General features: G+C 44.7%; 1 long non-coding RNA gene across 1 annotated transcript; it reads left to right on the plus strand.

Annotated features, from left to right (window-relative positions):
* The first annotated feature begins 15,161 nt into the window (after positions 1–15,161).
* On the plus strand, positions 15,162–54,090 carry LOC141084561 (uncharacterized). Its single transcript, XR_012231034.1, has 2 exons — positions 15,162–15,685; positions 53,888–54,090. It is a non-coding gene; the product is annotated as an uncharacterized lncRNA (long non-coding RNA).
* Positions 54,091–72,089: the final 17,999 nt, after the last annotated feature.

Below are 72,089 nucleotides of genomic sequence, written 5' to 3' on the forward strand. Positions count from 1 at the left end.
TTTTGCAAGAAAAGGGTTTAAACTGCATTTACAGTAAAACCCCCCAAAAAGTGCCAGTAACAAGGGCTTACAAAGAGCGCATCAAATTTGAACATGGTACTGTAATAGGATGCCTCCAGGGGCAGGGGCATCACTTGCAACAAAGATCCAGCGTTGTGGCCCTGGACTTCTGGCTGGGAGCCTTGGTTTCTCTGGCAAGTGACACTTTGAACTGTGTTGGCTTCAACCTAATGGTGATACAGTGTGGTCTACTGGAAGAGCAGGAAGTCACAGGATCTCACTGTCTTATTGGACACAGTGTTTCAACTACAGCTGTGGACTTTGAGGCAAAAGATTAGGTATCAACTGAATTTTTGCGGGCCATGCATCCTCTGGGGGCTTAGTATTATAGAGGCACTTATGAATCAATAATACTGAAGGGAACCCCAAGGAACATTATTACTCGGAGGGGGGCTATCTGCAGAATGGCATCTACCACAAGACATATACAGTATATATTGTAGCGCTGCAGTGTTCTCGCTGCACAGTGAGAAGGCAGTGACCCGGCATCAGTACAAAATAAAGTCTCATTTAAAGTACAGCGGACTCACAAACCAGAAAGTAAAATGTATCCTCCGGATTGCAGCTGGGAAAGCAAAGACAGTCCGTGACTGTTGCCGTGGACGACTGCTCCATTGTGCACGCTGGGGTGCCAGGCCTTTTGGCTCCGCTTGGCCCTATGTTGCCTCACACAGGAAGAGCTCTGCAAAGCCTCCTGCTTGGTCTGCTTCCAAGACCAACACTGACACACCCAAACCCTTCCTGCAAGGTTTTTTTTCTCTCCTCTGGAATCTGTGGACATGGGCCACTTATAAAAGCCGGCCTGGAGGTAACGGACTGGCCCCACTACCTTCCTGCAGTCCGTTTAAAAAATAAAAGCCCATACCGGGTTTTTCTGAACAATTCCTTGGCCACATAGCCTGACCAGGTTCATGGTTACTTTTATTCTGCCTTGTGACTCACAGGCATCCTGCTGTGACCACAAGGCACTCCAGCAGATCTAAAGGTACTGTCACACTTAGCGATGTACCAGCGATCCCGACCAGCGATATGACGCGGTCAGGATCGCTGGTACATCGCTAAGTGGTCGCTAGTGAGCTGCCACACAGGCAGATCTCACCAGCGACATCGCAGGGGACGGGGGTCGCTACTTACCTGTCACACTAGGCGATCCTGACGTCCTCCCGCCTGCGTCCACGGTTGTTGCTCGTCTCTCCACAGGAAGCGCCGCAGGAAGCTGACGACGAGAAACGGTCCAGGACTAGAGTTGAGCGATACCGTCCGATACTTCAAAGTATCGTATCGGATGGTATCGGCCGATCTTTAAAAAAAGTATCGGTATCGCCGATTCCGATACCGGAAGTCCCATTCAAGTCTATGGGACTTCCGGTATCGGAATAAGAAAAACCCTTTCCTGCCCTTGTACAGCCTCTCTGGGGTCTGTACGGGCCTTTCGGGGGGCTGTGCCGGCCTGCCAGGGGGTCTGTGCAGGCTCCGGTGGTCTGTGCCGGCCTGCTGGTGGTCTGTGCAGGCTCCGGGGGGCTGTGCCGGCCTGCCGGGGGGCTGTGCCGGCCTGCCGGGGGGCTGTGCAGGCTCCGGGGGGCTGTGCCGGCCTGCCGGGGGGCTGTGCCGGCCTGCCGGTGGTCTGTGCCGGCCTGCCGGTGGTCTGTGCAGGCTCCGGGGGTCTGTGCAGGCATCGTCCGATGGGACTACAAGTCCCATCGGGCGATGCCTGCTACCATGACAGTGATTGACACATTAGCCAATGATGGGACAGTAGTAGTCCCATCATCCGGCTAATGTGTTAAATGTAAAAAAAAAAAAAAAATTACATGCTACATACATACAACATGCATACTACATACATGCTACATTCATACTACATAAATACTACATGCAACATACATACTACATATATACTACATGCATGCTACATACATACTGCATGCTACATACATACTACATATATACTACATACATACTACATACATACTACATGCTACATACATACTACATATATACTACATACATACTACATACATACTACATGCATGCTACATACATACCACATACATAACACATATATACTACATGCATGCTACATACATACTACATGCTACATACATACCATATACATACTACATGCATGCTACATACATACTACATGCATGCTACATACATACTACATATATACTACATGCATGCTACATACATACTACATGCTACATACATACTACATATATACTACATGCATGCTACATACTACATGCTACATACATACTACATATATACTACATGCATGCTACATACATACTGCATGCTACATGCATGCTACATACATACTACATACATACTACATGCTACATACATACCACATATATACTACATACATACAATACATTTATACAATACATACATAGACATACAGTACATATAACATAGAGTAACATACTTACCAATACTTGTCACATTGTTCCCCGAAGCCATTGTCTTTTCCGGAATAAATATTAACATAACAAACCACAAAAATACTCACCCACGATCCGAAGCAGTCCACGAGTGTGTCCCACGACGATCTTGGGTAGAGAACTGCAGCATCAGCTGTTGCTGCCGTTCTCTACGGGCTGCAGGAATTCAATGACGGAAGGTAGGTATCCTTCCGCACTGTATTCCTCCGCCACTTAAAAAAAAAAAGTCCCTAGTCTCACTTTATGCCATTGCTGTGTGGGAATTTCCCACGCAGCAATGGCATAAAGTGAGACTAGGGACTTTTTTTTTTTTAAGTGGCGGAGGAATACAGTGCGGAAGGATACCTACCTTCCGTCATTGGATTCCTGCAGCCCGTAGAGAACGGCAGCAACAGCTGATGCTGCAGTTCTCTACCCAAGATCGTCGTGGGACACACTCGTGGACTGCTTCGGATCGTGGGTGAGTATTTTTGTGGTTTGTTATGTTAATATTTATTCTGGAAAAGACAATGGCTTCGGGGAACAATGTGACAAGTATTGGTAAGTATGTTACTCTATGTTATATGTACTGTATGTCTATGTATGTATTGTATGAATGTATTGTATGTATGTAGTATATACAGTATGTGGTATGTATGTAGCATGTAGTATGTATGTAGTATGTATGTAGCATGCATGTAGCATGTAGTATGTATGTAGCATGCATGTAGTATATATGTAGTATGTATGTAGCATGCATGTAGTATGTATGTAGCATGTATGTAGTATGTATGTGGTATGTATGTAGCATGTAGTATGTATGTAGCATGCATGTAGTATATATGTAGTATGTATGTAGCATGTAGTATGTATGTAGTATGTATGTAGTATGTATGTGGCATGTAGTATGTATGTAGCATGCATGTAGTATGTATGTAGTATGTATGTAGTATGTATGTGGTATGTATGTAGCATGTAGTATGTACAGTGGGGAAAAAAAGTATTTAGTCAGTCAGCAATAGTGCAAGTTCCACCACTTAAAAAGATGAGAGGCATCTGTAATTTACATCATAGGTAGACCTCAACTATGGGAGACAAACTGAGAAAAAAAAATCCAGAAAATCACATTGTCTGTTTTTTTTTTCATTTTATTTGCATATTATGGTGGAAAATAAGTATTTGGTCAGAAACAAAATTTCATCTCAATACTTTGTGATATATCCTGTGTTGGCAATGACAGAGGTCAAACGTTTTCTGTAAGTCTTCACAAGGTTGCCACACACTGTTGTTGGTATGTTGGCCCATTCCTCCATGCAGATCTCCTCTAGAGCAGTGATGTTTTTGGCTTTTCGCTTGGCAACACGGACTTTCAACTCCCTCCAAAGGTTTTCTATAGGGTTGAGATCTGGAGACTGGCTAGGCCACTCCAGGACCTTGAAATGCTTCTTACGAAGCCACTCCTTCGTTGCCCTGGCGGTGTGCTTTGGATCATTGTCATGTTGAAAGACCCAGCCACGTTTCATCTTCAATGCCCTTGCTGATGGAAGGAGGTTTGCACTCAAAATCTTATGATACATGGCCCCATTCATTCTTTCATGTACCCGGATCAGTCGTCCTGGCCCCTTTGCGGAGAAACAGCCCCAAAGCATGATGTTTCCACCACCATGCTTTACAGTAGGTATGGTGTTTGATGGATGCAACTCAGTATTCTTTTTCCTCCAAACACGACAAGTTGTGTTTCTACCAAACAGTTCCAGTTTGGTTTCATCAGACCATAGGACATTCTCCCAAAACTCCTCTGGATCATCCAAATGTTCTCTAGCAAACTTCAGACGGGCCCGGACATGTACAGGCTTAAGCAGTGGGACACGTCTGGCACTGCAGGATCTGAGTCCATGGTGGTGTAGTGTGTTAGTTATGGTAGGCCTTGTTACATTGGTCCCAGCTCTCTGCAGTTCATTCACTAGGTCCCCCCGCGTGGTTCTGGGATTTTTGCTCACCGTTCTTGTGATCATTCTGACCCCACGGGGTGGGATTTTGCGTGGAGCACCAGATCGAGGGAGATTATCAGTGGTCTTGTATGTCTTCCATTTTCTAATTATTGCTCCCACAGTTGATTTCTTCACTCCAAGCTGGTTGGCTATTGCAGATTCAGTCTTCCCAGCGTGGTGCAGGGCTACAATTTTGTTTCTGGTGTCCTTTGACAGCTCTTTGGTCTTCACCATAGTGGAGTTTGGAGTCAGACTGTTTGAGGGTGTGCACAGGTGTCTTTTTATACTGATAACAAGTTTAAACAGGTGCTATTACTACAGGTAATGAGTGGAGGAAAGAGGAGACTCTTAAAGAAGAAGTTACAGGTCTGTGAGAGCCAGAAATCTTGATTGCTTGTTTCTGACCAAATACTTATTTTCCACCATAATATGCAAATAAAATGAAAAAAAAACAGACAATGTGATTTTCTGGATTTTTTTTTCTCAGTTTGTCTCCCATAGTTGAGGTCTACCTATGATGTAAATTACAGACGCCTCTCATCTTTTTAAGTGGTGGAACTTGCACTATTGCTGACTGACTAAATACTTTTTTTCCCCACTGTATGTAGCATGCATGTAGTATATATGTAGTATGTAGTATGTATGTAGTATGTATGTGGTATGTATGTAGCATGTAGTATGTATGTAGCATGCATGTAGCATGCATGTAGTATGTATGTAGCATGCATGTAGCATGCATGTAGTATGTATGTAGCATGCATGTAGCATGCATGTAGTATGTATGTAGTATGTATGTAGTATGTATGTAGCATGCAGTATGTATGTAGCATGTATGTAGTATGTATGTAGTATGTATGTAGTATATATGTAGTATGTATGTAGCATGTAGTATGTATGTAGCATGCATGTAGTATGTATGTAGCATGTAGTATGTATGTAGCATGCATGTAGTATGTATGTAGCATGTATGTAGTATGTATGTAGTATATATGTAGTATGTATGTAGTATATATGTAGTATGTATGTAGCATGTAGTATGTATGTAGCATGCATGTAGTATGTATGTAGCATGTAGTATGTATGTAGCATGCATGTAGTATGTATGTAGCATGTATGTAGTATGTATGTAGTATATATGTAGTATGTATGTAGCATGTAGTATGTATGTAGCATGCATGTAGTATTTTTTTTTTTTTTTTTTTAACATTTAACACATTAGCCGGATGATGGGACTACTACTGTCCCATCATTGGCTAATGTGTCAATCACTGTCATGGTAGCAGGCATCGCCCGATGGGACTTGTAGTCCCATCGGACGATGCTTGCACAGACCCCCGGACATCGGCACAGCCCCCCGGCAGGCCGGTACAGACCCCCACAGGGTGCACAGACCACCGGCAGGCCGGCACAGCCCCCCGGCAGGCCGGTACAGACCCCCACAGGGTGCACAGACCACCGGCAGGCCGGCACAGCCCCCCGGCAGGCCGGTACAGACCCCCACAGGGTGCACAGACCACCGGCAGGCCGGCACAGCCCCCCGGCAGGCCGGTACAGACCCCGGGCAGTCCACACAGCCCCCCGGCAGGCCGGCACAGCCCCCCGGAAGGCCCGAAATGACGGCGCATCATGATGCGCACACACCGCGCATCATGATGACGTCAGTCTGTCAATCAACTTTGAACTTCCGATTCCGATGCCGAATTCCGATATTGAAAAAATATCGGAAGTCGGTATCGGAATTCCGATACAGCAAGTATCGGCCGATACCCGATACTTGCGGTATCGGAATGCTCAACACTATCCAGGACGTTCTCGCGCGATCAGCAATAACCAGCGGGGAAGCGGGTTGTAGGTAAGTATCAGACACAGCGATATCGCTAGCAATATCGCTATAACGTCACAAGTTATAGCGATATTGCTAGCGATATCGCTTAGTGTGACAGTACCTTAATACGCTTCTCAGTGCATCGTGGGGGGACATATAGCGACGCTCACAAATAACACCAGTCACTGCCTCACAATATATATATATATATATATATATATGTATAATATATATATTTACTTATTTAGTAAAAGTTTGATTGTGTAGTTCAGTCAATTTGTAGTGGTATATAGTATATAGTACTTTATAGTGGTATTTTTGACAATATTGTTCTCTGTGTAGTGTTTTATTCTGTAGAATTATTATATATTCACTATGTATTTCTCATGGTGTTGCGCTATTTTTTTTGCCTGGAGTTGTAGTATTAATTATAATATTGGTCTTTGTGTAGTTTCTTTTATTCGGATATATGTAGGTATTATTTAGTCCTGGAATAGCCAAAACAGGTTTAACACATGGCATATGTATATAATTGCATATGTATGATTTTAATTTAAGTGGCAAAGGTGTATGGGGAGACATGCTGTTTGGGGCTTGAGCTTTTAAGACTAACAATGTCACCAGTGCAACTAGTTTATGAAAGTCAGTTTATGAAATTTCTTTCCTCTAAATACTTCATGATCAATTATGAGTTGCACAAATGGCACCAATTAGGAACCACAGCAACTCAGCCACATAAAGTTACAGAACTTACAGAACAGAGTCACCTAGTGTTGAGCCGTATATTGATTAAAAGTTGATAATGCACTGTTAATGCAATTAGTGTAGACTTCCAAACCTCCTCTAGATTTAACATCAACACAAAAACTGTGCACCAAGAGCTTCATGACATGGGATTCTATAACTCAGCAGCTTCAAGCATGCCTTACATCACAAAGCACAATGATAAGCATCAGATGGAGTAGTGGTGATCACATCACCACTGGACTCTAGCAGTCAAAACATACCTGACATCTGATGTAGGGGTGTTGGATGGCGAATGACAGGAGAATATTACTTGCTTGACTGCATTTGGGCAACTGTCAAGTTTGGTGGAGGAAGGATTACGCCATAGGATTGTTTTACAAAGGTTGGTCTAGGCCCCTTAGTTTCAGTTAAGGAAAGCTCAATTGTTCAGTACACCAAGTGTTTTGGAGAATTGTATGCTTCCAACTTTGTGGAAGTCCCTTTTCTGTTCCAGCAATGACTGTGCCCCAGTGCACAAAGCAACATGCATAAAGGCATGGCTGATTTTGATATGTAAGAAGTTGACTGGCCCGCACAGATCCCTGACGTCAACCCCATCAAACATTTTTTAAATGAACTAGAATGGAGTTTGGGAGCCAGGCTCTAGTTAAACATCAATGTCTGACCTCACAAATGCTCTTCTGGACGAATGAACAAAAATTCCCATAGACACACTTCAAAATCTTGCAGAAGGAGCCATGCCAGATGAGTGGAAGCTGTATAAGGCTTCATTCTACACATCCGTGTTTAAACACGTACGTGAAAAAATGGTGCCGGAGTCATCAGTGTTTTGCATCAGTGCATCCATTTTACCATCAGTGTTTTTCAAGGATGGATAAAAAAATAAAAAAGTTACAAAGCTTCTCCTATACTTTGCAATGTTAAATATGGACAGCACGCGGATGCCATCTGTGTGCTGTACATGTTTTTCACAGACCCATAGACACAGCCCTTTTCATCCATGCTGTTTGAAAAAAAACGGACATTTGAACAGCACCAAAGATTGCAATGGGTATGGAAAGTATTCAGACCCCTTTAAATTTTTCACACTTTGTTTCATTGCAGCCATTTGGTAAATTCAAAAAAAGTTCATTTTTTTCTCATTAATGTACACTCTGCATCCCATCTTGACTGAAAAAGCAGAAATGTAGAAATTTTTGAAAATTTTATTAAAAAAGAAAAACTGAAATATCACATGGTCATAAGTATTCAAACCCTTTGATCAGTATTGAGTAGAAGCATCCATTTTAGCTAGTACAGCTATGAGTCTTCTTGAGAATGATGCAACAAGTTTTTCACACCTGGATTTGGGGATCCTCTGCCATTCTTCCATGTAAGATCGTGTCCAGCGCCATCAGGTTGGATGGTGAACATTGTTAGGGTTCTTTTACACTTGCCGTGTTTTTGTGGACTGTTTTTGCGCCCTAATAGATTTCTATCGGGGCCGCAAAAACGGCCCACAAAAATTAATCAGAACGCCGTGCCCGTATATATGGCCATAAAAAAATATTGAGCTTGCTCCATATTTTTCTTTGCTTAGGCTGGTTTTACTTTTGCCGTGTTTTTGCAGGCCGATTTTGCGGCCCCAATAGATTTCTATGGGGCCGCGAAATTGGCCCACAAAAATTCCACGGTGCGCCATGTGCCATACGGCTCGATCTTTTATATGGCGGACGGACACGGTCCCCATTTTAATCAATGGGGTCGTAAAAACAAATGGAAGTTTGTTTTTGCGGCACACCATGACTACCGGTTTTACGGAATGCTGCTTTTTTCTTTGCAATACTATTTCCATAGTTTTGGAAAAAAATATGGCGATCCGCAAACTTTTTTGCGGTCCGTTATGGTGGCAGATCACAAAAAATGCGGTGATACAGACCGCAAAAACGGGCCGCAATAACGGACCGCAAAAAATGCGGTAAGGCTGTGTGCACACGCTGCAGATTCTGCTGCGGATCCGCAGCGGATTCGGCTCTGCGGATCCGCAGCAGTTTTTGCTGCGGTGTACAGTAGCATTCTAACCTATGGAATTCAAAAACCGCTGTGCAGATGCTGCGGAATTTTCCGCGTGGATTTTGCTGAGGTTTCAAATCCGCAGAAAGAATTGCATGTTAATTCTTTCTGTGGACTCCGCAGCAGTTTACCATCTCCTCCATTGTGGAGATGATAAACCGCAGGGCAAAACCGCAGGCTAATCCGCAGATAAACCGCAGGTCTTTTGAACTGCGGATTTATCTGCGGATTTTGCAAAATCCGCGCGGATGAATCTGCAGCAGAATCCGCAGCGTGTGCACACAGCCTTAGTGTAAAAGTAGCCTTATGGACACGGCCACAATAGATTTCAATGCTGCCGCAAAAACAACGGTAGCTTGTTTTCCCACAAAACACTAGCATTTTGCAAGCGTTTTTAGCTTGCAGAATGCTAGCGCTTTTCGAAGCGATTTGTAGCATCGCTTGGAAAAGTGATTGACAGGTTGGTCACACTTGTCAAGCATAGAGCTTTACAAGTGTGACCAACTTTTTACTATTGATACACAGATTGTATACGATATATACAGTGGTGAAAAAAAGTATTTGATGCACTGCCGATTTTGCAAGTTTTCCCACCTATAGAGATGTAAGGGGGTGAAGCACAAGAAGGGTCGGAAGGGGGTTACCTCCTCTGTTCTGTGTCCGGAACCAGTCAACTGTACTGCAGGTTCCCCGTGGGGAAGACTTTCAGACTGGGACAGGAAGGAAGACGGGCTGAGAGCGGGAAAGGCGCGTGCGCAAGGGTCAGAGCAGCGTGTGCAGTAGTCAGGACAGGACGTAGTCGCGCTCCAGGGAGGAGAGAGAGCTCCCGGTCAGAGGGCAAGCACAGGGGGACTTGACAGAGAAATTGCATACCGTGAGTACGTGGAAGCGGAGTCCTCAGTGACTGGAGAGTTGTGCCCCATTGCCCGTGCAGAGACAGCGGCCCATGCAAAGACAGTGGCCCGTGCAGAGATAGTGACCCGTGCAGAGACAGTGATCCCCGCGCTTAGCCCCGGTACCCGTGGTGTTAGTACAGAGCCCCTAATTCCTGTTGAGAGACTTGGCAAGAGACTGAGCATTGTCCCCCGGAGAGATTGTAGTGCTGAAGCAAAAGACTCAGCGCAGAGAGGGGACCCCGTTTGCCCAATATCCCTCTGCATCGCGCTGTAACCCCCAAGACTCCGGTTGTGGGTTACTAGAGACTACAGAGCCCAGAGAGACGACAAGTACCGCTGTTGTCGGCGCCTACGGTGGAGAAGACGACCCTGCAAGCAAGCCCACATCAGACTGATAAGTTTCCAAGAAATTCCCTTCATTACTGTTGCACTGTTTGATTATGTGAAAACTTGCTTTACTTCCTATATATATTTGCACTGTTATATTTCCAGTTTATCCCCCATTGTTTCCTCCCTGCGAGGAGGACCTGATCCCATTAAATAAACCCTTTAACTGTTGGTCTGTCTGTTCCGTGGTGACATACTCAACACCTGCATATTATTACAGAGACACTTCAAGTAAGAGAGACAGAATCTAAAATAAAATCCAGAAAATCACATTGTATGATTTTTAAATAATTACATTGCTTTTTATTGCATGAAATAAGTATCACCTACCAACCAGCATGAATTCTGTCTCTCACAGACCTGTTAGTTTTTCTTTAAGGCTGGGGTCACACTACCGTAGAATGCGGCTGAGTGCTATGTGAGAAAACATTGTATAGCACTCGGCCCAGTGTTAATCTATGGGGCAGCTCACAATTCCATTTATTATCTCTGTTGTATTCAGCGTGCGTGTAAAATCGCCACATGCTGCGATTGTATGCGTATATCATCTGAGCCTCGCTAATGCAAGCTTATGGGGCGAGAAAAAAATCGAACAGCACTTGAACCATGCAAATGCTGATTTTTATGCAACGGTGTCCTTTGAAAAGCCAGCAGTTCATGTGCCGCATACAGTAAGATCACAGAGTGACAGGTTAGATTGAATAGACCGGACCGGAGCACTCAGCTTCATAGTGTCAGGAACACCGCACTGCACTTGCTCACTGTGCCAGTGCGGGTGTCCTGAGTACAAAGACAGTACTCACAGATACCTGTGGAGCAGGGCAGCAGCGGTGACGATGCGTGCTTCAGAGTATCAGGACCTGAAGCACATGACTGCTGGGGGCGTAGCCTAAGCTCCACAGATCTAGGAGCTGCAGGGAAACTCCTAGAAAGGTAACTACGGGGCAATGTTACCAAGGGGCATAGACAGAGACAGAAACCAGACGAAGCCAGGGTCAAAGCACAAGATAGCAATACAGTACCACGGGGTTTAGACAGAAAGGATAGTCAGGACGTTGCAATAGGTCAGAAAACCAGAATGGGCAATAGACGGTACAATAGGGACAAACTGTAACGGAGTAACGATAGTCAAGCCAGGAGGTCGGAACCGGGAAGACAGTAGTACCAAAGCGAGAGACGGAGTACAGAGTGAGGGGACAGGCCGGGTCATACACGGGAAGCAAACAAGCAACGCAGAATACACGCACACCAGGGGTCAGACACACCAGAACAACAGTATAGCTGACAGAGAACCCGGGTAAAGAGTGAGTATAAATACCCCTCCCAGATCCAGAAAGAGGCCACGAACACTTAACCCTGTGAGTGCAGGGCAAGAACCCTGTTCAAACCATGACACATAGAAATACCTGTAGCTGCACACTCCGGTCCCGAGTGCCGGTGGCAGTGCCAGGTATTGAGACGCGAGACTCGTGCGAGTTTCTCGCATGTGTGAACCCGGCCTTAGTAACAGACTACGCCGTTATGGATTAAAATCCTGCAGGGCACGCAAGGCCCATCCTCTCATGCCAGCACATGTCCAGGCTTGTTTGAAGTTCACCAATGACAATCTGGATGACCCAGAGGAGGCATGGGAGAAGGTCATGTGGTTAGATGAGACCAAAATAGAAGTTTTCCGTATCAACCACACTCACTGGGTTTGGAGGAAGAAGGATAAGTACAACCCCAAGAACACTGTCCCAACAGTGAAGCATGGTGGGGAAACATCATTCTTTTGGGGGTGCTTTTCTGCAAAGGGGACAGGACGACTGCACCGTATTGATGGCAGGATAAATGTGGTTTATGAGAAATGAAATAAACCAGTCAGAGTTATAAATAAAAACAGTTTCTGTTTCTGATACCTCGTCCAGCTCCCAAGTCAGTGAATTCTTACAGCAGTTTGAAATATAGTCATGAGCTGTATAGAAGACTTAAAAGTGGGTGAGTAACTACCATAGTCTGCTACAAAGGTGAGCCCGTGGAAAACAGATTTGTGTCACGGGTCATAAGACTGATCACAGCAATAAGACACAAGATAGTCAGGGTGCATTCACGGATGAGCTATTCAAGCTTTTTTGAAAAAGCACCATGAAATGTGCAGCCTTCAGGACCGTAGGAGCAGTCGTTGGGAACGGAAATTTAAAGAGGACCTGTTATCAGAATTTTATACTCCAAACCGAATGATTGTATATAAAGGTATTTTAAGGCGACTGTCACGCCAGTGTCTCACACGCCTTCTCAGCGCCGCCCTACTAACAGAGATTCGCTAATCTCTAGTGAGCACCTCGGGGCCATCATGCTCTGTGTGTGGGGGCCATGAAGGCGGTTTCAGGAGCATAACTACCACGGTCGCAGGAGGGGTTTACAGTGTGGATGTAGCAGAGCTGTGTGTGTACAATTTTGGCCGGAGCGGAGCCGTGTGTGTAGGAGGTGTACGGAGAGGAGCTGTGTGTGTACGAGGTGTACGGAGCAGAGCCGTGTGTGTACGAGGTGTGCGGAGCGGAGCCGCGTGTGTACGAGGTGTACGGAGAAGAGCCGCGTGTGTATGAGGTGAGCGGAGCCGTGTATATGAGGTGTACGGAGGGGAGCCGTGTGTGTACGAGGTGTACGGAGCAGAGCAGTGTGTGTACGAGGTGTACGGAGCAGAGCCACGTGTGTACGAGGTGTACGGAGCGGAGCCACGTGTGTACGAGGTGTACGGAACAGAGCAGTGTGTACGAGGTGTACGGAGCGGAGCCGCGTGTGTACGAGGTGTACGGAGCGGAGCAGTGTGTGTACAAGGTGTACGGAGCGGAGCCGCGTGTGTCCGAGGTGTACGGAGCGGAGCCGCGTGTACGAGGTGTACGGAGCGGAGCCGTGTGTGTATGCGGTGAGGGGAGCCGTGTATACGAGATGTACGGAGAGGAGCCGTGTGTGTACGAGGTGTACGGAGCGGAGCCGCGTGTGTACGAGGTGTACGGAGCGGAGCCGCGTGTGTACGAGGTGTACGGAGCGGAGCCGCGTGTGTACGAGGTGTACGGAGCGGAGCCGCGTGTGTACGAGGTGTACGGAGCGGAGCCGCGTGTGTACGAGGTGTACGGAGCGGAGCCGCGTGTGTACGAGGTGTACGGAGCGGAGCCGTGTGTACGAGGGGTACGGAGCGGAGCCGTGTGTTTACGAGGTGTACGGAGCGGAGCCGTGTGTACGAGGTGTACGGAGCGGTGCCGTGTGTACGAGGTGTACGGAGCGGAGCCGTGTGTGTACGAGGTGTACGGAGCGGAGCCGTGTGTTTACGAGGTGTACGGAGCGGTGCCGTGTGTACGAGGTGTACGGAGCGGAGCCGTGTGTGTACGAGGTGTACGGAGCAGAGCCGCGTGTGTACGAGGTGTACGGAGCGGAGCCGCGTGTGTACGAGGTGTACGGAGCGGAGCCGCGTGTGTACGAGGTGTACGGAGCGGAGCCGCGTGTGTACGAGGTGTACGGAGCGGAGCCGCGTGTGTACGAGGTGTACGGAGCGGAGCCGTGTGTACGAGGGGTACGGAGCGGAGCCGTGTGTTTACGAGGTGTACGGAGCGGAGCCGTGTGTACGAGGTGTACGGAGCGGTGCCGTGTGTACGAGGTGTACGGAGCGGAGCCGTGTGTGTACGAGGTGTACGGAGCGGAGCCGTGTGTTTACGAGGTGTACGGAGCGGTGCCGTGTGTACGAGGTGTACGGAGCGGAGCCGTGTGTGTACGAGGTGTACGGAGCAGAGCCGTGTGTTTACGAGGTGTACGGAGCGGAGCCGTGTGTACGAGGTGTACGGAGCGGTGCCGTGTGTACGAGGTGTACGGAGCGGAGCCGTGTGTGTACGAGGTGTACGGAGCGGAGCCGCGTGTGTACGAGGTGTACGGAGCCGTGTGTGTACGCAGTGAGCGGAGCCGTGTGTGTACGAGGTGTACGGAGCGGAGCCGTGTGTACGAGGTGTACGGAGCGGTGCCGTGTGTACGAGGTGTACAGAGCGGAGCCGTGTGTGTACGAGGTGTACGGAGCGGAGCCGCGTGTGTACGAGGTGTACGGAGCGGAGCCGCGTGTACGAGGTGTACGGAGCCGTGTGTGTACGCAGTGAGCGGAGCCGTGTGTGTACGAGATGTACGGAGCGGACTCGAATATGTACGAGGTGTACGGAGCGGAGCCGTGTGTGTTTGTGGTGTACGGAGCGGAACCGTGTGTGTACGAGTTGTAGGAAGTGGAACCGTATGAGTACGAGGTGTACGGAGCGGAGCCGCGTGTGTACGAGGTGTACTGTGCGGAGCCACGCATGTTCGAGGTGTACGGAGCAGATATGTGCGTGAATTTTGGCATGGGGAGAGCCATTTGAAAGTTTGCACCGAGACTCATAACTTTGTAGTTACGCCACTGGGCGGTATCGTACTGTATGGGACCATTAATGGCTTCCCAAGGAGTTTACAGGCTGCACACTAGAGACACACGACACACTATGTGGCCCACTTTCCTTTTAAGGCTGAGGTAGGCCATTATATGGTACAATGAAATGTGCCACACACTCGACTATGGAAGATAAAAAGGGTTTGGCTCTTGAAAGAAGGGGAGGCAAAAATAAATGTGTAAAAAAAAGAAAGAAAATTGCCTGTAGCGTGAAGGGGCAGTGTGTGTGGGGCCTGGGACTGCAGGGCAGACTGTGGTGAGGGGCATGTGCCTGGTATTCTTACTGGTAGGAAATACCGAAAGCAATGCATACCAGGATACAAGTAAGGTGACACTTCTAGCAGGCACATGCATGGATTGCACTGGGGGGCGTTCCAGTGGTGGGGGCCGGGGGGCATTTCGCTCGCTGTCCGTCACTGACACATGGCCGTATCCCCACAACTTTTTCTGGGAGCAAAGCCTGAGCCTCTCAGTGCAAGTTAGGTTGGGAAATCCCCTCCCCTATTACCTCACTTGGTACCTCCCTGGCCCCTGACTGGCTCCCTGTCTCCACAAGACCAGCCCATGTTAGGGGGGTGTGTGATATTCCCGAGTTCATTGACAGCAGTGCGGGGGTCCCGTCACATGGGGCGAGCGGTGAGGACCCGGCACACCGGTGAGGACGCCATATGCTGCCCGGCACAACTTCCTCACGTGTGAACCGGTGCCACAAGCCAGGTGGCGGCAGAACAGCTGTGACAGCGCGGTGCCCGGCCCGGGAAGAGTTAAAGAGGGAGGGAGTGCACGGACTCCAACAAAGAATATGGCGAGACCGTGCAGGAAGCCAGAGCGCGGTGCCCTTCACTCCTCCCGCCGCCCGGGTAAGTGACCTTCCTGCGTGCCCCGCTGCTCCTCCACCGGCCGCCGGGAACTTGGAGGAAACTTCTGGGAAACCGGAAATCATGTCTCCTGGCGGCCGATGGTGGATGTGATCAGACGTGGGAAAGTGAGCGCTGGCATGTGTCCTGCTCAAGGGCACGGGAGCTGCCTGGATGCGCCAGCCTGTGCCCACACACACGCTGACCTGCCTAATGATACACAGGCTGTCCTGTTCCGTGTCCACAACTTCCCAAGCTTCTGTTTCCATGGCTACAGACTACAAACAAAGCCTGTAGTCTGACTGCTCATATGAAGCTTGCATCTGACCTGGGGTGTAACTACTATTGGTGCAGGGGTTGCAGTCGCCCGCAGGCCGTGGAGCCTAGGGGCACCTAAAGACCCTTTTGCCTTTAGAAAAAGACCAACACTGTTTAAAGACGTTCAATAATTGGAGGCCCAGTGTGAGCTTTTGGTTTGGGGCCCATGAGTTTCAGGTTAAGCCACTGATTTGACCCCTGATGGATCAAATGGTGAAGTGGGCCGGGGTGGTGGTCTTCGGCTCTGGGCCAAAAGGTTTCGTTCCCACTATGAGCTTTTGATACTGTTGCAAAAACTCAGCATCTTCCAGCTCCAGCAAAGTGAGGGGGATGTGTAGGAACCTCCTGCCTCGGTGTGAACTGACTGGCGGTGCTCGTTTCAGATCTGCAATATACCAGTTTCTCTTGCGGGTGCGCTGAGTTTCAGGGTAGGTGCAGACGATCAGTAATTGGGGGTGCGTTGGACGCATCACATGACCGCTCTGTCCACAGTGCTGCCGGCTATTGAACGCCGGTGAAACCGCATGTGATCACTGAACCGTGCCGATTCACTGCTTCCTATACACTGTACGGGTGACATTTATCTTGAGACTCGCGTCTCTGCACGATAAATAACTTGCTGCGGTCTGGAAAGACACACGTCCATCTCCGCAGGTGATTCATGGGGGTCCCTGGATGTGTAGTTGACATGGGACTTCTTGAAATCCCTTCCACTATGCTGTAACATCTGGCCGCTGCGGATGTACGCACCACCCAACCCGCAGCATGTATTGACCGTGTGCAGACTTTACCCATAAACTTGCATTAGATTCCGGATACACATGTAATCCACACCACAATATATCAATAAAGTTTTGTCAAAGGCAAATACCAGGAACTATCAAATACAAAGCAGCGTTGTTTAAAACCTGACGCACCAAAAAGAGACTTAAAACACAGCAGTAAAAACATTCACACAAGCATGCAAAGCGAAACTGCAAGTAGCCAACTTTAAGGCTGTGTGCACACGCTGCGGATTCCGCTGCATTTCCGCAGCGGTTTTGGACGCTGCGGACACGCAGCAGTTTTAGCTGCGGTGTACAGTACCATTCATTTGAATGGGAAAAAAAAAACGCTGTGCCGACGCTGCGGAAAAAACCGCGCGGATTTGCTGCGGTTTTGAATCCGCAGAAAGAATTGCATGTCAATTCTTTCTGCGGAAACCGCTGCGGGTTCCTATCTCCACCATTGTGGAGATAGTGAATCCGCAGGACCAAACCGCAGATAATCCGCAGGTCTTTGGACCTGCGGATTATCTGCGGTTTTTGCAAAATCCGTGCGGAATAATCCGCAGCGGATTCCGCAGCGTGTGCACATACCCTAAATAAGAGATGCAGAACTTCTGCAGCGTCAAAAGCTCATTGTTGGAGCGTAGCTAAAGGGCCCTTTACACATAGCGATATCGCTAAAGCGTCACCGATTTTGTGAAGCAGCAGTGATATAGCTAGCGATATCGCTACATGTGATACTTGCCTCCGACCGGCTTCCCCGCTGGTTATCGCTGATCGCACAGCTCCATTTCTCGTTGGGCGCTTCCTGCTGGTGCCGACGAGCGACGCGTGGACGCGGGAGGGAGGACGTCAGGATCGCCGCGTCTGACAGGTAAGTAACGACTGCTGCTGCGTCGCTACATCGCTGTGAGATCTGCCTGTGTGGCAGCTCACTAGCAACTATTTAGCGATGCACCAGCGATCCTGACCGGGTCGTATCGTGGTCGGGATCGCTGGTGCATCGCTAAATGTAAAGGGGGCTTTAGGCTATGTTCCCACTTTGCGTTTTTGCTGTGTTTTTTTTTTTTTTTTTTTTTTTTTTTTTTGTAATGCAAATTTTCACTTGTGTTTTACAGTACCAGCAAAAGCTATGAGATTTCAGAAATCGCATGCACACATTTTTTATATTTTTTCCTAACAGAATTGGAAAACTGTTTTTCAGCGCAGAAACGCTGCAGATCTGCACTGTGATTTTACAGTACAATGTAAATCAATGGAAAAAAAAGCTGTGTAGAATTGCTGCGGATTTAAAAGTGCATGTCACTTCTTTTGTGCGGATCTGCAGCGTTTCTGGACCCCTCCATGATAGAAATCCGCAGTGGAAAAAACTGCAGAAAATCCACATCAATTCTGCACAAAATCCGCATAAAAACAGCGGCAAATCCGCGGCTGCGGATTCTGCCAGGAGATGTGGATTTTGTGCAGAAAATTCTGCACCAATTTTCCTACATGTGCACATAGCCTTAGGGTGTGTGCACACGCTGCGGATTCTGCTGCGGTTCCGCAGCGGATTTGACCGCTGCGGGTCTGCAGCAGTTTTTGCTGCGGTGTACAGTACCATTATTCCCTATGGGAATAAAAAAACCGCAGTGCAGATTTTTCCGCGCGGTTTTGAAACCGCAGAAAGAATTGACATGTTAATTCTTTCTGCGGATTCCGCTGCGGTTTGCCATCTCCTCCATTGTGGAGATGAAAAACCGCAGAGCAATCCGCAGGTAAAACTGCAGGTCTTTTGATCTGCGGATTTTACAAAATCCGCACGGCCAAATCCGCACCCCATTCCGCAGCATGTGCACGTAGCCTTAGTATTTTTTAAAAACTGCAGCGTGTCACTTTTCAGTGTTTTGGCAGCGTTTTTTCACCCATAGAAATGAATGAATAAGTGCAAAAACGCTGGTATCAGGTTTTGGTGCAGAAAATTCAGGAGCGGGCATGAAAAATGCCACACAGCTTTTTTTTTTTTTTTCTTTTTTTTTTTTTTTTGAAAGCAGCTTCTGTACTGCCAAGAGAGCAGGTTTTGCCTGCAGGGAAAAAAAAGCGACATGTGAACATGGCCTTACCCTGTTTGTGGGTAGGGCAGACTTCAAGGTTTTATTGGGAGATTGATGCCTTTCATCAGAAGACACCTGATCTGCAGTATGTGTAAAACTAAGCTGATCGGTGCCCTAACCTGTAGGGTTTGTGTACACTAGGTCCCCCTCGTAACTGAACTGTGTATATATATATATATATATATATATATATATATATATATATATATTATAATATTTTTTTTTTTATGGCCAGGTCACTACTTTTAACTGCTCTGCGTTTCTGGAAACCTGATGCTGTAGGAACTCCTTGCTGTTATATTGATTTGTCTTAGTGTCTTCCGGATGCTTTTTTAGGTGGGTTTGACAGCGGACCCACATGGGAAAGGCATCATGTGCTCTTGCCCTTCACCCGGACAGCAGTCCCACTCCCCTAAACCGGAGCTGATCAGCAGCCATTATACATTTCTTTTGTGATATTGCAGCCAAGTGTATCCAAAAGATCAGTCCTTCTTTTTAACACTTGACTATCTCCAGCAGTCCCATAGAGCAGGGGTCCCCAACCTTTTTTGCACCAGGGACCGGCTTCAAGCAAGCCCATTCTTCCATGGCCCGGCAGTGTGGGGATGGAGGTGGGGCAGGGCTTTGGTGATAAGGGGGAGGGGCTATGGACGGGGATATAGTTTAGTAGTGCATACTTATCATTTAATTATAACATTTATAATGTGACTCAACTCGCCATAGGTTTTGAAGTGGGAGCACCGGGCTGGTTTCCCTGTATCAGTGGGAGCACTGGGCTTGTTTTCCTGCGACAAGACGGTCCCATCTAGGGTTGATGGCAGACAGCAACACCCTTGTATGCATGGCTGGGCTCCCCCATCATACTTACCCTCACACCGTTGCTGAACTTCCCTGCATCTCTATCTATCCTCTCGTGCTGCTGGGTGAGTTATATAGCCTCATCGGTGTGACTTTATTTTTATTTGGTGCTACGAAGTTCTTCAGCCACCTTCTGGCTCTCATAGACTTACACTGAGTAGTGACTTTCGGGAGTAATCCAGCAGGTTACAGACCCCGATAACCGATGTCAAATTCTTAAACAATTTATGCTATTTTGAAGAACTTGGTGCAAAGGAAAAAATATCACAAGAAGCAAAAGTAATGAAAGCACAGCAGTAAATCTGCTACATATGGGTGATTTGCTCATCGCCCATATGTAGCAGAGCTGGTCGGGTTGTGCATGCTTCTAGCCTCCTATGGAGGCTATTGAAGCTTGCCAAAAGTTATAAAAAAAAAAAACAAAAAAAAAAAAAACAAAAAAAAAAGTTCAAATCACCCCCCCCCCCTTTCGCCCCAATCAAAATAAAACAAAAAAAAAAAATCCCACATACACATAATGGGTATCGCCGCGTTAAGAATCGCCCGATCTATCAATAAAATAAAAGCATTAACCCAATCACTAAACGGCGTAGTGAGAAAAAAAATTCAAAACGCCAGAATTACGTTTTTTTCGGTTGCCACGACATTGCATTAAAATGCAATAACGGGCGATCAAAAGAATATATTTGCACAAAAGTGGTATCATTGAAAATGCCAGCTCGGCACGCAAAAAGTAAATCCTCACCTGACCCCAGATCACAAAAAATGGAGACGCTACGGGTCTCAGAAAATTGCGCAATTTTTTTCTTTATTTCGCTAACTTTGGATTTATTTTTTTTTTTTTTTTTTTCACCGCTTGGATAAAAGAGAAGATAAACATGTTTGGTGTCTATGAACTCGTAATGACCTGGAGAATCATAACGGCAGGTTAGATTTATCATCTAGTGAGCCTAGCAAAAAAACAAGTGTGGGATGGCACTTTTTTTGCAATTTCACCACACTTGGAATTTTTTTTTTCCCATTTTCGAGTACACGACATGGTAAAGCCAATGGTGTTGTTTAACAGTACAACTTGTCCCGCACAAAATAAGCCCTCACATGGCCATATTGACAGAAAAATAAAAGTTATGGCCTGGGAAAGAAGGGGAGCGAAAAATCGAAAAAAGCTCCAGGAGTGAAGGGGGTTAAAAGCACTCTGTAAATTTAATAATCTTATCTTATGCTGCTAATCTTGGTCAACTGTACAGGGTGGGCCGTTTATATGGATACACCTGGGTGGGCTGACTTCAAAATGGTCGCCATGGTCACCACCCATCTTGAAAAGTTTTCCCCCTCCTATATACTAATGTGCCACAAACAGGAAGTTGATATCACCAACCATTCCCATTTAATGTAGGTGTATCCATATTAATGGCCCATCCGGTATTGTCTATTACATAGACGGTGTATAGCGCTCTGATCTGTCTGCCCGGACTGCTAGTCTTTCTCCAGAAAATCCCTGTTAACTGCTACAATAACTCTCAGAATGATGTCCTTTTTAGAAGCTGGAGATAGTGGACTTTTAATTGCCTAGTGCTTTTATGAGGCAATGTATATCAACCACATGCAAGTCTTGACAAAGAAGCATAGGTTTGGGCATTCATTCATTGGCCTTGTCTGTATTCATACCAATGAAAACAAACCTACAAAAAAATAAATAAATAATTCTGCCTAGCAAACTGATGTTCTGCAAATTTGTGTGGTCTGACCTTGTTTTAACGTCGGCATGCACCCGATCTGTTCTAACACCACAGCTATAAATCATTGCTTTTCTGCGCTGATGTAGGAGAGTTCAAGGGTAATGGGGCATCTGTAGAAGACGAGTATACTTGTACTACATTTTATGTGACGCAGGGTCACTAAATCTTTATTCAGAACTACTAAATGCATACCTAGATCCAAAAGGAGATTACTAAATTTTTATTTTTTTTTAAAGTATACTGTGTCCGTATCTTTAGTAGAATGAGCATTCAGAAGGAAAATTATAGGAAAGGCTAAATCCAAACAAATTATTATTTTTTTTTTGCTATGGAATATAAGTTGGTTAAATAAAAAGATGTAATATAAAAGTGAGGTTTCTGGTGGTTCAGAAAAATGGTGGCTGTCGTTTTGCTGAATCCACACAACTGATCTACAAAAAAAATGGTGAATGCAGATTTTTGTTAAATTTGAGTACAAGTCACTTCCTCTAGCATTTATTTGCTCATCATAGACTATAATGGGTACATTTTTTATTTTTTATTTTTTTTATTTTTTTATCCATTGGGGGGAAAAAAAAACTGTTCTATTACGTAATTGAATAAACAGTCTTCTGAATGAGACATTGCAAAGAAAGAATGTGTTTGGCAATAACAGGGAATTTATTAAATCCTTCCTTATGTCTGCCACTTTTGAGAGCTTGGAAAGGAAGTGACTTTCAATTTCTCCTGTATGCAGCGTAAAGGGATATTGCCAGAATCACATTATCTTTCACAAAGCACAGTAAGTGCATACTTGTTGATCTACAACAAACTTGTTTTTTTTTTTTTCTCTTTAACCTTCATTGACCCCCAATCTCTATCTGCCTCATTGCATCCAGTTTCACATAGCTGAATGGGCAGACCTGTTATCTGGTAAAACTACACTTCCCAGCAGCATTTGTTTCCTGTGGGCTGCTGTGTAGTACCACCTTATTCTTCTGTGCAATGTCTGACATTTTCTGCCCCTTACCTCACAAAAAGCTATTCTGATGTTTTACATAGTTGTCTGGTTCTGGCAGGCTGTCCTGTAATCCTCCACAAAGGCAGAGCTGTATTGAGTGCCTGCAGCTGACAGATAAGTGAGGTGAGACTGAAAATGCTTCTGTTGATGCATACAGTAGATGATGATTCTCTGTCATATGCATCCTCAGAGCAGCATTTCCACTTTCACGTTGCGGGCAGCATACACCGCTCAACTAAGCTCTGCCCTTGTACACAGAGCCCCATCCTGCTGTATTCTCTCCTGGCATCACACCGGCTGCTTCCTATTTGCGGTATCTACTCACGGTGTGTAATGTGGGAAAGCTTCACTCAATTCCAATGCACCATTCCTCAAAGTGGAGGCTCTGGTTTAGACATGTACCAGAACTGAGCTTTTCTGGATAAGGGTGCAGACAGACGGCCATATAACTTGTGCGATGATCGCATCACACTGCATGGACTGTCCCGGCACCTCTTCTGACGGAGCATGACAGTGTGATGTATTTCTATGCAGCTGTCGTGTTCGGGTCAAGAGAGCAGATGGCCAATGCGAGGATTGCGTTGCGATCTTCCAACAAATTATACGGCCGTCTGTCTGCGCCCTAAAAGACTGCCCTCTGCCTGATTGACCATGAGCTGCAACTCCTCAGTTACCAAAGGACAGTTTCAATGGAATCTGAAGACTTAAGGCTTGGAAAAGCATCTTCAAAGGGGGTGATATGTGCAAAATGCGTCCGATTTTTAAAAATGGGTTATATTGACACAAATGAATAGGTGTGTGTATATTATAAGACCATATTAAAGTCTGAATAACTACTTTTATATTTTTTTCAGTAACACATGTTGATCTTTAGACACCTGTTATGTAAACTATTTTTTAAACGCAAAATTTTATGAACTGGCTTTTGTCAGTATAAATATTTGGATATTGCCAGTTACAATTCATAGTGTAATTGCTAAAGTATCTGTATTTGGCAAATAGTGTGGCAAATCTTGTCTTCCTTTGCTGTAAATATTGAGAATTAAAAATTGCTACTTTTTTTTTTTTTTTTTTTTTTTTTTTGCTCAGGAACTAAATCTTTGACTTTTCTGTAAAGGTAATCCATATGTTTGATTGACAGGATGCATTATGCTAAAACTAGTTTTCTTTCCACCAGAATAGCAGGCAAATCTGACATGCAAGCTTCCATTATCAGAGTATATTTAGTATTTTAGAATATTGGAAGCCAGTAAGGGCATAATACACTAAGTGTATCTGTAACTTTTTGGGTAAAGAGAAATCATTGCTATTATGTCTTGCTTCTTTTTGACAAGAACTGTGCTGGCTGCGGCAAAAATCTTACTGTGAAACCTGTGTGGAAATATGATGTACACCGTTCGAGATATTCCCATCTCCAAAATCCTATCCCAATGTGTAGTAATAGCAAATACCTCCAATTTGAAATGTAGTAGTGAATCAGAAACTTTCTCTTTCCTTGTTTGTAGTCGTTGCAGAACCTTAGGAATCCGTGGTTACGACCACTAGCTAACTGTCACTATGTCAGAGGCCGTAACCATAGATACCTAAGGTCCTGCAATGCCTGCACATGAGGAAAGAGACATAGCGAATCAGAATAACTATACTACATTTCTAATTGGAGGTAGTTGCTAATAATAATCCTACTACATATCGGGATAGGATATTGCAGATTGGCATACCTCTAAGTTTTCTGGATTTATTGTGACACAGTCAAAATGTCATATAGTGTTTGTGCAGAGCCTAAAAATGAGGAGTTTATACTCTACAAGTTAACAGATCTCAGGATGGATAAACCTCTTTCAGAGAAGTCTAATTGCTATCATTGGTTGTGCACCACAAACTATGGTCTATTACGTGACTGTATCCTGTCTGTTCTGAAGAAGCTGTAATGTGATTGTACATAGTTACAAAGCATTTGGTCCAAGCGCTCTTCCTACATTATCAGCTGTTTGGGGCTGGGCAGTGGCGATCCGCAGTATGCTTTGATGGCGAGCTTGTTTTGTGCTGTGAATAAAGTCCCACATTCACAACTTTAACCTCAAATATGCGACCTGCCTAGATTTTGATGTTAGCAGCCGTTGTCTGGAAGCTTGCTTTCATTGCAGGATTAGTTTCCCTTTTAAGCAGGATTTGTCTTGGGGGTGGGCATATATGTCCTTTTAATAAGTCTCTCTGGAAGAACGGTTCCTAACTTTAATAGCAGTCGATGTCCGTTTGTTTGTTTCACGTGGAAATGCAATTACCAATGGGGAATTCTGCATGAGAAAAAGCCCCACCTGATCCCATACTACAGTAAAATGCAAGTGAATGGGGTTTTTGAAGACTCCTTTTACACACGCATTGCATATTTTGGGGATTACACCCAATTTTCATGTGTCTCATGCTATATTCTGTAGGGGTGACAGACTTTCCCCACAAACTTACCTTTCGCATTACAAAAGGTTGAAATCTGCAGTCAAGCGTGCACCTAAACCTGTGTTACAGGTTTCATTGTGGTTTTGCTCCTGGTATTCTCCCCAGCATACCCATCCTGTGTGTGAACATGGCCTTATTGGTTGTAATGTTTGCAGTACGCTATTTAAGATGTAAGACACTAGTCCCGTATCATGAAGTGCATATGTGCTCGGAACAGCCATTTCTACAGCATTCCCCCTTTCTATACGAGTACAGGTAGCTTACACATGCTACCCTTCCCCCGGGTGCCAAGCAAGGCAAAGTTCTCTCCCTGCATAATTTGTCATTTTCGCTGTTGTGTATGTGGTGCTGTTGTGGCAACATTTCATGTCCTCTGCTTGTCCTTGAATAACTTGCATGCTTTGGTAGCAGAGTGGATATTTCTGTCTTAACCTCTCATTTATGTCTGTATTACATCCAGGATTCAGCGTGAAATTACACTGCCGCATGTCACAACTGCTTCTGTGTTTTGTCACGTCAATATTTTTTTGGCCATTCGCCAGCTCCCATTGTGATCAAAGTTCCCTCTTTGGCATACTGTTCCCATCTCTGCCATATAACACGGCAGCTCCATGCTGATTCGTCTTGAAATAATCTGAAGTGTGTAATATGTTCTCCTTTGAACTGCATAATCTACCTAACGACTTGATATTTTGGTTCTCAATGAGAAATATAACTGGATTATTTGTCAAAGGTAAGGGGGTGAAAAAGTTAATTACGCCCTTTTTTTTTTTTTTTTTTTTTAAATTTTTTTCCGAACTTGGATGGGATGCCACTTGTAAAATGAGTCACAATGAGCCAGAGTTGTCAACTTTTTTAAATTTAATTTCTGGACAGCTTCTCAAAAAAAAAAAAAAAATTGCGTACTTTTTTATGGACACATTTTAAAACCATAGTATACCGTTAAAGGGAATCTGTCAGCAGGTTTTTGCTATCTTATCTGGGAGGAGCATAATGTAGGCAGAGAGGCCATCCAACTGTGTAGTCCTCAAGGCCCACCAGCAGATCATGTTTTCAGGATTTCCTTAGTATTGCTCAGGTGATGATTGCAGCACCTGTACAATACAAGGGAAATCCTGAAAACCTGGCCTGTTGGTGGGCCTTGAGGACTGGAGTTGGGGAACCCTGGCTTAGATTACTGGGTGCAGCCATTCAGAAACAAAAGTTTTTAGATTTGACAGTGCAGCAGAGTTTAGAAAGCTAACCCTATCCACATCAGGCTCTGTGTATACAGTACAAAGTCTATAGACAGAGAGCTGCTTATCACTGAAGGAGGCGGAGTCGGACTACCAGACACTCACTGCTGTGTCCAAGCAGTCATAAGCTCCTGGTGCTAATACAATCATAGCAAATGGAGGAGCTTGATAAGAGAAACATAGCTGAAATCTGTTTTTTTTTAAAGGGAATCTGTCACCCCATAACTATCTGACACTCACCCTGACTATACTGTCATAGATGTCGATCACTACAGTATACTCTTAAGGGCCCGTCACACTGAGATCGCTAAAGCGTCACCGATTTTGTGACGCAGCAGCGATATCTGTGTGTGATACTTGCCTCCGATCGGCTCCCCCGCTGGTTATCGCTGGTCGCGCGAGAACGTCCCGGGCCGTTTCTCGTTGGCCACTTCCTGCTGGCGCCAACGAGCGACGCGTGGACCCGGGCGGGTGGACGTCTTTATCACCGCGTCTGACAGGTAAGTAACGACCGCCGACCGCTGCTATGTCGCTGGTGAGATCTGCCTGTTTGGCAGCTCACTAGCGACCATTTGGCGATGCACCAGCAATCCTGACCGGGTCGTATTGTTGTCGGGATCGCTGGTGCATTGCTATTATTTTTTTTTTTTTTTTTTTTTTTTTTTTTTTTTCTCTTTCCCCCATGACGGCACCACGGAGAGAGGGGATCTGCCCCCACGGGGACAGGAAACCTACAGATAAAAAGGTGGTACCTCTCTCCCACATCAGTTGGTTTCCTGTCCCCATAGAGAACCTACGGACTCACCAGTCGTCGTTGGATGCTGGGGCCGACCAGTCTGGGGGATGATAGTGGGAGTTCCCTGTCCCGGCTGGGGCGGTGACCCGAAGTGCCACCGCCGGGGTCAGCGGGCCTCCAGGGTGTGCGAGGGGGAGAGGTGGCAGAAGATGCTCCAGAAGACCGCCTCTCCCAGGTGTAGGTGGCTGGGCACGAGCAGAGGCCTGCAGAAACACGCTCCAAGGACAGTGTGCGGCTGGTGCAGGAAGTATCCGGGTCGCCGCAAGGCATTCTGGGAGCGGCAGCATGCGCGCAGGGCCAGTGACGCCACCACCACCTCAATGCATCCCTGGGACCGGTCGCAGAGCGCGCGGGGCCGGGTGCGGCGCAATGCATCCCTGGGAGCCCAGGGTGCCGGGGCGCAGCCAGAGGGGAAAAGAAGAAAAAAAGGCGCGCTCCCCCAAGTGGCAGTGGCCGGAAGGGGAATGGCGATATTTAAAGAAACCACCAGGCAAAAGATGGCTGCATCTCCTGGAAGCATGTCTGAGCCTCCAGAGGAGCAACCGCAGCTGGACATGTCCTCCGACACAGGACACCAGCGACAATCACCGCAACAGCAGCCACAGCGTCAAAGCAGCAGCCGCTCTGGATCCCGGCGCAGCAAGGAGCCCAGTGGGGCAGTGGCTACAAAAAACAAGGCTCCCGCAGACCCGGTGGTCCCTCCAGATCCGGTATCCTTCTTCGGCCTGATGGGTAAGTGGACTACGTGAATGTACAAGCTGTAACTAGGGCCTGGCCTCCTCTTTTAGGGGAGGAAGTGCACGCATAAGGCCAATCACAAGATTTGCCCACTTTGTAAAGAGGAGCTTTCCACAGGGTGGGGGAAAAGGCTTTGCCAAACCTGTGTTGATCACACGATTTGTAAAGAATCTCTGAGGTTCGCCTCCGACCTCAGGGCCCTAATCAAACACCAGGTAGAAAACAGTCAAAACCCTCCAGGGAGGAAGAAAAAAGCATAGCAAAACTAAGGCCAGGGACCCCGAGTCAGACCTCAGCGATAGGGAGAGCGAACCTTCAACATCAAACCCAGACAGTTCAGCATCCGACTCTTCGTCCTCTGAAGAGGGGGGTCACAGCTGCTTCCCTATCGAGGAAACGGATAATTTAGTAAAAGCAATTAGAACCACTATGGGACTGGTAGACACCAGACCCAAAAGAACTATCCAGGACGCCATGTTCAGCGGATTAAAACAAAAAAGAGATCATTCCCCATGAACGAAAATATTCAAGCGCTAATACAGAGGGAATGGAAAAGGCCGGAGAAAAAGGGACTCCTAGCTCCAAAAAGGAAATATCCCTTTGAAGACCCAAGCTGTTCATTTTGGGAGAAGGCGCCAAAGGTGGATGTAGCTATAGCAAAAGCGTCGAAAAAATTTGCTCTGCCGTTTGAAGATATGGGAACATTAAAAGATCCCATGGACAAAAAAGCGGAAACCTTCCTAAAAGGTTCCTGGGAGGCAGCAGAAGGAGGACTGAAACCCAGCATAGCTGCCACATGCACAGCTAGAGCCCTGATGGTGTGGTTAGATCATTTGGAGGACCAACTGAAGAATAAAACACCAAGAGGTGCGATTCTAGAATCGGTCCCATTGATGAGAGGAGCGGCGGCCTTTCAGCTGATTCAATCTGACGGCTAGAGCAGCTTCTTTTTCGAATGCGGCAAGGAGAGCACTTGGCTCAAATGCTGGATGGGGGACCTGCAGACGAAATCCAAACTTTGCTCCATTCCCTGTGAAGGCGAATTCCTTTTCGGGCCCACACTGGACGATATCCTGGACAAAGCAGGGGATAAAAAGTCTTTCCCCAACCAGTCCAATTTTCCCTTCAAGCGGTTTCGGAGCAGGAAATTTATCCAGAGAAAGCCGCCTAAAAATTCCCAGGATAAGTGGGAGGACAGGAGAGAAAAAGGGTTCATGTTTGGGAAACAGACAAAAAACAACCCCAATGAAGGGGTCTCCCAGGAAGGAGGAAGATTGGGCCACTTCTTCCCAACCTGGGAAAACATATCACAGTTCCTGGATCCTGAACGTCCTAAAAACAGGCCTTAAATTAAGCTTCCACACCTCTCCCAAACCCTCTTTTGTAGTGACCCCATAAAGACAGTCGGTGGAAGAGCAAGATGCGGTTCAACTGTAGATTCAGACCCTGGTGGAAAAATCAGTACTACAAGAGGTCCCTCACTGAGAAAAAGGAGAAGGCTTCTATTCCCCTATCTTCCTAAGAAGGAAGCCAGATGAGACATTCAGGATAATAAACCTGAAAATATTGAACAAATGCCTGATAATCCATCCATTCAAATTGGAGACAATAAAATCTGCGGTAAAAATGCGTTTTCCAGCCTGTTACATGATGATACTCGACTTAAAAGACTCGTACTATCACGTCCGCATACACACGGACTACCGCCAGTATCTCAGGATAGCAGTCACCGTAAGGGGAAAAATAAGGCACTACCAGTTCAAGGCTCTCCAATTCGGGCTGGCCATCGCCCGGAGAGTCTTCGCAAAAATTATAGCGGAAATCATGGCACATTTAAGGGAGTAGGACGTACTTGGGCGACTTTCTAGTGATGGGCAACTCCCCTTCTCACTGCAGAGATCAGTTGAACAGGACTATGGAGACACTGACCAGCCTAGGCTGGCTGCTAAATCTGCCAAAATCTCAGGCGATCCCGAGTCAAGTACAAGAGTACCTGGGCATTACCATAGACTCGCTCAGACAAGAGTGTCGTCTCCCAGAAGGGAAAGCGATACACATGAGACAAATAGCGACAAGGGCAAAAATTCACACAGCAACAACACTGAGGCCATGTCCCTGCTCGGCTCAATGACAGCCTATATACCAGCTGTGCAGTGGGCTCAAGCCCATACAAGGAGTCTTCAGTGGGAGATACTAGCTGCAGAGATTTCTCTTCACGGAAATTTAGAAGGGCGATTAGACATCTCGCCCGAAACGGCTCACTCACTGCAATGGTGGATGGAGCCTTCCAACTTATCCCGGGGGGTCCCTTGGGTTCTACCGATATCTCGAGTCCTTACCACGGATGCAAGCCCCAGGGGGTGGGGGGCTCACTTGGAGAACCAGGTAGCACAAGGGGTCTGGACGAAGGAGCAGCCTCCTCAAATGTAAAGGAGCTCTTAGCGGTAAAGCTCGCCCTCCTGCATTTTCTGAGCTCCCTCAGGTCCCACCATGTGAGGGTATTTTCGGACAACAGCACGGTTGTCGCTTACTTGAACCATCAGGGGGGTACAAGGTCCCGCGCCCTAAGGTAAGTGACAAAATCAATTTTTCAGTTCGCAGAGGGAAATCTAAGCTCACTGACCGCACTACACATAAAAGGTGTAGACAACGTGACGGCAGATTTCCTAAGTCGCACACAGCTAAGACAGGGAGAGTGGGAGTTAAACCAAGAGATTTTCACTCAAATATCGACACTATGGAGGAAACCCAGCATAGATCTATTTGCCAACAGGACGAATCGGAAGGTGAAAACCTTCTGCTCTATAGACCCCGCCGGGAACCCAATAGCCCTGGATGCCCTCATGATCCCCTGGCACTTCCCCCTTGCTTACGCGCTTCCACCGATGGCCTTAATTCCATCAGTTCTGAGGAAGATCCGGGAGGACAAGGCAAGGGTAATATTAATAGCCCCCTTCTGGCCGAGAAGGATGTGGTTCCCTTGGTTGAGGAGAATGTCCATCTTCGACCCTTGGGTCCTCCCGGATATCCCGACCCTTCTCTCGCAGGACCCAGTACTGCACCCTCAGGTGGAGAACCTACATATGACGGCCTGGAATTTGAAAGGGCTCTATTAAGCAACAGAGGCTTTTCACAAAATTTAGTGTCCACCCTGCTACGGAGTAGAAAACCGGTAACCACTAAACTGTACAGAAGGATCTGGAGGAAGTTCCTCTCAGTATCAAATACCAGTGCAAGAGGGGAGGTACCGCTATCAAAGATCCTAGAGTTCCTGCAGAAGGGGTTAGAGCAATGTTTAGCTACCAACACATTGAAAGTTCAGGTGGCAGCCCTAAAGCCTCTTTACAACTATGACTTGGCAGGGAACCGTTGGGTGGCCAGGTTCATTAAGGCAGCCAGCAGATCCAGACCTATGTCTTCCCTAAACACTCCTCCCTGGGATCTAAACTTGGTCCTCTCAGCCCTGTCCAAACCTCCCTTTGAACCGTTACAAGAGGCCCCACTGAAACTGATATCACTCAAGACCTCCCTCCTGGTAGCCCTGACATCAGCCCAAGAATCAGTGATATCCAGGCCCTGTCAGCCTTCCCTCCGTTTACACAGAGGAGGGTGGTACTTAGGCTGGGTCTGTCCTATCTGCCAAAGGTAGCGTCCCGATTCCACAGAACTCAAGAAATCTCTCTCCCCTCATTTTGCCCCAATCCCAAAAACAAGGGAGAAGAGACCCTACACACATTAGATGTCAGGAGATGCCTAATTGAATATCTAGCGGCTACCAGGGAGTGTAGGAAGGATAGGTCTCTTTTTGTCTGCTTCCAGGGGCCAAAGAGGGCGAAAGGCATCAAAGAGAGCGCTGGCCAGGTGGATAAGAGACGCCATCACCTTATTGTACTCGTCACAGGGGGCAGACATTCCAGGCAGAATAACAGCCCATTCCACAAGAGCGGTGTCACTTCCTGGGCAGAGAGAGGGGGGCGTCTCCATTGAACAGATATGTAGAGCCGCCACTTGGTCCTCTCCTTCGACTTTCTTTAACCACTATCGGCTGGACCTAGCCACCTCCTCAGTTCTAACCTTTGGTAGAAGGGTGCTAGAGGCAGTGGTCCCCCCCCCAAATTGATAGTCTCTGCAATTCTTTCCATGGTACCGTCATGGGGGAAAGAGAAAATCGTATTTACTTACCGTTAGCGGTATTTTTGAGCCCATGACGGCACCCGTACATTCCCTACCTACACGCGTGGGGTGCGCACTTATTGTAAATACAGTTTAGCCAAAAAGTCATGTGGTGTCTCACCTACGCAATTTAAGCAATTTAATTATAGAAATTTGTTGTTTTTTCTTAGCGTTGTGTTAGTATTAGCCTGAAGTTCCGTTAATGCTCTGTAAAACTGATGCGGGAGAGAGGTACCGCCTTTTTATCTGTAGGTTTCCTGTCCCCGTGGGGCAGATCCCCCTCTCTCCGTGGTGCTGTCGTGGGCTCAGAGAAATACCGTTAACAGTAAGTAACTACAATTTTTTCCTTTTGTGCGCACACAGGAAAAAAAGCAACCGGAGGCCGATTAGTGATCTGTCACTGACCAGCGCTTGACGGCTGCAGAACGCATGCACGAATGTGGTGCAAAAAAAAAATAAGTCTTGAGCGACTGATCAGTGGCTGTAGAATGCACTCACTGGGTGGATGGACAAAGACAAAAAAAAGTCCTGGAAAACGACCATCAGTGCGAGTCATGGAGCGCTCTGCAGCTGCAGGATGCACAAAAAAAAAAAAAAGCAAGCGATTAAGTACTGGTTAGCATTTGGCGGCAGAATGGGGGAGAGGGGGATTGGGGTGGATTAGGAAAGATCATGGATCAGAAATGTCTTCTTTCTTTAGCAGCAGCTACAACACCAGCAGTGATGGCACAGTCTTCAAAAAGTCTGTTACATCACAAGGGCCAGCACAGCGTGACAAATCAGCACTGACCGCTCTGCACACGTCCAAAACTAGAATGAGGAAGTGCAGGGCGGTCATAGCAAGGTCAAATCGCATCTGTGCACTCTGGTGTGATCAGATGATGATGTCGATCGCACCTATCAGCTGGACATTGCCTGAAACACTGAAAACTCTGGCTGTTAATTTCTGAACAGCCAATCACAGCGATCGTAGTTGTGGGGAGGGGCAACGCCACCCGCCGTGACTACAACAGCTCCTGGTGCCCTGCTGAAAGATTTAGCTGGGTCATTAATGTGATCACCGCGACCACATTAGATGGGACGTATCCATATGTCCAAGGTCGTGAAGGGGTTAATTGATGCTTACAGCCTATTCTTCTGATATTAAGAAATTAACTGCATTCAGTGTAAACTGTAAAAAAAAGTCATAATATTCATCTGTATGGGTTTCTCCAGCTCCAAAAAAAAAGTAATGGACTAACTTTTTTTTCTTTTTTTCTTGCATAAAGTGCTTTACTTTTTAGGCTGAGTGCACACGTACTTTTTTGCCCTGCGGATTTTTACGCGCAGAATTGAAGAAATCCGCAGGTCAAATGACCTGCATTTTTCCTGTGGATTTCTTCCATTTTTTTAAAGCCGGTTTTCTTGCGGTTTTCCACTGTGGTTTTCCCCCTGCGGATTTGGAGACTGGGGAGGTGGAAAACCGCACAAAAGTGACATGCTGCGGATTTTGTACCGCAGGAAAACACCGCAGCGTCTGCACTTCTTCTTTTTTTTTTTTTTTTTTTTTATTTACATGCTACTGTAAATCACTCTGCGGATCCGCAGCGTTTCTGCGCAGTAAAATCCGCTGCGGATCCGCAGGAATTCTGCATCGTGTGCACACAGCCTTATGCACTGACCAGGAACTTCTGGACGGTTGACAACCCTTCAATGAACTTTACAGAAGTACTGGCAAAATGTTTTCATACAAAATAATGCTGAGTCGTTCAATGACTGAAGAACCACTCTTACAATACCTTAGTGTATGAGTTTGTGTGTTGTGGTGTAGATACTGGATACCAGAATTCTGGTCTAAAACGCTCTTGAAAAGTTTCAAAATTTCTAAACCATGCAAAGTTGAGCAAAAATTTTGCGACTCAACGTTTTCATACCAGTTTTGAAGAATGCATGTTGGTACAAGTTAAAAAAAAAAAAACAAAAAAAAAAAAAACTGCAATAAACCAAGCACTAACTATAAATGCTTAAAACAGCTAATATAACTGGTTTCTCCAAACTCGTCATGAAAGGATTGACTAGTTTTGTGTCAAGTCTTTAGTGCTTAGGACACCTTTTTGGCTCTTATGACTTGCAGGAAATGTGATCCATAGACAGACTCCAGCTTCTGGATGTCTTTCTGAGGAATATTAGCCCGTTCCTCGGGGACAGTCACTTCTAGGTGAGTAGTATTGTTGCTCCAACAACCTTAGTCAAATCCTGCATGCTATTTTCTATGCAGCTCAAGCTGGGCATCTGGGAGTGCCACTCCAGAATTGTCCAGGACTACTGGTGTTGGTGAACTTTGAGGTACCCTTGGGGTCATTGTCCTGTTGAAGGGCCTAATAATGTCTGGTGTCACTGTTACTCTGGCATTGAGGTTTCTTGAGGAAGATGTCTCCATAATTCATTGTCCTATGGCGCATTCCTCTATATAAAATTAAAAGCCTATTGGGGTCCAATATTACAGCACCATAGAGCTTCAAGGTTGTATAAGGCTATAAAACATCCAGTGTATGAATAGAACTAGTGCCCGATACCTAGCCATGATTGCGGTCTGGTAGTTACGGGGTAAATGTCATCGGTGCTGCTCACCTGGTGTGCAAGACAAACTAATCGTTGTTGGGATAAAAAATTACCTTTCCTAATAACCCTTCCGTCCCAACACTCCTGCATGCATGCGTTCTCAATGAATGGAGCAGAGTAAGACTCTTCTCGTTCAGGCTTTTATTTTCAGTTAAAAAGCGCAAAGCTTTTGATTCTTTGAACATGTGTGACCCTTCTTCCACCCATTACCAATTGGGCGACTTGGACGCCCTGATACTTGTTAGAATGTCGCCCCAGAATGTGATTTTAGTTGACTTCAATCTAATGTGTATAGGTTCCTTAAGACTTGGAAATACATTGTTGCAGATTTATTGTTCAGCTACCATCTTGCCTGGTGTTTTGCCACTTAAACTGTGAAATTAAGGAAAGAGAGCGCACATAGGACGATAAGTGACTTTTTTTTTTTTTTTTTTTGTGACCGTACACGGTTAGTGCACTCACCTTTTACAGGTTGTGAACAGTCACAACCCCGTGCAGAATGTGAAAGGAACCAGTGGTCGCTTCAGACTCCCGTAGACACCAATGTCACAAAGGAGGAAGAAAAAGACCGGGTTTTTCAATGTATCCGTGCTGACCACGCAAGGACAAACATTCTTCATAGCTTTATTGTGCCGACGCCTTTTGTGGCAGATCTGCCCCTTCCTCAGGGCCAAAGAATCCTGATTTTCTTTGGCCCTGAGGAAGTGGTAGATCTGCCACGAAACGCGTCGGCACAAAGCTTTGAAGAATATTTCTGTCCTTGCGTGGTCAGCATGGATACATTGAAAAACCCAGTCTTTTTCTTCCTCCTTTTTGCCACTTTAAACTTTGGAACATGTCATCATATGCATTGATTGTGATTAATTGTTTGTATAATATATGTATATTTTCCAGATTATGAGTGTTTTAACCCCTTTGTGACAGCTAATGCGTATATTTACTGACCTGAGATATAAGGGAATATCATCCCCATACAGGTGGCAATCCAGCAGCTGTTGGCTGTCCACTATATCTGACAACTTGCTGTATCACAAATGATCGGTGTTGGCACCATCCATATCTTTTTAACCCCTTAGTTGCTGCTGTCAAAAGTGACTACATCAAATAAATGGTTAATAGAATGTGGGGGCTTGCACTTTAATCTAATCGACACACTGAGATCTTGATTGTGTGGTCCTGATGTTTGCCATAGCAGTTCATGGCCAAATATCGGCCTTAAGGCCCTTTTACATTTAGCGATGCACCAGTGAAATGACCCCGTCAGGATCGCTGGTGCATCGCTAAATGATCGCTAGTGAGCTGTCACACAGGCAGATATCACATCAATGCAGCAGCGCACGATACTCACCTTTCACACACAGCGATCCCGGCGTCCTCCCGCCCGCCTCCACGCGTCGCTCGTCTCACACAGCAGGAAGCTGACGACGAGAAATGAAGCCGGACAGTCTCGCGCGATCAGCGATGGAGCCGGTCGGAGGTAAGTATCACACATAGCAATATCGCTAGCGATATCGCTATAATGTCACAAAATCGGTGACGTTATAGCGATATCGCTATGTGTAAAACCCCTTTAGAGTCTGCCGGATATAGCGGTCAGTTCAGAAGTTAGCGACATTTAGGTGGTAAATACTTTTTCATTCCAGCTATACCACTTTGCATTAATTCCTGAAAATCACCTGAAGAGTTAATAAAGTACCTGACAGCAGTTTTCAATATGTCAGGGGGTGCAGTTTTTAAAATGGTATCACGTTTGGGGTTTTCCAATATATAGCACCCCTAAAGTCGCTTCAAACCTGGATAGGTCCCTCAAAAATAAATTTTGTACATCTCCTTGAAAAAAATTAGCGTTTTTAAAATGATGCTGATGCAAAGCAGACATGAGGGAAATGTTATTTGTTAATGTTTTCTGTGGTATGACTATCTGGATTAAAGGGATAATCATTCAAAGTTTGAAAATTGCAATTTTTTTTTTTATTATTATTTTTTTTTTTTACATTTTTGTCAAGTTTGTTTTTATTTATATAAAAAAAAAAAACCACAAAACATATCAATCTAAATTTACCACTATCATAAATTATGTGTCACGAAAAAACAATCTCAAAATCACTGGGATTTGTTGAAGCGTCCCAGAGTTATGACCACATAAAGTGACATTGGTCAGAATGTAAAAAATTGGCCCGGTCACGAAGGGGTTAATTGACCTTTTTGGAGGCTGATTTAGTTAATCATACTCCAACATTAAACCTCTGCTTGACTGATCACTTTCTTCCCATTCAGCCATGCTCAGAATATCAAATAAGCAGTGTAATTTTCTCTTACTTCTGCCCGAAGCTGTCTGGCTGCAAACTGTTGAATCTGAATCTCTTCCTGTCCTTAATTGTTTTATAGGGTGTGGCTGAAAGGCAAGGGAAGTAATGGAAATACTCGAGTGTACGTATGCTGGAATTTTGTCCTTCCTCTTTTGTTTTTCAAAAGCGATCAACCTTGAGCGCTTTGAAGGTTAGGAGTTGTGCCATAGCAACTGAGCATTCAGTCCCACTTTTTGGTATGTTAACCTCACATTCCCTCACAGTGTACCGTACGTTTCTTTCAATCTGATAGTTAACGTTTACTCAGAAAAGCTTTTACTATGCCAAGTGCAGCTTGTACCTTACCCCTCCAAACCTGTTTCATTATCTTCTGGGAACTTCAGGCCTTCCTACTAACAACATCAATAAGTGGTGTGGGCAAAGATGGTGGTAGTGTATATTCCCTCTCCTCCCCTTTCCTTATCCATGATGGTGTTTGACGTTGAACTTTTCTGTGATTTAGATATGATTGTGTGGTACTAGCCGTAAGCTCCTCATGCATATAGATAAATCAGGAAGCAGGATTGACTATCCATCTAATGAGGATCAACCGTGTTGAGGGGCAAACAATGGCCAATGCTTTTGTTTGGCATGGAATTAAGCCACTGCCAGTGAAGTTTGTCAGCGGTTTTCTTATAGAGGGTACAGTAACACTTAGCTGATTCACGCTTTCATGTGTACAGGGAAGTTGGGTTAGTAGACAGCCCTCTCCCAACATCTGTTTAATGTGTATGACCAGCTTAATTTACAACCTATAGATTAAGGCTAAGTGCACACGTAGATTTTCCGCCTGCGGATTTTTCCGTGCAGATTTGAAGAAATCCGCAGGTCAAATGACCTGCATTTTTTCCTGCGGATTTCTTCCTGTTTTCTTGCGGTTTTCCACTGCGATTTTCTCCCTGCGGATTTGGAGAAAGGAGCAGGTGGAAAACCGCACAAAAGTGACATGCTGCATTTTTTTTTTGTACCGCACGGAAAAAACCACAGCGTCTGCACAGCATTTTTTTTTTAATTGATTTACATGCTACTGTAAATCACTCTGCGGATCCGCAGGGTTTGTGCGCGGTAAAATCTGCTGCGGATCTGCAGGAAAAATGCATTGTGTGCACATGGCCTAAGGCCCCGTCTCGCATAGCGAGATTGCTGAAGCGTCATCGATTTTTATTTTTTTTTTTTTATTTTTTTTTTTTTTTTTTTTTTTTTTGTGACGTAACAGCGACCTCGCAAGCGATCTCGTTACGTGTGACGCTTGGCAGCGACCAGGCCACTGCTGCGATGTCGCTGATCATGCTCGAATGTCCTTTGCCATTTTTTTTGATCGCTGGTGTCCCGCTGGCAGCGCACATCTCTGTTTGACTCAGACGAGCGACCTCGTTAGCGACTCGGAAATCATGGACACAGGAGGGAGTCATCAGAATCGCTGCTGTGTGACAAGGTCCCAACGACTGCCGAGGTCGTTATACGGATCGCTGGATCGTTGTTGGGTAAATCTGACAGTTTGACAGCTTACTAGCGACGATTTTGCGACGCACCAGCGATCCTTACGAGGTCGTATCGTTGTCGGGATCGCTGGTGCGTCGCTGAGTGTAACGGTACCCTAAGGGTGTGTGCACACGCTGCGGATCTGCAGCGGTTTTGGTCCTGCGGATCCGCAGCAGTTTCTGCTGTGGTGTACAGTACTATTAAAATCAATGCAAAATGAAAACCGCTGTGCGGACAGTGCTGATTTTTCTGCGCGGATTTGCTGCCACTTCAGAACCGCAGCATGTCAATTCTTTGTGCGGATTCTGCTGCAGTTTGGCACCTCCTCCATGGCAGGTGTCAAACCGCAGGGGAAACCCGCAGGCTAAACCGCAGAAAAACTGCAGGTCTTTTGACCTGCGGATTTACCTGCGGTTTTGACAAATCCGCTCGGGAAAAATCCGCTGGACAATCCGCAGCGTGTGCACACAGCCTTAGAGCTGTAATCCTAGTTCTGCTGGTTGCTAAACTTGTGGTCTGGGAGAACTAATGGTTGATATCCTGAATTTCTTCTCGGTGCTTACTTTAGTTGTCCAATGTGTAAGGATGTAAAAACGCAGAAAATGCTGAGCTTTATGTTCAGATGGCAGCAGAACTTGGAGCCCATTCTCATTTAGAGCTTTACTAAAATCTGTATCTCTGGAATGGTGAAAATGTGCTGTTTACATACTTGCACTTTTTTCTTCTAAAGATTGTATCTATGTTAAAAATGGTGTTCAAAGGTGAAGCTGCACTTTAAGCCTTGGAAGTATAGTTAATCTCTCTGGCGTTGTTTAATTGGAAACGGTATGATAGGTGGTGGTTGGAGTGGCTAGCAGGAGTTAGAATCTTCCTAGGTAATATGCATCTTTAATCAGTATGAAAATTCTAATCCATCTTGTGAGATGCATCTTCAAAGCCACTAGTCTGGCAGAGCAGCTCGAGTGCTGCAGAAACTGGTCCACTCAACATCATTGTAGACTAACAAGTGGCATAGCAGTTGTCAGAAGTGCATTTGAAGGTAGTGGTGTGAGCAACCCACTACATGGATATTTAGGCGGCCTATAATGCCTAACCCTATGATTATCATAGCAGTATGTTGGGTTGCTTTGGCAACTTAACGTGCAGAACAGCAGGGAAATGGTCAGCACTGCGATCAGAAAAGTGAATAATGGTTCGGTTCAATTTAGGTGTAACAGAGTTAGCAAGGTCAAAAAGACACTAGTTCAGCCTATATTCCATCAGAATAAATCCCCAGATCTACTTCCCTCTAAGGAACCTAATAACTGTAAGATGCAATATTGTTACCCTCCAGGAAGACATCTAGGCCTCTCTTGAACCCCTTTACTGAGTTTGCCATCACCGCCTCCTCAGGCAAGGAATGCCAGATTCTCACTGCCCTAACAGTAAAGAATCCTCCTCTATGTTGGAAAAGCCTTCTCTCCTCCAGACGCAGAGAATGCCCCCTTGTGACCGTCACCTTCCTTGGTATAAACAGATCCTCGTAGAGATATTTATATTGTCCCCTTATATACTTACACATCGCCCCTCAGTCATCTTTTTTTCTAGACTAAATAATCCTAATTTTTCTAATCTCTCTGGGTATTGTAGTTCCCTCATCCCCTTTATTAATTTTGTTGCCCGCCTTTGTACTTGCTCTAGTTCCAGTATATCCTTCTTGACTACCGGTGCCCAAAACTGTACACAGTACTCCATGTGCGGTCTAACCAGCGATTTGTACAGAGGCAGTATAATGCTCTCATATGTATTCAGACCTCTTTTAATGCACCCCATGATCCTGTTTGCCTTGGCAACCGGTGTGATGTCATAGTTGCCACAGGTGTAATGGTCAGAAGAGGTGGCAGGAATGCTGGCAGCTGGGAGGAGGTTTGCTGGGCTCCCGTCCAGTTGCCATGGACTACTGACATGACGTCTGAACCAGAGTCCTGTAAGTATCTCCTCTTTAATATGTATAAGTATTCATAGATGCACAAAATATAGTGGAAATAACTGGAAACTACTTTGGAAGGACTGGATTTCTCATGAGGTGTATTGTAGTGTCCCAACTCTTCTCCTTTGGCATACTGTGCCTACAAGTAGTATTCCACCCCCTGCAGATTTAGCAGGTTTGATAAGATGCAAATAAGTTAGAGCCTTCAAACTTCACACAAGAGCAGGATTTATTAACAGATGCATAAATCTTACAAACCAAAAAGTTATGTTGCTCAGTTAAATTTTAATAAATTTTAAACATAAAAGTGTGGGTCAATTATTATTCAACCCCTAGGTTTAATATTTTGTGGAATAACCCTTGTTTGCAATTACAGCTAATAATCGTCTTTTATAAGACCTGATCAGGCCGGCACAGGTCTCTGGAGTTATCTTGGCCCACTCCTCCATGCAGATCTTCTCCAAGTTATCTAGGTTCTTTGGGTGTCTCATGTGGACTTTAATCTTGAGCTCCTTCCACAAGTTTTCAATTGGGTTAAGGTCAGGAGACTGACTAGGCCACTCCAACACCTTGATTTTTTGCCTCTTGAACCAGGCCTTGGTTTTGTTGGCTGTGTGCTTTGGGTCGTTGTCTTGTTGGAAGATGAAATGACGACCCATCTTAAGATCCTTGATGGAGGAGCGGAGGTTCTTGGCCAAAATCTCCAGGTAGGCCGTGCTATCCATCTTCCCATGGATGCGGACCAGATGGCCAGGCCCCTTGGCTGAGAAACAGCCCCACAGCATGATGCTGCCACCACCATGCTTGACTGTAGGGATGGTATTCTTGGGGTCGTATGCAGTGCCATCCAGTCTCCAAACGTCACGTGTGTGGTTGGCACCAAAGATCTCGATCTTGGTCTCATCAGACCAGAGAACCTTGAACCAGTCTGTCTCAGAGTCCTCCAAGTGATCATGAGCAAACTGTAGACGAGCCTTGACATGACGCTTTGAAAGTAAAGGTACCTTACGGGCTCGTCTGGAACAGAGACCATTGCGGTGGAGTATGTTACTTATGGTATTGACTGAAACCAATGTCCCCACTGCCATGAGATCTTCCCAGAGCTCCTTCCTTGTTGTCCTTGGGTTAGCCTTGACTCTTCAGACAAGCCTGGCCTCGGCACGGGAGGAAACTTTCAAAGGCTGTCCAGGCCGTGGAAGGCTAACAGTAGTTCCATAAGCCTTCCACTTCCGGATGATGCTCCCAACAGTGGAGACGGGTAGGCCCAACTCCTTGGAAAGGGTTTTGTACCCCTTGCCAGCCTTGTGACCCTCCACGATCTTGTCTCTGATGGCCTTGGAATGCTCCTTTTGTCTTTCCCATGTTGACCATGTATGAGTGCTGTTCACAAGTTTGGGGAGGGTCTTAAATAGTCAGAAAAGGCTGGAAAAAGAGATAATTAATCCAAACATATGAAGCTCATTGTTCTTTGTGCCTGAAATACTTCTTAATACTTTAGGGGAACCAAACAGAATTCTGGTGGTTTGAGGGGTTGAATAATAAATGACCCTCTGAATAAACTTTTCACAATTTTAAAAAAATTAAACAAAGAAATAACATTCTTTTTTGCTGCAGTGCATTTCACACTTCCAGGCTGATCTACAGTCCAAATGTCACAATGCCAAGTTAATTCCGAATGTGTAAACCTGCTAAATCTGCAGGGGGTTGAATACTACTTGTAGGCACTGTATGTTGGAGGGTAAGAAGTAGTGTCGGGTATGTATATAAAGACTATGGGTAGGCTACTGCTGTAACGGAGTATTTGACTTCGGCAATTTCCAGTATGTACTGTAGAGAGAAAGTCGTGCACACAATAGGGTGAACCTATTTAGAGGAGAAAAAACATAATTTATATTGCTCATCTAGGAGGATATGGGGTACCTCATTTTAAAAATAAGTTGCTGCTTCCTTGGGGTTGGGAGATAACTTCCAGATAAAATTCACCAATTAGGGAAAAAAAACCTCTTTATCCAGCCGCTCCGCCTATATTTAAACAGATCTTGTTGCTGGTTTATATTAGAAAAGTGTGGCTTTACTTTTTAAATAATAAAAAAAAAAAGCGGCCATAATATTTGCTGTGGGTGCTGTCAGAAATATATGTAGCTAGTGCTCAGCAACAATAGCAATCCAGCAATGAAATGTGTAATAAGAAAGAGGCACTCTTAATAATATAATCTTTATTTTTATATAGTGCTAACATATTCCGCAGCGCTTTACAATTTTGCACATATCATCACTGTCCCCGATGGGGCTCACAATCTAAATTCCCTATCAGTATGTCTTTAGAATGTGGGAGGAAACCCACGCAAACACGGGGAGAACATACAAACTCCTTGCAGATGTTGTCCTTGGTGGGACACTGAGCCACCGTGCCGCCATAAGTGTCTTTTTCCTCTCCTCCAGGTTAATGTAGAAAGTTCATTTCCACCTTTTGCTGCTGAAGTGTTCTAAGCCCTCTCTGGATGTTAAATAATGGCACACATTTCTGTTAAGGGCCTGTTACATACAGCAATCTCGCTGGCGAGATCGCTGATTTTGTGACACATTAGCGATCTCTCCAGCGAGATCGCTGTGTGTGACATCCAGCAGCGATCGCGCCCCCCCCCCCCCCCCCCCCCGCGCGGGGTATCGCTGATCGTGCTGGATCGTCCTGGCCCGTTTTTTCATCGCTGGTCTCCCGCTGGCTAGCGCGCATAGCTCCGTGTGGCAGCGGGAGCCAACGACAAGCGACGCTGCACGCTGGTTACCAACGTAAACATCGGACTTCTAAGGGCTGCGAGGCCCTTAGAAACCTGATGTTTACCCTAGATACCAGCGTGCACTGCAGGCAGGGCGGGAGGTGGAGGCAGAGCGGCGCACAGACCGGAATAGCTCTGCTATCTGCTACTCCAGTCTGTCAGACTGGAGTAGCAGAGCTACGCCGGTCTGTCTGCGCCGCTCTGCCTCCACCTCCTGCCCTGCCTGCAGTGCATGCTGGTATCTAGGGTAAACATCGGGTTTCTAAGGGCCCCGCAGCCCTTAGAATCCCGATGTTTACGTTGGTAACCAGCGTGCTCGCTGGTCCTGATCGCTGGAGGCACTGTCTATGTGACAGCTCACCAGCGATCAGCTAACAATGTCCCAGCGATCCCATCCACGTCGGATCGTTGGTGGGATCGCTGGGACATCGTTATGTGTAACGGTACCCTTACTCTATAACCCCCGTCAATTAATTACCCGGTTATGAAATGGAAATGTGTGTTTTCTTAGTACAAAGTTAATTGTATTACATGTTAATGTTTTACCTTGAAGAGAACATTTCTAAAATTCTTTGTGTAATGTTTGACATGCTTTACTAGCTGCATAGCTGATGTGCAGATGATTTGACTCTCTACATACTGAATGTGTGCTTCCATTGAACTTTCTTCTTAGAATGCAAAAATGTGAAATAACTTTGTCTGTAAAATTGATTTTAAGAAAAAAAATGCAGGTCTGAACTTGTGTGGTCTTTAGACTTGTATGTACCACGTTGCCCAACTTGGTCGTAAAATGCAGGCACGATGGTTATATTTTTAATTGCCTGTAATTGGGTTGACTAGACAACTGTAATAGCTACAAGCATGAAATTGTAAAACGGCAATTTGCAGGCATAGTTACAGTTGGGGCACCTAGCTTGGTCGTTACAGAATGACAAGAACAACCTAAAGGCTTTGCTGTTCCACTTCATTAATATGGCCCAAAGCTTGAGTATAAACTGCTGAACCTGCATGCACACATCCAGGTTAAATGTATGTCTGCGCCCCCCCCCCCCCCCAATTTAACTGAAGTGCAGAGTATGTCTTCAGTGTGTCATCTGATTTATGCGGATCTCTGTAGACTTTAATGACCAACTCTGATCTCTAAAACTGATGAGAATTGGGCATGTTCTGAGGGGAGATATATATATATATATATATATATATATATATATATATATATATATATATATATATATATATATATATATATATATATATATTTTTTTTTTTTTTTTTTTTTTTTTTTTTTTTTGATGTGTATATTGATTTATTGAAACTCTTCTCTATATAGCTTGGTGTGCTGTGTGAGGAAAATAATTGACAACACAGTTATGTGACTGCAGCCGTAGAAGCGCCTGGCACCTAACAAAGTCTGGTTATTCAAGCATCTTTTGGAAATCTCATGTATGACATTTTGGGGTAATAGTCTCTACCCTGTGGCTTTCTGGCTTTTACTGAATTTACCACTCCAGTATAGCATGCCCAGACGCTAAGCGAGATTGCTAGCAAGATCGCTGATGCGTCACCGATTCTGTGACACAACAGCGATCTCGCCATGTGTGGCACGCATCAGCAAACACCCCCAACCCCCCCCCCTCGCTGATCGTGCAGGAATGTCCTGGGCCATCTTTTGATCGTTGGTCTTCCGCTGGCCGGCATGCATCGCTGCGTATGGTAACGGGGGACCAACAATCAGCAAGCTCCCAGCGCTGTAAGACGCTGGGAGCTGGTATCCAGGGCAAATAGCGGGTAACTAAGCGCGCGTCCCTTAGTTACCCGCTATATACCCTGGATACAAGCGTGCTCGCGCTGGGAGCTGGTATCCAAGGTAAACAGCAGGTAACTAAGCAACGCGCATGTTTAGTTACTGGCTATTTACCTTGGACACCAGTGTCCTCGCTGGTCCTGTTCGCTGGTGAGTCTGCTTGTTTGACAGCTCACCAGCGATCATGTAGCGACACTCCAGCGATCCTGACCAGGTCGTATCGTTGTCGGGATCGCTGGTGTGTCGTTTAGTGTATCGGGGGACACAGTCTTTCAGCGAATACTAGTAGTTTTGCATTAGATGGAGAGCTATGTCATTATGCCGTTACAGTTGAAAGCAATGATGGAGAGAGCGCATCAGATGACACTCGCTCTCCACCATTCACCTCTGACACTGGGTGAGCGATTGTCAATTCATCGCGCACCCACTGTGTGCCAGGCAGTGCAGCCGCGGAGACCAGAGCCAAGACAGGAGCAACACTGGCAACGAGGAGAGGTGAGGATTGTGGGTTTTTTTTAATAAATATATCATTGATTGAGTACTGCACTGGGGGGGCTGAACTATATTTTCTGGAGGGGGGAAACTACTGTTTGTTTATAGAGTCTTTAAATCTTTATACATTTTCTTTGTAATTTGTCTAGAAAAGGGGGCTCATTAGGTTTTTCAGGCTCTTCTAGCACCACTTATGCCCATCCGTCTTTTGGATCTGGTTTCCCTCCACCTCACAGGTCTAGAAATCCCTAAAACAGATGTGAAACGATCCATATAGCACACACTTACTGTTTGCTTAGTGTTGGTATTTATCTTGTGAGGGTTTAAATTTTGCATATTTAGAATTATGTGACAGACTGAAGAGCTTCCATGTAGTCTGTCTTGCGCCTCACAACGTATTGCATGCTGCTGCATGGACTTCATTGCATTGTCACGGATCCACACACTTGGCAAATGAACTTCGATTAATGCTATGACATGTCTAGTATTTGCTTGGTTAAAGAGTCTTTCTCGAAGTCTTATTGATGCCAAGTGTGAGTAATGTCTGGAATGTATGGTTGCTCAGCTTTGATAAATTTGCTTTGTTCCTTTTAGGACCAATAGATTTGGTTTCTCACTAGAGTATAATATATTTGCCAGTATGACCTTGACCATTAAATTTGTATTCTAGTTTTGTCATGAGCAAAAAACTTTCTTGGTACTCTCTAAACATTGGATTGTAGGAAGTCCTATCTATCTGTTAAAGTAAACATTTTATCTTGTATCGAAATAAAAAAGCACTAATATCCTGATTATAGAAACTTTAAAAGGTAATTTGCTGTTGACAGTAAGCGGCTGTAAACATCCTCGACTGGAAGCTGTGAAGAAGTTGATGGGCTTTCAGTCAGATGTTTGCAGCTGCCAACTGCCATTGGCGTCAAGATTTTTCTCAATGGATCTAAATGCACGAGAGTCTTAATGTGTCTGGTACAACTAAAAGCTAGACTTGCTGCTGTGTTATGCAGTCTTGATAGAATGCTCCTCTCGGACCAGATGTCTTTACCTGATGAACATGACTTGTTATAAAGCTTGCCATTATTAGCCAGCTTGTAGATGTTATAGACTGTGCTACAGACAATAGAATGCTATAACAAAAGGATTTGTCTCCCCAAATTGCTGGCTCACCGAGGGTCTGGCTTCTGTAACCCTTGGTTGTTCTTGGGAGGGGGAATTTTCTTTAAAAGTCAGCAGTTCAACTGAATGGCTGCATGAAATGTTGTTGGGTACTCCAATGGAGGAGCAGTCTCTGCATAAAAGGTGTCCGTTTTTACAGAGGAGAGGCGGGTTCAGAATTTTGGACCACTTCTTTCTGACATCTGTGTGACTGAAGATGGCATATGACTAGAGATTTACCTCATGAGGACCCCTATTGTGTTGCATTTGTTTTTTAAAATGTGCAAAAAAAAAAATTCTATTAATCTTTTATGTATTTATGGTTGATACAAAGTTTAAGATTAGCACATCCCATCATATAGCTGTTTTGGTGTTCGCTTACGTCTTACCGGATGGAATGTCTCCCATACGATAAGAATGTCTCCCATACGATAAGAATGTTGGAGCACTAGCTTTTGATATGAGTTCATAACTTGGCATTCGCCCTGTAGATATAAGATAACTGGAGAGGGAGGAAGGAGTGTCTTTGCATCTTGGCTATAAGAGTACTTGGTTTGGTATGCACATTCATTTTGACATTCCATGTCTCCATTGAGAGCGATGGTGCTCTCAGATTTCCTTCTTGACTTCTTCAATTCTGTTCAACAAAATGAATGCAACTTGACCTAACGCTAGTTGTGTGTTTGTTTTTTTTTTTTTTCCCCCTCCATACCTTTTTAAGTACATTTTTAGTGGGGGGGAAGGAGAATCCACTCTGAATAGTCCGTTTTACATCATTAAATCGTGAAAAGCCTATCCACAATAAGGTACACAACACTTCAGATGACTATAATTTATTTGGTTAGCGCTGTTGCTTTGCAGCGCTGAGGTCCTGGGTTCAAATCCCACCAAGGACAACATCTACACAGTTTGCGTAGGTTTCCTAACACCTTCCAAAGACCACGGGATGATATCTGTAAAGTGCTGTGGAATTAATGGTGATGGATAAATATATTTTAATTGTTTTAGATGCAATATTTCAAAATCCCATAAAAGGAAAACATAAGATCACAAGTGTGTGTGTTTGTGATTACAGGGGTTAAGTACCACAATTTTGTGGCTATAGTAGATCAAGTCTACATAGTACATACAGAGTGTAATTAAATGAAACTGGTATGGCGTGGTATTAGCAAGAAAATAATGTAAGTGCAATTTGCAGATGTCAGAGCCTGATCAATAGAATGAATGCATAAATGATGCAGTGTCTGTGTATAAAAAGAGTAATTGTGTAGGAGGGTCATTTCAATGTGCCGAGACCCCCAACATGCATGTTTCACCTATTGCTTTGAGAAGGGAACACTGGTGGAATGGGCTCACTAGCGGTTTATTCCTCAATGGGCCAAGCGCAGAATATAAAATGAGCGTGTGAAAGAAAAAAAACGCTATCCTAATTTTAAAGATTATTGGAAAAATACCAGGTATTGAGTGGCATGCATTACATAGTTGGAATGCCAGAAGAGAAAAGTGGATATTGACGTTGGTATTCCACACTTGATACAAGAATAGTGATATAGTTGGAGTATAAAGAAGTACTGCGCTCCCTGCTGGGCTGTTTCTCGCATCATGAATGAGACATCACAGAGGATCAATATGAATAATATGAGCAAAATAAAGGGATGATAAATAAAAATCTCATAGCATAGAAAGTGTAATAAGAGCAAAAAGACATGTAAAAAAATAAAAAGTAAATTTTTGTTTGTGTAAAATGCAGTGACACTATGAATGTGTAGATACACGTCTATTTCATGATAGAGGTCCCAATTTATAGCAAAATGCCTATATTCACACCATACATGTATTTTATATAGAATTATTCCCCCCCATGATGCTCATTTTATATGCTGTGATTGGCCCATTTGTTCATAAATGTCTGAATCCATTCTGCCAGTGTCCTCTTGTCAATGCAATAGTTGAAGAGTGTTGGGGTCTCGGCACACTGTAACTGAGGACCTACCTATCGGCAGAGGTTGGCACCTTATTGTGACAATGAGAATGTCACCCCCCCACTCCTCAGCAGCTTTCCCTCTGTAACCCCAGATATCACTAATGTTAGTGGGGAGACAAATGGTGTGGTGTGGTCAAACTGGAGACATTGCATCATTTATTCATTCTATGGATGAAAGTATACCAGGTTTATCATTTGTGCACACCACACTTTTATATGGCGCTAGGTAGACTTGTTCCATATACAAAGTGTGTGTAAATGTGTAATGTACAGTATATCTCTTATTTCTAATCCCTGGTTTTCCGTGATTCCTTTGTACCCCCGTTCATACTGCACCCACACATGATACACCATTTGAAAGGTAAACTTGCCCCCTTCAGCAAGAAAAGAGCCAAACAAACCACACATTCATGATTTTATCACTAAATACAGTTTAAACATTCATTTTCATAAACCTGCAGAAAGACACAATTACCTGCAGGTGGCACCTCAACAAGAAGACATTTTTTGGCCTCTGGTAATACAATAAATTGTATAAGTAATCTACATATATAAATACCTGTCTGTGTTCATCAGCTCATGAAATACATTTACATTTGACAAGCTTCCTTTTTCTGAAATTGCCTGCACCCCCAACGACCAATGTGTGAAAACTTTGCTTGGGCCCAGCTAGTACATTTATAATATATGCTTTTCATGGTTGCTTTAGGTACAGAGTATAAAATATCCTTTGTATTGTATGTTAATTACTTGTTCTAGTCACTACAGCACGTAGATGAACTTTACTAGTAATCCTCAACACTGCAGCCAGTCACGCTTCATTAGCACATTACACTGACACGTTTCATGCTGAGATTGGCTTGTAAGTCATTTTGTTTTAATATACTAGGCATGAACTTTGTAGATATCACATTAGCATCCAAATTTTAGATCCTATGATGGTTAAACAGTTAACCCTTTAACCCACACACACATTCTTCATGATAGTGGTAACACTTGTTCGATATGACTTGCATTAATTTGTGGAAAACTGGTGAATATCTTGCCACGACCCCCTACGCACGTTTCGGCAAGGGTGCTTTCTTCTGGAAGCGTTGCATCATTCGGTCAGGAGGAGATTAACCCCTTAATGACTGTCAATACAGGTAACAATCCAGCAGCTGTCGGCTGTACACTATAGCTGACAACTTGCTGCATCAGCCACGGTGAGTGTTGTCACCGTCCATATCTGTTTAACTCCTTTGATGCTGCTGTCAATAATGACTATCACATAAGGCTATGTGCACACGGTGCGGATGCTCCCGCGGATTTTTCCGCGCAGATTTTACTAAATCCGCAGTTCAAATTACCTGCATGTTTCCTGCGGATTTAGTGCATTTTTTGTGCAGTTTTCCACCTGCGGATTTGTAGAATGGAGCAAGTGCAAAACCGCACAAAAGAAGTGACATGCTACTTCTTTTATTCCGCATGAAATCCGCGCGGAAAAATCCGCAGCATGTGCACAGCGGTGGTTTTATTTTCATGGGCTATAATGGTACTGTACATCACCTGCAGTTCTGCTGCGGATCCGCAGGGCGAGATCCGCTGCGGATCCGCAGCAGAATCCGCACCGTGTGCACATAGCCTAAATCAGGGTTCCCCAACTCCAGTCCTCAAGACCCACCAACAGATCATGTTTTCAGGAGTTCCTTTGTATTGCACAAGTGATGCAATTATCACCTGAGCAATACTAAGGAAATGCTGAAAACATGATCTGTTGGTGGGCCTTGAGGACTGGAGTTGAGGAACCCTGGCCTAAATGTTTGAGTGTGGCTTCTCCCTCTTTTATCCCCATCGGCACGCTGAGATCATGATTGTGTGGTCCTGGTGTTTGCCATGACAATTCACGAGCAAATAGCGGCTTTAGAGTCTGCCGGCTACATTGACCTGTTCAAAAGTCAGCGACATTTAGGTGGTAGGAATGAAAAAGTTAGATTTTTTTTTTCATGCTACTTTGTATTTCTGAAAAGCACCTGAAGGGTTAAACTACCTGACAGCAGTTTTCTATATGTCATGGGGTGCTGTTTTTAAAATGGTATCACTTTGGGGGTTTCCCAAAATATAGGACCCCTTAATTGACTCTTCCTGTGCATACAATCCGCAAGAAAAAAAACGCATCAAAAACACAGGTGATCTGCCAATGACTTCAGGTATGGATTATTTTTTTTTTTTTTTTAAATTCGTTTATTAACCACAAAATAAAATATACAATATACACATTTTGTATATGTTATGAAGCACACATACTTAACGTGTGTGTGTGTGTGTATATATATATATATATATATATATATATATTAAACATAGAATAAAAATCCTGGGCGAATACTGATGAAATCCTGACCGTGGAAACATATCCTTTAGAATTATTTTTCTTTCTGGTCGCCTATGTTCCAGGTTGGAGTAAAGCAGTGTGCGTCCCTGGTATTACAGAGCTGGTCACATTTTTATTTTCAGTTTAGTAGGACTCCCTCTGTACAAGCAGCGTAAATGCATTTGCTACTGGTCTGTCGTACAAATAAGTGACTTGCCCTTTATACTGTGGTGTTTTGATATTTTTACTTAAGTAGAAAAATCAACAAGAAGCAGAAATCCATCCAAAAAGTAAACCTGCTGAGCAAGTACTTAACCCCCGCCAAGTGATGTAGATGGGGTAGATTCTTGTCAAGGACTGCATTGTTTTTAATTGATGGAGCTGATTGGAGCCTCCTCTCCCACGTTACTTCTAGCTAACGTTGCTTCTGTAAACGGATCACAGAACCATTTCTGCGATGGCTGTTCGGTCATGGAGTCATTTGGGAGACTCCCTTGTAATGAAGGAAATGGGCTAATGGCTGTAAAAGCTCGGGTTCTAGATATTTGCGTTCACAAAGGCTACATCCTCTGCACAGAGCAGTTTTTGGGACTCTTTCAAAATGTGGTTATGACTGTTATTACTTGGATAACCAGTCTATTCCTTGTTCTTCTACAGACCACAGTGGGAAGACCAACTAAATATTGTTTCATTCCTGTAGTAACTTATCCAAACTGCTAAATGACAGACCATTCCCTATTCCTCCCTGACACAGTTGGTGTAGTTAGTGGAGGAATAGGGAATTTTTTTTTTTTTATTTCCAGTATTTTTGAAAATGGTTTAGATTATGGAATTTAAATAGGCATGTATGATGAAAATGTATTTGCCTTTTGGACCACCGTTATAATGCACAGGAGTTGACGTGTATGTAAGGCCTTTAGTCTTTAAAATAAAATAAATTTGATAACTGGCAATCATTGCTTCTGCTCTCATTTGTATGAATTCCTTTTTAGCATTTCTTGTCTGTGATCTTTCTTGTGCATCATTTGAAAGTTTAAAGTAATGTTTTTATTTTTTGCTTAGTGACTTGGATACTGTGACCATCCCAATGAATGTGGACATTGAGTTAAACTGTTAGCCTTATCTTGGGTTGCGTTACACCACTGCTACGAATTGTTGTTCTGCCCCGTATTAGTAACAGCACAAAAGCATTTATAACCGTGATGGATAGGTCATATGATGAGCCATTTTGACTTCTATTGGTGGCCATCAAATGGGGTTTCCAATATTTTCCTGAAAGAATGCTGGCATCTACACGGGAACCTCCATTTCTGATGTAAATAGGACATTTCTTGCTGTATGGCCGAAATGTCCAAGACTCGGGGTGGGGAAGGCTTAAATCATAATCGCCAAAGCATAAATAATGTTGATACTTGGCTCGGCCTAGTGAGGGTACTAACTGTAGTGCGATGAGTTGCATTAATGTCTAAGAATAAGTTATAACTAAACTACACCGCAACAGTGGTGTGTGTGGTTTTTGTTTACCTGCACACTACTCTACTACACCTTTGTTTTCTAACATTCAAAGTGAAGTCTGCAAAGGAAATGGTTCTAATATATTTACAGGATATCTTCCTAAAGAGAGATTCCCATGTTGGCTACTAGAAACTAGAATTGTTGGAATATAATTTCCCGCAATAGCAGTGTGATCCTTGGGAAACCGCTAAAGCATTTTTTACTTTGCACTTCTGTGATTTGTATAAAATTTATAGTGTGAACTTTTTTTCTTTCAACCCAAGTTCTAGATGCTAAGAAATGGCTATTTGACAGTGGGGTAAAAATGCTGATGCCGCCCTGACTATTCCTTAGCTAAAGCTGGACCTCTGAATTACAATGGCTCCATTCTTGCACTCTTTCACTACTGGAAAAGTAGAGACCAACTTGAAGTTGTCAGTTCCTTATGGTTCTCCTTGTCTTGTATAGTGTTACATTCCAGTACTTTGTTAAGCTGCTTCTGTATCATATGCCATACATCAAAGATCCTTCTCATGTGAAGCAATATATGTAATGTGTAAGCGTCTGGAGGATAATCTGGGTGCGGTAATGGTGCATTCATTGTACTCCACGCTAGTAAGCTGCCTGTATTATGCTGTACACCTTTCCACTGTTGGGGAGTGTACATCACTACATATTTGTACATATCAGAGACACGCATGCAGAAACGTCCAAACTGGTGCCAAGTTTCAAATCTGACTGTATAGCTTCAATACTATAATAATTTTTTTATTTCTATAGCGCCGACATATGCTGCAGCACTTTACATTTCAGAGGGGACTTGTACACTATAAGGGGACTTGTACACTATAAGAGTCTGTCGTGTGTTTTTTTTTTTTTTTCCTTCAGGTAGATTCCACCAGAAAAAGCGCCACTCCAAAAATATTTAAAAAAAAAAAAAAAAAAAAAAACTCTTGAACAGCAGTGCATGTGCTTTTTTGGTGCTCAGGGTTTGGTAACCATAAAGCAGTTAAAACTGCTATGTTCATTCACAATGCTGAGGGAATCTGTAAATTACTTTAAAGCACCACTCCAGCTTTTTTTTTTTTTTTTTTTTTTTTTCCAGCACTGGAGTGGTGCTTTAAATGCAAGTTCCCTGCCCAGGGTCCATATACTCTCCCTCTGGCAACCTCACCACTTCTCCAGCACCATTCTGTCCCACGGCCCCATTCTGGTCTGTCTCCAGCTATTTGTGACTTGCCAAATTGCTCCAGTGTTTGCCTGAGCCTGAGGTCACTTCTCAATGTAAGTCTATAAAACCCAGAGCGAGTCTCCCATAGACTTGCACTGAGTGCATGTGACCATTACCTCTGACTTCCGATCAGTCAGAAGTTGCGGTCACAGAATGGCGAATCTAGACCGAAGTAGCTGAAGATGCCGCCTGGTAAGTATAAGATTAGGGTCAGGGAACTTGCATTAGTGGCACCACTGTAACACTGAAATATATTAAACCTGCTGGAGTGGTGCTTTAACACCTTGGTTTATGTCAATTATAGTAAGTCATATAGTAATTTTTTTTTTTTTTTCATTTATTTTTAGGGAGAATGTTTTTGGTGAAGGAAGAAAACGCCGGATGTTGTCAAGATGGAAGTGTCTGCTGTGGATAGCAAATCCATTCAGGCGTTTGTAGGAAAGACTAGACAAATCTCCCTAAACAAGTGCTGCGTTAATGGCAGAAACATTTGTTATTTTAAGTGTGTTTTGCAATAACCTCACCAATATAATGTTCCTGTGGCAAGGTTTCTCTTGCAGAGTTGCCAACTTAATTTCTTCTTTTCTTGACAGATTATAAAAAAAAAAAAAATTGTCCGTGATTTGATAGTCACCTTGAAAAACCATGTCATTTAAGGTGTTACCTAGAATCGGAGGTCAATATTCACAGCACACTCTTTAGATAGATATGCATATAAAGTAATTTTATTCATCAAATGAGAGAAAAAACAATTGCAAGTGACAAGAGACTAAAACTAATGTTTCCACCCTCCCGAGTCGTAATCATAGTCGCTATAAAGACAAAAAGAGAAAAATGTATGAATACAAAATTTGACTATATGGAACAGCAAAACAGAAGAATCCATATAATAACCAAATATGTACCATAGTAACATAAAATTCAAATACATAAGTCAAAAACCAAATAGTAATAATTGTCCCCAATTTTAGTCGTTTTGTTTCTTTTATACTTTAAGGATTATACCGATACTATTGGCAATGATATTTTTTTATTTTTTTACTCTTGTTTATGTATTTGCATTTTATGTTACTATGGTACATATTTGGTTATTATATGAATTCTTCTGTCTTACTGTTCCATATGGTGAAATTATGTATATACTTTCTCTTTTTGTCTTTATAGCGACTCTATGATTAAGACCCGGGAGGCTCTCGTGTCGCCCTTGTCACTTGCAATTGTTTTTACTCCCATTTGATGAATATATTACTTTAATGGCATATCTATCTAAAGAGTGTGCGGTAAATATTGACCTGATTCTAGGGACTTTCACAGTCCGTTACACCAGCACCTTGCTTTTAAGCAGAGTGCACACCGATTTACCCTTTATTGATTTTTTGCTTGGTGTTTGCTCCTGTTTTCCATTGACAATTTTGCTTATGATACAGCAACTAGTGCGAATATTCTTTCTCAAGTAACTAGCTCTAATTAATTCCTCAAAACATCGGTACCGGAATTGAGGACTAGGGATTATGAAAAGGAAAGGCGTAAATTAATTTCATATGATCTTCACTGCACTACCCTGGCAGAATATCAGAGACAAAATAAAATTCCCAGAGGTCTGCGTAATCTATGCTCCACTTTTTCTGATAATATGGAATTTTGTGACAAATATAAAAATATTGAATAAGTGTTCACTGGACATTATCAATCAAACCATGGAATACCTCCAAAAGGAGATTATGGAAACCTAGAAAAATATTCAGGCCATTGAGAACCAACTCACTACTACCCTCACGCCCACCGATTGGACAAGTCTTAAGAGCAAAACTGAGAATACTTGCGGAACATTGGAAATCCCTACAGGAGCACAAAAGACTTAAGTTTCAGCGTGATAACGAGGACTATTCTAATAACAGTTTTCTCCAATGGAACGACTCCACAGGTACCGGTTCATGGTGACGCCAGCCAAACCAGCGCACATACGGATCATTCAGCTCTGGCAGCGACTCTATTGTGGGTTCAAACAGGCAACCTTTTTTATCCAAAAGCTGCAGGGGAGGTTATCGGCTCACAGACCCACCAACGATCGAAGCAAAAGAATGACCACATGCTCCCAGGTAAGCCGTCAAACCTGGTGATCAACATCTCTAGTCACTCTCTCTCCCCTGCTGAGCTTTCAGTGCTTCAGAAAGGACTGTCCTTTTGCCCCACCCCCATCTGAAACGCCTTCCAGTTGGAAAAAGACTTACATTTTTACCGGACCATTAGGCTGAAGACTCATTTTGGCTCATTATCTGAAACTTTCGGAGACAATGGCTCTCAAATAGGGAACAACTGAGTCTGAGCTCTCTATCACCACTATGGGTCTCCGTAATCCTAGTATTTTCTGTTCTTCTCATTCTTATCATGCCGCAGAAACATTAATTTCTCTGGTAGACCACATTGTCAAAGCTCTCACCAGTACCATTTGGGTTTCTTTCCCAACATATACCAACCTCACCCTAGTAGAGAAACGGGCATTGACGTCACTTCAACATAACACAATTGGTATTAAACCAGCCGACAAAGGTGGTGCAATTGTTATGGACCGCACCAATTACTGTGATGAATTACACCGACAACTACCCGACTCTTATAGAATAATTTCAAGGGACGCCACTTTGACCATCAGCAGGAAAATTCAGGATCTCATCAACACTTATCTTACAAATCATACCTTTGACCAAAAAACGGCCACCTTCCTCATGAACCCCCATCCCATTACACCTGTTTTTGCATTCTCACAAAAATCCATAAATCACTCAACAACCCCCCCCCCCCCCCAGGAAGGCCTATTGTGTCATCTACTGACTCCATCCTCTCACCCCTTTTCCATTTTGTTTTTTGTTTTTTTTCTTTTGAGAAGATTTTTGATACCACCGATCAAAACCACGAGATCCTTTTTACTTGATACAGAACATTTCCTGAATATTATTAAACAACTCCATTCAGTACCTGCAAAATGCTTGTGACACTTGACGTCAACAGCCTATATACCTCAATCTCACATGAGTTGGGTATTTCAGCCACCAAATTCCTTTTGGAAAGTTTGGATATGTCATTAAATTCTATTAACCTGTGCCTTTGACCTCCTAAAAATTTGGTTCTGCGTGAAAATATCTTTTTATATGAAGACTCCTATTATGTCCAAACACGTGGGACTGCGATGGGCTCAAATGTAGCACCAGCCTATGCAAACGCATTCATGAACCACTTTGGAATCCAATATATCTATAAGAATAACTTTTTGCACAATATGTCACCAATTATTACTGCTACATAGATGACATTTTTCTTATCTGGACAGGGGAGTTGGAGACATTGGAATTTTTCACTCCTTAATTCTATTCTACCTGAGCTCCAGTTTACAATACATCACAGTACTATACAGATTCTGTTTCTCGACACTTTGGTTCTGAAAGACACCAATGGGTGTCTATCCACTTATTCACTAAACCGACTGTAATAGTTTATTGCATTACTCTAGCTGCCACCCCAAAATGGCTAAAAATAGCCTTCCACGCTCTGTTTAAAAGGGTTAGCCGTATAGTTTCCGATCCAGAAGTACGTTGTATTAGACTGGACTCCATGGCACAGAAATATAAGGACAGATATTCTCCTTCTATACTCCTTGAAAGAGAAAAATCACGCTATTTATCTATACAATCCTCTCCTCCTTCCCTTCGCTCTAGCGAGAGGGTGCCTTTGGTCCATGGTTATCATCCCTTCGTGCTGAAAGTTCAAGCGGTCATCAAGAAACATTGGCCCCTCTTAGCCAAAGCTTATCCTAACATTGGTCCATTCCAAGCACCAGGAGACCCATCAAGGACAAACTAGCATGGACTGATGTTGGTAGTGCACATCCCATTAACACACAACATTTTCTCAGCACTTTTCCATGTCTGGGCTGTGCAGCATGCTCAAACGTCATCAAATCTGATAATGTCTTTCACCCCAGAATGGGAAAGTCATATCCCATTTGTGGATACTACACCTGTGAATCTAACTATGTAACTTACATTATCAAATGCCCATGTGGCCTCCAGTACATAGGGGAAACCACCCAGCATGTGAGGGATCGTATTGCAAGCCACAAGTCCACAATTAGATGTGGGAAAACGTGTCTCCCTTTACCTGACCATTTTAACAAATTCAGACATAACCTGGAAGTTCAGCTGCGCTTCGTTATCGAGCAGGTCTTGCGCCCCAGAAGGGGTGGTAATCACATTAAGCTACTAAAGTCCAGAAAGACATTTTGGATCCACAAATTGGATACTTTATCACCCAAAGGCCTTAATGGAGATATAGATTGGCTTCTATGATTGATATCTAACTATATCTCATCTTTCAGACCCGCTGACTCCACTCTCCATTTGGTGAGTCCTTATGGTTCCTCACCATAATTCATTTGGATATTTGCCAACAAATTCTCTAGGACATCTTAATTCTATGATTACATGTGCCTATTTACATACATTCTGTTACATATGGCTATAAACGTTCCAATCTACTAATTTTTTTTGTAAAAATCTTTTTGAAAAAATTCTCACATGCATAGAGACATATTCAATTATATGATTTTTAATATACTCACATTATACCCAGCATTTGCGCAATCAGTCGCCTCCTAACTTATGCATATACATATTTTCTATAGCCAACACTTGGCCCGCTATAGTTTCAATGCAATTAATCCATTAGTCGCAGTAATTCCACTGTGTACCCGGCGCTTGTGCAATAAGCCGTCCCCGGTGCTTAGCTAGGGCCTGGGCTTCCTTAGTTACCGCTGCTCATGCGTGGTTACCACTACTATACTTTGCTAGGTTACTTCTGGGCCGGTGACGCACTTCCAGCCCGTAGATAACAGCTGATACAAATAGACGCTCTCTTACTCTGTGACGCCAACAGCAGCAAGGCGCAGGAGTGCTGCTTCTACACAATACATTTATAGGTAACCCTTTCTGTCACATCTGAAGGTCAGCCCCTGCTCTCATCCACGGGCAACTATATATTCATTGCAGGCTTTGATTTATTGCAGGTCCACAAAACTCTTGGGACACTTCTTTCATATAATAGGCATTTCTGCCCTTGATAGCAGGTACCGTATATACTCGAGTATAAGTCGACCCCCCCCCCCCCCCTAATTTTGCCACAAAAAACTGGGAGAACTTATTGACTCGAGTATAAGTCTAGGGTGGGAAATGCTCCATAGATTATTCCCCCATATGGTGTCCTCAGAAGAAGCTCCATAGATTATTCCCCCATAAGAAGCTCCATAGATTGTTCCCTCATATGCTGCTGCTGCATGTAAAAATAAAAAAAAATGACATACTCACCTCTCTGTCGCTGGGTGTCAGGTGCCGGTGTCACTGCTGGCACCTGAGATACTCACCTGTCCTGCGTCCATGGCTGCTCACCGTTATCTGCACGTCATCAGTCAGTGACGTTCAGACTGCAGGGGGCGCGGCGCGCACTAACCACGTCACCGCGCCCTCTGCTGTCTGAAGTCACTGACCGATGACAGACAGCAGCAAGCAGCCATGGACGCAGGACAGGTGAGTATCGCTATACTTACCCGTCCTGACGCTGTGTCTTGAGCCCCCAGCTTCTCTGTGCTCTCTCTTCCTGCCTTCAGCGGTCACGTGGTGCTGCTCATTAAAACTCATGAATATGCACATATTCATGAGTTTTAATGAGCGGCACCACGTGACCGCTGAAGGCAGGAAGAGAGAGCGCGGAGAAGCTGGGGGCTCAAGACACAGCGTCAGGACGGGTAAGTATGACCTGACACCCCCGCCCCCCCCTCCCCCTCCGACCCCCTTTGTATATGACTCGAATATAAGACGAGAGGGGGACTTTCAGCCCAATTTTTTGGGCTGAAAATCTCGACTTATATTCGAGTATATACGGTACCTATATGTACCTACCCTGTATATTAAACTGCATTGTTACTACTAGCTATTAACTACCATTCTTTCCAGCACTACTTTACTCTTGGGACTAACTTGCCCGTATACATTCTATGCACTCTTACTGACCAAGGTAATTCCTTTAAAGTTCTATACTAGATTACCATTACTATTTGTCCCCAATTTTAGTCCTTTTGTTTGTTTCTGTTATACTCTAAGGATTATACCGATACTATTGGCAATGATTTTTTTTTTTTGTGACTTTTGTTTATGTATTTGAATTTTGTTGCTATGGTACACATTTGGTTATCATTTATATGGATTCTTCTGTTTTACTGTTCCATATGGTCAAATTTTGTATTCATATATATATTTTTGTCTTTATAGCGACTCTATGATTAAGACCCGGGAGGGTCGAAACGATAGTTTTAGTCTCTTTTCGTCCTTGTCACTTGCAATTGTTTTTGCTCCCATTTGATGAATAAATTACTTTATTTGTAGATCTATCTAAAGAGTGTGCGGTGAATATTGACCTCTTAACTTTTTTGCCCAGGCCCTAAAATATTTATCTATTTTTACAGACTGTCCTGAAATTTCTGGACACTTGACAATCCTGCTCAGTTGGTTTCTGCTCTTCTGGCTCCTGTGACCTCTCTATGGGTGACTGCTGCTTTGGTCACGTGTCCATTAACCTTGGGCTCTGCAGAGCACAGTTCTCAGAATTGCTGTAGGTCACAACAGTCAGATATGCAGCAATCAGTAAGTCATCACCTATGCAATAGCTATGGTCTTCTCAAAGCTAAAAATGAATTGCAGTGTACTGAAAAGATAAACATTTTCTCAGGATCAGAAATTGACATGCAGTACCAGGCTACCAGAATTTTTATGCAGAAAGTTCTGTGTTGGCTTTTTAATCCTTTCTGCCCCCCCCCCCCCCATCTTGTTGGATTACCTTTTGAAACTAAAGCTCCACTTTCAAGGGTGTGTTGGATGTTCCGTAGCAAATTTGCAAAAGTCACACCGAATTTTCCATTGGGCTCAGACAGCTGAAGAATGTCAGAACATGATGGGAGTTGTAGATTTTCAACAGCTGGGGAGCCATAAATTGGGGGGGGGGGGGGGGGGGGGGGGGGAGGTACTTGCACAAACACATTTGGCCCTTTATTTAGTTGTTGGGGTGTTAAATCCTGTGATCTTGTAGTTTCTTTATTTGCTTATGTTGTCACTTTACATTCTGCAGGCAAATGTCCCATCTGATGTGATGCTGATGTGCTTCCTTCTGAGTGACCGACAATGTAAACATCCTACACTCTCAGCTGTGGAGTACAGAGAGCTGGGAGAAGGCTGTTTACGCTGTCTGCCTTGGACATCAGCTGTGTAGAAGTGAGTTAACTGGAAGCGCCTAGACCTCTGGACACAATCCATGACTGCAGAATGAATAGTTTGTAGAATTTTTTTTTTTCTCTCCTGTTAATAAAGGGTTTTTCTATATGTATCCTAATATGCTTTTCTGAATAAAAATCTATTTGATTAAAAAAATAAAGGGTTTTTCTAATGGCACCAATATTATGTTTTTTTTTTTTTATGAATGCTGAACAAAGTGGTGGAATCTAGTTACTACGGTTAGTACATAAAACTGCTCACAACTTTTCCATTTTACACCAGTCTTAGGGTGGTTTCACATTAGCGTTTAAGGCCGCAGCGTCGGCCTGCGCACGGCCGCCGCTAAGCCCCGCCCCCTGCCGCGCCTCCGCCGGTAGCGCCGCCTACGGGCGCATGATGCTGCACGCGTCCTGTGTCCCCTATCTTAAGCACTGGGGACGTGTTGCAATTTGGTGCGCTCGGCGCACCGTCAAAAGGACGCATGCGCCGCCAAATGCATGCCTGCGTCCCCCGTGCTAAAGATGGATGCATGCAGCGTCATGCACCCGTAGGCGGAGTTACCGGCGGTGGCGTGGCAGGGGGCGGGGCTTAGCGGCGACTGTGCGCAGGCCGACGCTGCGGCCTTAAACGCTAATGTGAAACCACCCTTAGCCAGTCCACTGGCATAATAAATTTTTTTTTTAATTTACCCCACTGATGGTAAAATGTACGCCAGTCCAAAACTTTCTTGCTGTGGTTCATTGCATCTAAATGATGTACCAAATTCATTAAGAGTATGAATTTGAATTTAGTCAGTATGGCTTTTGACAGGTAACTGATCCCTCAGTGACCTGCTCCCTATTTTGCATAATTTTTCTAATTTACATATCAGTTTGCGGCACTCGCCAGTAGCGTTTGTGAGGGGGAAAAAAATCCTTTAATCAATCAGACAATGGCAGGATGTTAGAAGTCGATAGCTGGGTGCACAGGCATGCGGGGAGAGTTTCTCTTTTCCCGTCTCCCATGACGGCACACATGAGAGGGGATCCGCCCAGTCAGGACAGGAACCCTACTGAAGATAAAAGGGGCGGTACCTCTCCCTCGCTTCAGTTGGGTTTCCTGTCCTGACAGGGACCCGTGCTGAAGACAGCAGGTCACACTTACCTGCCCCTCCCGTGCCGGCGTAGAAGATCAGGCTGGGCTCCTGAGCGCTGGGCGTCGGGATGGAGGAAGCGCCGTCCGCGGGTCCTCCGGGGCTCAGCGTCCGAGCGGGCGCAGGAACAGCACTCCGGGGGTCCTGGGGCTCTGTCGTGGCTGCCGCGCCGTCCTCTCCCCCTCTGCCGCGTTGAGGGAGCGGCCGCTTCCGGGTCGCGCTCCTCTGACGTCACGCGCAGGGCACGCTGGGGAAGGGGCGTGCCCGCGTGACGTCGGGGGCGGCACCGACAATTCAAGATGACGGCGCCCATGGTGAAGAACGCCGATCGGTGGAGAGAGATCCCGGCGGTATGGCAGGGGGGGGAGGGGCTGTGGGGGTAACCGCAGGGGGGAGGGGCTGTGGGGGTAACCGGAGGAGGCGGAGAGTGCAGTGGATCCCACTTACATAAGGGGGATGACCACAGAAGACGCACTCATGCCCAAGGCTTCAGAATGGAAGTGGGGCAAGACGAGCAGCGTCAGCAGCAAGACCTCTCGCCAGATGCCAGGCCGAGCCACCAACATACCAGGAGCAGTCGCTCAAGTGGTGGGAGCTGCAGTCATAAGCGCAATCGGCATGACTCTGGGATGTCCAGGAGAAACGTCACGAGTGCATCTGAGGAGCCTCCGAGATCGGTACCCCTGACTGACAGCGGTGGTGAGTGATCTACGTGAATGTCACCCTTATGGTAATGGGGTTCCATTTTCTCTGATCACTAGGGGGCGAGGAAGGCCAGTACATGGGTCCTAAATATAATCAAGGACGGCTTAAAAATAAAATTCATCTGTCCGCCCAGGCATACCTTCATAATAACACCCAGAAGGAAAGCCCAAGAGCAACAGCTGGTCCTGGAGAAGGAAGTCTTGAGACTAGTGAAAAAACAAGTCCTACAGGAAGTCCCAGCGCAAGAAGAAGGAAGGGGGTTCTACTCCCCCCTCTTCTTAATACAAAAACCAGACGGCTCTTGGAGAACCATTGTCAACCTGAGGAGACTCAATCAGTGGATAGACAATTGCTCCTTCAAAATGGAGTCAACACGGCCACAAAGATCCTGTTCCAGCATTGCCTCATGGCAGTGATGGACATAAAAGATGCCTACTATCACATCCCAGTCCATCGGGAGTATCAGAGATATTTGGGAGTAGCGCTCTATATCCAGGGGCAGGTGAGACACTACCAATACGCAGCCCTTCCGTTTGGCCTGTCTACAGCCCCCAGGGTATTCACCAAAGTGATGGCCGAAGTAATGTCTTTTCTGCGATCCAGGGACATAGTGATCGTCCCATACTTAGACGACTTTCTGGTAATAGGGAGGTCGGAATCCCACTGCACACTTCAAGGAAGGAAGTAATAGCAACTCTAGTAGGACTAGGATGGATAGTAAACATCCCCAAGTCAAGGATAACCCCAGTAAAAGAGCAATCCTTCCTAGGGTTGATATTGGACTCCGAGCAACAACGCTGCCTCCTACCAGAGAGTAAAGTGACCAAGATAAGAGGCCTAGCTCGCACAGCAACACAAAGGCCAAATATGACACTGAGGAACGCAATGTCCCTTTTAGGCTCACTGACATCATGTATACCCGCAGTACCACTTAAGGCAACTACAGTGGGAAGTCCTGTCAGCGCAGAAACAATTAAAAGGGCATTTAGAAGGCAAACTATGTTTCTCAGTAGCTGTAAGAGATTCCCTGCTCTGGTGGACTGTAGAAAAGAATCTAACAGCTGGTGTCCCGTGGCAAAAACCAGTCGAGGACATCATTACGACAGACGCGAGTGCCACAGGGTGGGGAGCACACCTGAGATCCCATACAATACAGGGGACCTGGTCCTCACTAGAAAGCGATCAGAATTCAAATGTAAAAGAACTATGGGCAGTGGAAAAAGCCGTGAAACATTTCCTTCCCTTACTTCAGGGCCGCCACACCCGGGTCATGACGGACAATCAGGCAGTAGTAGCCTACATAAAACATCAGGGGGGAACGAGATCTCGGGGCCTCATGCAAATATCGGATCTACTCTTCCAGCTAGCAGAACAACATCTGTTATCCATCACAGCATTGCACATAAAGGGGGCAGAAAATATACAAGCAGACTTCCTGAGTCGCAGGCATCTAAGACAAGGGGAATGGTCCCTAAACTCCCGAGTCTTCCAACAAATAGTTCAGGCCTGGGGCAGACCAGAAATAGACCTGTTCGCTACCGCACACAACCGGAAGGTCAGGAAGTTCTGCTTGCTAAATCCAAGGGAAAACCCCTTTGCAGTAGATGCCCTACAAATACCCTGGAAGTTCATCCTGGCCTATGCATTTCCCCCGATAACAATGATCCCAGTTTTAGTCAGGAAAATCAGGGAGCATTGGGCAAGAATAATTCTTATAGCTCCTTTTTGGCCGAGAAGGCCTTGGTTCTCCCTTCTGAGGCTCATGTCAGTGACAGATCCATGGATACTACCGGAGATTCCAGACCTGCTTTCCCAGGGACCAGTGGTCCACTCTCAGGTGAAGGGCTTCCATCTAGCAGCCTGGAATTTGAGAGGGCGCTACTGAGTCGCCAGGGATTCTCTCCGGGGTTAGTCTCCACCCTGTTGAAAAGTAGGAAACCAATAACATCCCAAATCTACGGTAGAACGTGGAAAAAGTTCCTAGACTTCCTGGGGGAACCTTTAGGGGATGTAGCTCCAGTGGGACCTATCCTAGAGTTGTTACAGTCGGGGCTGCAACTGGGGTTAGCCACTAACACACTCAAAGTTCAAGTCTCAGCTTTGGGGGCCCTATATAACTGCAATTTAGCAGCCAATAGGTGGGTGTCCCGGTTCATTAAGTCCTGTGGCAGGTCAAGGCCGGTCATTATCCCAAAGATACCACCCTGGGACCTGAACCTAGTTTTGGAGGCTTTAACCAAAGATCCCTTCGAACCACTACTAGAGCTGTCACCAAAGCTACTTACACTTAAAACGGTCTTACTGGTAGCCTTAACGTCAGCCCGAAGAGTCAGCGACCTACAAGCTCTGTCTATGTGTCCTCCTTATACACAGATCTTGGATGACCGAGTGGTTCTAAGACCAGACCCGGCCTATCTCCCCAAGGTAGTCCAAAAGTTTCATAGGACTCAGGAGATCTCCTTGCCGTCGTTCTTTAACAATCCCAGAAACCCGGGGGAGCAAAAGTTTCATACATTAGATGTAAGAAGAGCCATAATACAATATATGTCAATAACTAGTCAGTGGAGGAAAGATCAGTCCCTTTTTGTAGCCTTTCAGGGTAGTAGAAAGGGGCACGGGGTAGCTAAAAGTACTATTGCCAGATGGATCAGGGAGGCCATTATGTTATCCTACTCCGCAAGTGGAGCTCCGGTTCCAGAAGGCATCAAGGCTCACTCCACCAGAGCCGTGGCTACCTCCTGGGCAGAGAAGGCTGAGGTATCGATTGAGCAAATTTGTAAAGCCGCTACTTGGTCCTCACCTTCCACCTTTTTTAAACACTACCGACTTGATCTGTCTTCCTCTACTGACCTAACCTTTGGTAGAAGGGTGCTGCATGCGGTGGTCCCTCCCTAAGGTGTCTTATTCTACAAAAGTCTCCCATGTGTGCTGTCATGGGAGACGGGAAAACACCAAGGTTACTTACCGGTAGCCGGTTTTTCCGGAGCCCATGACGGCACCTGTATATTCCCCCCCTTTTTCACTCCTTTGGTGTGCACTTTAGTTTGGGTGTTTTTTAGTTAGATATAATGTGGTGATAGTTTTACCATGTGTACTAACCCAGGGGGCCTCTCATGCTCTGTAAAACAACTGAAGCGAGGGAGAGGTACTGCCCCTTTTATCTTCAGTAGGGTTCCTGTCCTGAATGGGCGGATCCCCTCTCTGTGTGCCGTCATGGGCTCCGGAAAAACCGGCTACCGGTAAGTAACCTTGGTGTTTCCCCGCATGCCTCCACACCCAGCTATCGACTTCTAACGTCCTGTGATTGTCTGATTTGATTAAAGGATTTTTTTTCTCAAGAATGCTACTTGTGAGTGCTGCATACTTTTCTATTTTACATGGATCTGTCTGTATAGATGCTGAGCACCTTGAGGCTATGTGCACACGTTGCGGACTTTATGCGTTTTTGCCGCGAAAGCGCATACAAAAAGCAACCCATTGAATTCAATGGCATTCCGCACATGCTGTGCTAATGCTGCGTATTTTTCCACAGCAGCATCGCATCGCAGAAAAATATTCAGCATGCTCATTCTTTGTGTGGAATCGCAGGGATCGCACACATAGGAATGCATTGATCCACTTACTTTCCGCATGTGGCTATGCCCACCATACGCAAAGTAAGCGGAAAATGTGTGGATGGTACCCAGGGTCTGGAGGAGAGACGTCCTCCAGACCCTGGGTACCATATCCCTGTAAGAAAAAAAAAATATTTTAAAATATTCTCACATTCCGGCAGCCCCAGCAGCCTTCCCAGGCCTCAGCGATGCTCCCGGCAAGTCCCATTCCCAGTGATGCCTTGCGACAATGACCTGTGATGACGTAGAAGTCTCGCGTGATGCTACGTCATCTGGGGACATGGTCGCAAGGCATCGCTGGGAATGGGAGTTGCAGGGAGCATCGCGAGGCACGGGTAGGCTGCACGGGCTGCCGGAAGGTGAGAAAATTATGTAAAATTTTTTTTTACTATTTTTAACATATCTTCTACTACTGACGCTGCATAGGCAGCCTCAATAGTGAAAAGTTGGTCACACTTGTCAAACACTACGCCAGGTTGGTCACACTTGTCAAACAATCAGTTTTCCAAGCGATGCTACAGATCGCTTTGAAAACGCTAGTATTCTGCAAGCTAATTACGCTTGCAAATCGCTAATTTTTCACTGGAATTCCGCAAGCGTATTAGCAGGGAGTTGCGGAATTGCCACGGCAGTTTCCACGGCAATTCCGTACGTGTGCACATAGCCTGAATCTAAGCGTTTTAAAGCTGTAAGCTCACACATACAGTTGTGGCCAAAAATATTGACACCCCTGCAATTTTGTCAGATAATACTCAGTTTCTTCCTGAAAATTATTGCAAACACAAATTCTTTATCTTCATTTAATTTGTCTTAAATGAAAAAACAAAAAGCATTGTCCTAAAGCCAAATTGGATATAATTCCACACCAAACATAAAAAAGAGGGTGGACAAAAGTGTTGGCACTGCTCGAAAAATCATGTGATGCTTCTCTATTTTGTGTGATTAACAGCACCTGTAACTTACCAGTGGCACCTAACAGGTGTTGGCAATAACTAAATCACACTTGCAGCCAGTTGACATGGATTAAAGTTGACTCAACCTGTGTCCTTGTGTGTACCACATTGAGCATGGAGAAAAGAAAGAAGACCAAAGAACTGTCTGAGGAGAAACCAAATTGTGAGGAAGCATGAGCAATCTCAAGGCTACAAGTCCATCTCCAAAGACCTGAATGTTCCTGTGTCTACCGTGCGCAGTGTCATCAAAAAGTTTAAAGCCCATGGCACTGTGGCTAACCTCCCTAGATGTGGACGGAAAAGAAAAATTGACAAGAGATTTCAACGCAAGATTGTGCGGATGTTGGATAAAGAACCTCCACTAACATCCAAACAAGGTCAAGCTGCCCTCCAGTCCGAGGGTACAACAGTGTCAACCCGTACTATCCATCGGCGTTTGAATGAAAAGGGACTGTATGGTAGGAGACCCAGGAAGACCCCACTTCTTACCCCAAGACATAAAAAAGCCAGGCTGGAGTTTGCTAAAACTTACCTGAAAAAGCCTAAAATGTTTTGGAAGAATGTTCTCTGGTCAGATGAGACAAAAGTAGAGCTTTTTGGGCAAAGGCATCAACATAGAGTTTACAGGAGAAAAAAAGGCATTCAAAGAAAAAAAACATGGTCCCTACAGTCAAACATGGCGGAGGTTCCCTGATGATTTGGGGTTGCTTTGCTGCCTCTGGCACTGGACTGCTTGACCGTGTGCATGGCATTATGAAGTCAGAAGACTACCAACAAATTTTGCAGCATAATGTAGGGCCCAGTGTGAGAAAGCTGGGTCTCCCTCAGAGGTCATGGGTCTTCCAGCAGGACAATGACCCAAAACACTTCAAAAAGCACTAGAAAATGGTTTGAGAGCAAGCACTGGAGACTTCTAAGGTGGCCAGCAATGAGTCCAGACCTGAATCCCATAGAACACCTGTGGAGAGATCTAAAAATGGCAGTTTGGAGAAGGCACCCTTCTAATATCAGGGACCTGGAGCAGTTTGCCAAAGAAGAATGGTCTAAAATTCCAGCAGAGCATTGTAAGAAACTCATTGATGGTTACCGGAAGCGGTTGGTCGCAGTTATTTTGGCTAAACGTTGTGCAACCAAGTATTAGGCTGAGGGTGCCAATACTTTTGTCTGGCCCATTTTTTGGAGTTTTGTGTGAAATGATCAATGTTTTGCTTTTTGCTTCATTCTCTTTTGTGGTTTTTCATTTAAGACAAATTAAATGAAGATAATAATACCAAAGAATTTGTGATTGCAATCATTTTCAGGAAGAAACTGAGTATTATCTGACAAAATTTCAGGGGTGTCAATACTTTTGGCCACAACTGTAGGGGAACCATCTTCTGACTCGGGGATTGCATTGAGAGTGCACTGGTGCTGCTTTTCACATAATCCTCAGTGATTCATCATGAATATGTGTATTGAAAAAAAAAATCACAGCATGATGGCATGTGTAGTGTAATATGCATTTAATTATTTTATTTGCTGCCATTTTCTTTTCGGAATCTTAGTGGAGACTTTTTTTTTTTTTTTTTTTTTTTTTTCCCTCTAGCAAGATAGTGCTGGCAAAAATGTTTTTTTCCGTTCACATTAAGGCTGAGTTCACACGTGGCATTTTTCTCGTTTACGCGGCGGTTTTAACCACGCGATTTTGCTGTGAAAACGCGAAAAATAAGCATCCCATGCATTCCTATGGGATTCCGCAATGTTGTGCTAATGCTGCGGTTTTTACTGCGGCGGAATCGGTTCGCGGTAAAAAACGCAGCATGCTCATTTTGCGGAATCGCGGCGATCCCGCACCCATAGGAATGCATTGTTCTGCTTACTTTCTGCATGTGGATGTGCACACCATGCGAAAAGTAAGCAGAACATTTGCGGATGGTACCCACGGTCCGGAGGAGAGGAGACTGTCCTCTAGGCTTTGGGTGCCATATCCCTGTAAAAAATAGAATTTAAAATAAAAAATATTCTCACCTTCCAACGTCCCACGCAGCCTTCCCGCCTCCACGCTCCCGGTCCCAGTAAGCCTTTGCGAGCGATGACGTCCGTTCTCGCGGGATCGTGAAGTCTCGCGGTCATTCGAGCGACGTCATTGCGAATGACTGAGACGTCGCGATCCCGCGAGAACACACGTCATCGCGGTAACTGTCGCAAAGGATTACTGGGACCGGGAGCGTGGAGAGAGGCGGAAAGGCTGCGCGGGATGTCGGAAGGTGAGAATAACAATTTTTTTTTTTTTTTTTTTTTTTTTTTTTTAAATTTATTTTTTACATTCTATCTTTTACTATTGAGGCCGCATAGGCGGCCTCAATAGTAAAAAGTTGAACACACTCGTCAAACACTATGTTTGACGAGTGTGACCAACCTGTCAATCAGTTCTCCATGCGATGCTCCAGATCGCTTGGAAAATGCTAGACATTCTGCAAGCTAATTACGCTTGCAAAATGCTAGTTTTTCCGCTGGAAAATCGTGGGAATTTAAAATGCGATTTTCCCGCGGAATGGAATTCCGGAATTCTCGTAATTTCCGCGAGAGTTCCGCTACGAGTGAACCCAGCCTTAATCAATATTACTCATATGCTGAATGTGATTTATTTCTTTTCTTCAATACATATAAAATTCAGTATGTAAACTAGGGGGCAGGTGAGGGAAACATCAGTGACCAGTCACAAGCCATGCAGATGAATACCTAATCAGAGTACCACATGAAGACACATGCACCATTACCTCAAAACTTGAAATAAAGATAAAACAGCCACAAGATATATTTCATCATCCAAGGTATCATTGTAATCAGTATAATGGCGCCAACCGCAGCGAATTTTACCGCGCAGAAATGTTGCATATCTGTATTGTGATGTACAGTAGCCTTAAAATCAATGAAAAAAAAAAAACGCTGTGCAGACGCTGCAGACTTTTCCACGCGGTTTTCCTGCGGTACAAAATCCGCAGCATGTTACTACTTTTGTGCGGTTTTCCATCTCCCCTGTCACCAAATCCGCAGGAAAAATGCAGGTCATTTGACCTGCGGATTTCTTCCATTCTGCGCGGAAAAATCCGCAGGGCTAAAAAGTCCGTCTGCACTCAGCCTTACTATGTCCACTTAATGAGGCCATTTCTGTCTATTTTGGAAGTCAGGATTTTCATTTTTTTGTTCTTTTTATATTTGGGTATTTTTGCAATAGTCATGTTTCATATATTATTGTCAAACTTATATTCTGTGAATGATATATTTTTACTTTGGCACATATTGCTTCATTTACACTTTTTCATTTCCTTTTTTTCTTTTCTTTAATATGCACTTATTCAATCTATTTAACCATTTCTTACCACACACTTGCACTTTTATATCCTTTTCTTCCCCATACATTCATACTCACCCTTTCAAAAATGGCCTTTTTCTTGGTCTTCTCCAAAATGGTGTCTGTGGTGCGTGTGCGCAGTGTTATCTGTTTCCTGTCCTCTGCTGTCGATATCCAGATGGGATGAGCTTCACCAGGACTGCAACACGCTTGGATTGACAGGGACACACACAGCTCATACGCTGCAATTAAGAGGCGCTTGCTACACCTGCTTAGGAATATATATATCCATTATGCCATAACACATAGCTAAACCCAAGGAAGAAGCCCATGTTGAATATGCCTTCGGGTTACAAGGCATACACCTTATAAAATAGGGTAAGGAAGAGCTAAAATGCTTGGATGCTCGTTACTCACACCAAGCAATTATTACGGTAATACTCGCACGCTTGGTTTGAGTAACGAATATAATGAAAGCCAATGGGGACAAAAATTTAGCTTTTTTCAGGCAGACCATACAAAGAGGTTGGGGGGGGGGGGGGAGTGAAAATGTTGGCGTAGATGGTATAAATGCTGAAAAGAAGAACATAGGTAAGACGTCCTGGAAGCATCTGAGTCCTAGATTGCTGCTGAGAACAATGGTGTCACACTTTTAATCCACTTTAAGGGTGACAAAATGTTTTAAACCCATGAGAAATTTCATTTTACAGGAAAAAAGTTTTTCGTGTATAATGACTTGTAAATAAGGCAAGATTTAAAAAGGATGTAGAAAATATATAATTTAAGTAAACCAAAATGGCTTTCTTCATTACAAAAATTTCAGTTTAATTTAAAAGAACTGCCAAAACTAAGGGACTCCAGTACGCCATGTATTAGACATAAAGGAGGGCCTCATTCACATTCTGTTCACATTGTCATGTATTGGTACTCCTAGACTCATGAAGGATATGCACTTTTGAGGCTTATGTACAATGGAAATGTAATCCAGACCATGTAATAGTCTATGGGTGAGCAATATCATGCTGATAAGGGTACGTGCACACCTTGAGTAAAATTTTGCACTATTTCTGCATTTCTTGGCAGAAAAAAACATGCATTTTTGGTGCTTTTTTGCCCTGTGTTTTTGGTTGATTTGAGTGGTCAATGGTGAAGAATGCAGGGCAGAAACGCAAAAAGAATTGACATGCTGCAGATTGTTTTCTACACCAAACCTGCAAGTCAAAAATACTTGACGTCTGCATGACACTTGAAGTTTCTCATTCACTTTGCTGTCATCAGGGTTTGATTCAGGTTTTGCCACAAATATGTGCCCAATCTGCATCGTGCCCATACAGTCTAAAGTTTTGAACAATGTTTGGAGGCTTATATAGCAACGAACTGTACCGATGAAGATGTAATACCCTATGTGTGAGCAATATGATACTGATAAATTTTTTAACCAAGTTTTTTGAGGCTTTTATACCAACGAAATGTACGCCAGACCACGGATTAGTGTATA

Source organism: Dendrobates tinctorius, unplaced genomic scaffold, assembly GCF_039654945.1.
Source record: "Dendrobates tinctorius isolate UK_male_01 unplaced genomic scaffold, ASM3965494v1 ptg000024l, whole genome shotgun sequence".
NCBI lineage: Eukaryota > Metazoa > Chordata > Amphibia > Anura > Dendrobatidae > Dendrobates > Dendrobates tinctorius.